The sequence below is a fragment of the Pithys albifrons genome, unplaced genomic scaffold, assembly GCF_047495875.1.
Source record: "Pithys albifrons albifrons isolate INPA30051 unplaced genomic scaffold, PitAlb_v1 scaffold_45, whole genome shotgun sequence".
NCBI classification, from domain to species: Eukaryota; Metazoa; Chordata; class Aves; order Passeriformes; family Thamnophilidae; genus Pithys; species Pithys albifrons.
In genome coordinates this window covers 319,418-386,845 of record NW_027286060.1, presented here as the reverse complement: position 1 = coordinate 386,845, position 67,428 = coordinate 319,418, and the positions used below count along the sequence as shown (strand labels likewise).

General features: G+C 56.9%; 6 protein-coding genes across 8 annotated transcripts; 3 read left to right on the top strand and 3 right to left on the bottom strand.

The window, feature by feature from the left end:
* Positions 1-4,475: 4,475 nt before the first annotated feature.
* On the bottom strand, positions 4,476-5,847 carry LOC139685225 (NAD(P)(+)--arginine ADP-ribosyltransferase 2-like). Its single transcript, XM_071581863.1, has 2 exons — positions 5,103-5,847; positions 4,476-4,561 (listed from the first exon to the last, which is right to left on the bottom strand). Exons 1-2 carry the CDS (start codon positions 5,845-5,847, stop codon positions 4,476-4,478), a joined length of 831 nt encoding a protein of 276 aa, XP_071437964.1.
* An 8,941-nt stretch (positions 5,848-14,788) lies between these two features.
* On the top strand, positions 14,789-17,420 carry LOC139685229 (NAD(P)(+)--arginine ADP-ribosyltransferase 1-like). The gene is made up of 3 exons (XM_071581881.1): positions 14,789-14,811; positions 15,239-16,056; positions 16,578-17,420. The coding sequence occupies exons 2-3, from the start codon at positions 15,309-15,311 to the stop codon at positions 16,661-16,663; spliced, it is 834 nt and encodes a 277-aa protein (XP_071437982.1). The 5' UTR covers positions 14,789-14,811; positions 15,239-15,308; the 3' UTR covers positions 16,664-17,420.
* A 3,231-nt stretch (positions 17,421-20,651) lies between these two features.
* On the top strand, positions 20,652-22,526 carry LOC139685234 (erythroblast NAD(P)(+)--arginine ADP-ribosyltransferase-like). 2 transcript variants are annotated; one of them, XM_071581888.1, is made up of 3 exons: positions 20,652-20,670; positions 20,815-21,597; positions 22,168-22,526. In XM_071581888.1, exons 2-3 carry the CDS (start codon positions 20,850-20,852, stop codon positions 22,251-22,253), a joined length of 834 nt encoding a protein of 277 aa, XP_071437989.1. In that variant the 5' UTR covers positions 20,652-20,670; positions 20,815-20,849; the 3' UTR covers positions 22,254-22,526. The 2 variants fall into 2 exon arrangements, with proteins under 2 accessions (XP_071437989.1, XP_071437988.1); XM_071581887.1 differs by having other exon boundaries at positions 20,656-20,670; positions 20,780-21,597.
* A 6,549-nt stretch (positions 22,527-29,075) lies between these two features.
* LOC139685224 (erythroblast NAD(P)(+)--arginine ADP-ribosyltransferase-like) lies at positions 29,076-30,434 on the top strand. Its single transcript, XM_071581862.1, has 2 exons — positions 29,076-29,887; positions 30,349-30,434. Exons 1-2 carry the CDS (start codon positions 29,143-29,145, stop codon positions 30,432-30,434), a joined length of 831 nt encoding a protein of 276 aa, XP_071437963.1. The 5' UTR covers positions 29,076-29,142.
* A 4,418-nt stretch (positions 30,435-34,852) lies between these two features.
* LOC139685223 (erythroblast NAD(P)(+)--arginine ADP-ribosyltransferase-like) lies at positions 34,853-35,852 on the bottom strand. The gene is made up of 2 exons (XM_071581861.1): positions 35,474-35,852; positions 34,853-34,938 (listed from the first exon to the last, which is right to left on the bottom strand). The coding sequence occupies exons 1-2, from the start codon at positions 35,850-35,852 to the stop codon at positions 34,853-34,855; spliced, it is 465 nt and encodes a 154-aa protein (XP_071437962.1).
* Positions 35,853-38,484: 2,632 nt separating this feature from the next.
* On the bottom strand, positions 38,485-62,445 carry PUF60 (poly(U) binding splicing factor 60). 2 transcript variants are annotated; one of them, XM_071581894.1, is made up of 11 exons: positions 62,391-62,445; positions 54,995-55,090; positions 52,301-52,390; positions 51,333-51,383; positions 46,417-46,578; positions 45,175-45,267; positions 43,951-44,164; positions 42,668-42,858; positions 41,507-41,642; positions 40,556-40,791; positions 38,485-39,171 (listed from the first exon to the last, which is right to left on the bottom strand). In XM_071581894.1, the coding sequence occupies exons 1-11, from the start codon at positions 62,415-62,417 to the stop codon at positions 38,872-38,874; spliced, it is 1,596 nt and encodes a 531-aa protein (XP_071437995.1). In that variant the 5' UTR covers positions 62,418-62,445; the 3' UTR covers positions 38,485-38,871. The 2 variants fall into 2 exon arrangements, with proteins under 2 accessions (XP_071437995.1, XP_071437996.1); XM_071581895.1 differs by lacking the exon at positions 51,333-51,383.
* Positions 62,446-67,428: the final 4,983 nt, after the last annotated feature.

Here is a 67,428-nt window from a genome sequence, read left to right as displayed (position 1 = left end):
TCTCTGGGGGGTCCCCTCCCATTAGAACATCCAGAGAGAGGGAGACTCTTTGGGCAAGTTGGACAAGTGCAGCCTGAGGGATCCCGGGGGATGTTCACGTTGAGGTGTTTCTGTGTTCATACCCCTGGGGGGCTCAGCAAAAGGTGAATTTCCCCCCTTCCAGCTGGGGGTGAATTGAGCCTTGTTGTGTTCCCCACCTGGAATCATCCCAACCATTTCTGTCCCACCCAGCGCTGCCCTCCAGGAGTGGGACAGCCCTGTGTGGGAGTTCTCAGTTTGTCCAAGTCCAGCCCAGCAGGGCTTAAAGGCCCACAATTGTCACTCCCCTTCATAGCAAAACACACAAAATGGCCCTGGGGGTTCTTCCACCATTAATGGACCGCAAAATGGAGGTCTAGGAGGGGAGGGGCCAGCCTGCCGGGCCACACCTCTTTTGGTGATGGCAGGTGGGGAGGGGCCAGTGCCTTTCCAACATGGCGGCCCCCATGACCTCCTGGCCCAGGTCCCGCCCTCCACCCAAGATGGCAGCCTCCACAGACTTCCAGGTTTCCATGGTGACGGCGCACAACATCCAGCCAAAGATGGCTGCACCCATGGACCGGTAGTACCTGGATTTCTGTTGTTACCAACATAGATCGTCTCCATCAAAACACCAAAGAAGCCATCACACAAAGGAGAGAGACAATTATCTTGCTTCAATCCTGTTTGGAATGCACAAGTCTTCTGTTGAGAATTTTGTTCTGTTTATGTTTATATTATAACTGGTTTTTAATCATGTGATGCCAAGGGGGTTTTTGATTTCTGATTCTCACATTTTGTAGATTTTAGGAACACAGTAATTGTGGATTTTTAGAAGGTTAATATTTCTAACAGTTTAAGTTTAATGCCTTTCTATCACTACCCCTATCCCAGAACAGGGAGCTCAAATTCCTTTAGTTAATTAATCTTGTTTAGACTCCTTTCCAAGGTAGAGCTGAAGGATATCAGAAGGCCTACAGAACGAAACATAAACATAGGTCAGAGTGACCCAGAAGCCAGAAGTGGATGAACTCCAAGAGACCTTTGTGTGCCTGAAGAAGAAGAACTGATGAAGACAGAGGGTCCTGACGACCCCAGACCCAATTCCAGGGGTTGGACCAGGGGTGGGACTGGGGCTGGACTGAGAAATGTGTAAAGCAATGATTGGAGGGATCTTATTATAAAAGCCATGGAAACTAGAACTGAGACACATGCATGTCATCCTGTATTCCTGTGGGCTGTAGGCCCTGTGTTATTAAAGGACCTTTACTTTTTATCTTACCCTACACTAACACGGCTCGAAGTCCTTTTTTGGGGGAGAAGGGTCATTCACGGCATCAATGTTTTGCAGATCTCTGAACAACGTATAATCATTTGCATGGGCCAGAAATGGGTGTACTAGGAATGCATTTAGGCCTGTGAGTGTGATTGCTTGGATGTGGTGGTCATCAGTGTGAATGAGATAATTACTGTGAAGTACAGATGTATCCCTGCACTTATTCCATTGTAAGATTACATTGTACAATCGCACTGAACGCTACCTCGCGTTATGCTGCTTTATATTTATCATCCCTGTGTGAATGTTATGGTTTTCCTGGAGAAGCTCTCTGATGGCCACGTGCATTTCACTGAACTTGACCCATCTGTCTCGGTTTGAGGGGAAAAAACCAAAATGTTTTACCCACAAGCAGGGGAGGGGCCTCCTCCACGATAATCACACCACTCTTTATCAAATTTAAGAAAAGGAATTTTAATACAAGAAGGATAACTGATATATATATATATATATATATATATATATATAAACAGACCAGTGCAACTGACTTCCCCAACACCACAAGAGAAAGCAAAAAAAATAAAACAACAACAAAACCCAGCAGGTTTTCCTCCGGGAGGAAAAGTTATACTTAAGTGTCCATGTCACAGCCCCGCTGGCTGCAGAGTGAGTTTCAGTCCCTCTCCAGCGAGACAAACGAGCATTGAGCTTTCAGATGGACTCAGTCTCTTCCCCCTGTGTTCCCCATCCAAGAAACAGAAAGGTACGAGCAACCAGAAGCAAATCCAAGGCAGGCAGCAGCAGCAGCAGCGCGGCACGAAAAGTAGTCCGGGGCAGGCAGCAGCGAGACAGCCAGGAAAACCCCAGCAGTAACCAGCAGGGCAGCCTGCCTCCTTGGAGCCCCCACTCCCGCGTTCCGCCGAGCCAAGACTGGGAAGAATACCCAAAAAAAAACCCAAAAGAGACAAACCTGCCCCCACCCAAGCGATCAACAGTTAACTGCTTCTTTTGTTAACCGCTGGCCTGGGCAGTTAAGTGGCAGGGGAGAGAATTTACATAATAATCCCAAACTACAACACCATCTAAATTCAATTAGTAATTCTGCATTTCCTTTATTATCAACACTTTTTGAACATAATTTCCCTTTGCCTAAATCAAGTATTCATATCTCATTTTAATTGTGCTACAAACTGCTTTCTTCTCCACTAATTACAGAGAAAATAAACAGTAACTTCATAAGAGGTAGAATACTCTAGAGCATCGTCTTTAAGCTACCTTTACAACGAAAGCTAAAAAGAAATGGTAAATTATACCAGGGCTCTTCAGAATTAATTAAGCAGAACGTTTTTGCGCTATAAGTAATGTTTTAGTAGGCAGTTCAATGCCTCCCTGACATCCGATCCCGTCAGATCTTGGAAGCTGAGCAGGGTCAGCCCCGGTTAGTACTCGGATGAGAGACCTCCTGGGAAATGCCGGGTGTTGTAGGTTCTAGTCCTGAGGACTTCACTGGCACCATCCAAGCTCGCTCGGCCGTGGCAGATGAACCTCAGGACTTAAACGGTGGGGCCAGTTCTACGCACGCTGAGCCTCACCTAAAATCCACTGCGCAGGCTGGAAGGGCACACCCACGTGGGGAGAGCCCCTCCCAATTCTTCGTTCACCAAGCTGAGACACACACACACACACACAATGTTTTAGTAATCGCAGTGAAGTGGTAAAACACCCCAGGAAATACTTATTCACTGTAAGCCTTCGCAAGGATAGGGAAAGAAGGAATTCCCTTTTATTCTAATTTCTCTTTTAGTTGACTATATTTTATTATGTCCTCCACTAAGTTACAACCAATAATTGGAAAGAACATTTACTTTACATGCATTTGACTTCTTTTTATTGACAGCCTTTTGGTTGGAGTAAAGATTTAATAAAATAAAGTGTTAGCAGGTCAGAAGACAGTCTGTGAAAAGGTAGAAGAAATCGTCTCAATCGCCTGTGACAAACCACAAACCACAAACCACGAGTCTTCCGGCTCCTTCAGGGGCCAGACAAGAGCATTGAAGGTGTGTGGGAGGTTCACAGCTCTGTCCTAACCAACATTCTGTCACTGAGGAGGGGACGTGTCACCTGCAGGGCACAAAGGACATGTCACCTGCAGGACACAAATGAAAGTGTCACCTGCAGGGCACAAAGGACGTGTCACCCCCAGGGCACAAAGGAAAGTGTCACCTGCAGGGCACAAAGTGTCACCTGCAGGGCACACAGGACGTGTCACCCCACAGGGCACACAGGACGTGTCACCTGCCGAACTGCTGAGGTGAATTCAGGGCTCTGGGCGAGAAGTGTTTGTCGGTTCTGCCTTTGCATTTAAAAACCACAACGAAAACAGTTTCAGTTTCACGTTCTGAGGGTCAAACCCCTCAAAGGGCAGCGGGGGCTGCTTTGGCTGCGTGAGAAACAAAGTCTCAACCTCTGTAGGTTTTGTAAATAAAAGTTTAATATCGATAGGAAAAGGAAGTGGCGCTGGGCGGGAGGAGGAAACTTTGTCTGCCAATCACACACCGAGCACAGGGTAAGTTTGGCTTTTATCTGCTACATTTATTTACTACATTTATTTCCTACATTTATCTACTACAGACACATTCATTCTGCCTCATAAAACTTTGCACAATACATTGTTAAGCAGTTTTAACATATATTTCCTTACACAGCCACAGCCAAGTTCCAATTTACAACCTCAGTAATGACTTCACTCTAAATTTCTCTTTCTTGATAAGCTATCCAGGAAGATTCCACAGGTCAGGAAGCTGCGCAGGAGCCCCATGACCTGGGGGTGAGGCTGGGGTGGTGCTGGGAGTGAGAAGGAAACGAGAAAGGAGCTTAAAATCCAGTGTAATAATTGGAAAGAAGAGCTAAAAATACAGAAAGGGAGGAAAAAAACCCAAAAGTAGAATAAAATTTCCTGCTGTCCCTCTCCATGACCCCCTGACTCAGCTGCCCCCTGACACCCCAGCAAGGCTCAGGGAGGGCTTGTCCAGTGTTCCCCTGCAGTGGGGGGTCCCTGTGACCCCCAGGCTGTCCTGCCGTCCTGGTGACACCGATGGCTCCGTCCCTGACCCCTCATCTTCACTGGGTGTGGTGGCAGCAGTGAAAGAGGTGGCAGCAGTGACAGTGGTGTCCTCGGGGCTCAGAGGGTGTCAGTGGCCACAGCCATGGCCAGGGCTGCCAGGAGAAGCCCCCCAAGGTGTGGGATGTCCATGTGGGCACTGCTTCCTGTGGGGACAGGAGAGGGGGGTCAGGGGGAACTGGCAGAAGGCTCAGGGGCACCCAGGGGGGATCTGGCAGATCCAAGGGGAGGTTGGGGCAGTTGGGGAGCTGTCCTGGCAGACTCAACTGTCCCACACCAAGCCACACCATGCCATGCCATGCCATGCCATGCCATGCCATGCCATCCCATCGCATCCCATCCCATCCCATCCCATCCCATCCCATCCCATCCCATCCCATCCCATCCCATCCCATCCCATCCCATCCCATCTCAATCCAATCCAACACAATCCAATCCACCCCAGCCATCACCATCCAGTTTATCCCACGACATCCCCATCTCATCCCATTCCCCATCCCAATCCCAACCTCACACAATCCCCTCCCATCCCAGCAGAGCTGAGGGAGTGTCCCAATGCCTAAACCCCACCGCCCCCAGCCCCGGCCCTATCTCAGACCCCCCCATCCCAGCAGAGCTGGTGCCCTGGTGCCACCCCTGCCCTGTCCCTGCCCCCACCCATGGGTGTCCCCACCCCAGGGCTGTCACCTCGGAGCCAGGCACAGCTGTAGTTGCTGTACAAGCCGCTGGGTTCGAGCTGGATATAGGTACCATCCTTGGTGTCACTGACATGGGTGACCCTGAAGGTCTCAAAGGGTGGGATGAGAACTTCATACTCCCCTTTAAAGAAGGAGAAGTCCCAGATCTTGGCGCCATGGCAGGTCTTCAGCTCAAAGAAGGTGTCAGTGCCAAATCTCTTGGCCTTCTCTCTGTTCAGGGAGGTGGAAGTGAAATGGCCAAAGCGAATGATCTGGCCAGGCATGGCAGTGAACCGGATGTTTTTTATACCCCTGTACACGTGGAGACAGCGAGGGTGGGACTTGTCCTTCCTCAGGTCACTCAGGGCCGCGGTCAGCAGGAAATGCATCACCTTGAAGTGGAAGGTGTTGAGATACTTCCATCGGGAGTGCCCACCCTCACGCACATCACTGTTGAACTTCTTATAGAGATCTCTTGGCATCGTGTATGCCAGGAGTGCAATGGCCTGTTCCTTTCTTTGCAGTGTCCTCAGGGGTCTGGGCCACTTGGCAGACGCCTCTCTCCAAACCTGGGCATAGAGGCTGTTGGAGAAAACCTCAGAGCGGTGGAGCACCCACAGCTTCATCCACATTTCTGGGCGGCAATTCAGGTACTGGTCATCGAAGGAGTTGGGGGCCATGTCCAGTGCCATCTGCACAATGCCAGTGGCCAAAGTCCCAGCCAGCAGCACCAGCACCAGTGGCAGGAGATCCATGGTGGGCAGAGACTCCTCAGGGACACCCCTGGGCACTGTGGGGACACAGGTGGGGACACGGCCGGTTCCTCTGGGTGGGGGTAGAGTGGGGAGGGGCAGTGGGGTCAGTCCGGGCACAGGGGGGCACCACCGGCTGTACCCCCAGCCAGGAGCCCCCCGGCCACATCCCAGCACTGCCCCAACCCCGGCCCTGGTGCCATGGGCCGTCGTGCCCCCGTGCCCAGCACCCCGGCCCCGGACCCCCACACTGCCCGGCGTCCCCCCGGGACCACTGCCCGCAGCGTGCCCTGTGCCCTGCAGGGGCTGTGGGGTCAGGGGGCTGCTCCTGCCCCTCCCTCAGCTCTTGCACAGGGCACACGGGGCTGCTCCGGCTCTTTATAGCCGGGATGGCCAGGGCTGGATCCAGACCCCCTTCCTGCTCCCAGGGAATTTTACTGTCCCCCCACAGCACCCAGAGCAGCCCCGCGTGCCCCAGGGACAGGCAGGAACCCACCGATCAACCGTGATAAAGCTCCTCTGATCCTACCTGGGGATGATGGGCTGAGATGAGTTGGCTAAAACAGAAGCAGAAGTGAAAGGCTGAACAAGGCCAATGAAAACTCAAATATTTGATCTCTATTTCCCTTCAGCCGGTGGTACCCACTCACATCCCAGAGATCTGGGCTCCAGAACATGAAGCTGTTTCAGCGAAGGCAAAGATCATATATAAGGAATGCCCCTCCCTTCCTCCACCTTTCCTGAACTTCCTTATCTTAGCCAAGGTCCTACAGCCTGGAATATCCTTGGGATCACCTGGGGTGTCACCTGTTCAGGCTGTGTCCCTGTGTCCCCTCCCCAACACCTTGCCCAGCCCCGGCCCTGCTGATGGGGGTTGGAATGTTGGGGAGATGGCACTGCTGAGGTACCAGCCCTCCACACCTTCGATGAGCAGTGGCAGTGGCAGAGGTGGCAGCAGTGACAGGGGTGTCCTCATTTCTCAGAGAGTGTCAGTGGCCACAGCCATGGCCAGGACTGCCAGGAGAGCCCCCCACACCTTCAGTGATCTGGGGCTGCCACTCTGAAGTGGTGAAGGACCTGTTGGTGCTCAACCACTCCAAGTTCTCCACCAACAGCTTCTACACGAGGTCTTGGCCCATGGTCACACCGGGAGCAGCTGAGGGAGCTGGGGGGCTCAGCCTGGAGAAATGGAGGATCAGGGGGGACCTTCTCACTCTCTCCAACTCCCTGAGAGGAGTGGGGAGCCAGCTGGGGGTTCTGTGCCCCTCACCCCAGTCCCCCCAGTCCCCATGATGGGAATGGTTGTTGAAGTTGAGGTTCCTGCAGAGGACGTTGAAGGCCACCAAGTCCCTGTGCTGGTCCTGCAGGAACTCCCAGAGGCACCAGAGCACCAGGGTCAGCTTAATGGCACAGATGGTGGCCTGACCTGGCACAGGGACACACAGACACACACACAGAGTCACTGCCCACCCCAGAGGCACCCCCGGACCCACCAGAGCACCAGGGTCAGCTGCATGGCACAGATGGTGGTGTTGGCTGGCACAAGGGACACATGGACATGGACACAGGGGGCACAGGGACATGAGGACACACACTGGGTGCCCCCCCAGTGCTGTCACTGTGTCCCCACTCACTTGCAGGTGGGTGCAGCCCATGGACCCCAGGATGTGCCACCCTCACATCGACCCCAGCAGCACCTGGGGGGGACATGACACTCGTGTCACCTCAGCAGGTCCTGTCACCATCCTCCTCCCACACACAGGCCCACCAACAGTCCAGGACATTGAAATATATTCATTAATTTTCCAACCCTCTCTTCCCTCTGTGTTTTACAGGGAATTGTTTCTGCCTCCCTGCTTTGGTTTAGGTTTTAGTGACACTCCCAGAGGTTCTGCTGATCTTGGACATTCTGGGACATCCGTAGCCTATTCAAGGGAACAAGCACCTTTGCCACCTCAGCCAGGATTTCTCCTTCCAGTGGTTCATGTCACTGCAGGGTAAGAACTTGGGCTCCCAGAGCCTCATTTTCAGGGATAGGAACTTTTGTTTTCCCTTTTCTCAGAAGTTATTTGTGCTTCTACATCGCTCAGAATGTCTCTTCCTAACAAGGGCTCAGGACTCTCTGGCTTCCATAAAAATCAGTGCATTAATCACTTTTTCCCAATTTCACATTTCAAAGTCTGGAAGAACAGAGCTCAGTCAGAGCAGGGGTCACTTGACCGTCTCTGGTGGTTGTTTGGGGAACACCCCATTCCTCAAATTATCATTTCATGGTCACAGGACCCTAAAAACGACACTTTCTTCTCCTTGAATTCATCCCAGCTCTGTGGTCTGGCCCAGATACACCTTCTCAGCGATGCTCAGGCCCAGCCTTTATTCTCCAGGCTCAGACATCCCCTTGTACACATTAATTAATGGTTTGGGAGGATACAGGACTGAACCCTGAGGGTTAAAGCTGAAGGAACTCACAAGGCTTAAACACTTGTTTGTTACAATTGAAATTTTTCCAATATTTCCTCTCCTTTGAGGCTGTCAAGAATCTTTCTTGGAATCCTCCTTTCCCCCCTTTGTTCTTTTATTCCCTTTAAAATCCTGTTTCCACCTGTAATCCCACAATGCAGCAGCACAAAAATGCACATGAAGACTCTGGTCACCACTATCAAACTGCAACTCATTGGACACATTGAGAGAGGTCTGGGAACCAGGAGGAGCTTTTCCAACAACTCTGGAACCTTCAGGAAGTTTTGTCCTTTGGGATTTCATGTAAGACCCCGACAGGTTCCCAAATTGTACCTGGATGAGTCACTTCCTTCTGGGTTTGGTCAATTTGTACACAGTAACTGCTGACTTATGATGGTACAAAGTCCCCTTGTGAGACCAACATCGGGTCTAAAGGCTTTTGGTTCTGAGCTGAATTCCCCCAGTTTCTGATGCTTCCTTTTGTGTTTTCCACAGAGCACTTGCAGTTTGAGTTCCAGTTATTTTGATTGATGCCCCAGGATGGGCAGGAATGGGTCCACCCACACCCCCTGGCACCTCAGGCACTCCAGTCCCTCTGCCACGGGCTCTTTTGTCCTTTCCCCCCGCCCCCCCCCCCCCCCCCCCCCAGGAACCCTCGGGACCCCCTGGTACCTGCCAGGACTCTCTGGCGCCACCCCAGCACTCCTGGCAGCCTCCCCAGCATCCCAGGACCCTCCAGCACCCCCCATAATTCCTCGGTACCCCCCGGTACCCTCGAGCATCCCACAAGACCCCCAGCACCTCTCAGCACCCCCCAGGACCCTTCGGCATTCCCTGGTACCCCCTGGTGCCCCCAGAGCCCTCCAGCACCCCCCGGGATCCCCCGGTACCCTCCAGTACCCTCGAGGACCCCGCAGGACCTCCAGCACCTCTCAGCATCCCCCAGTACCCTCCCAGGACCCTTCGGCATTCCCCAGTACTCCCAGAACCTCCCCAGCCCTCCCTGGCTCCTCCCGGCACCCAGCCCAGAGACCCCAGAGACCCTCAGCAGTCCCCAAGACCCCACAGCACCCCCCTGAATGCCACAGTAACCTCCGGGACCCCCTGGTACCCTCGGTACCCACTGGCATGTCACAGGACTCCCCAGAACCTGCCAGTGCCTCCTGGTAAATCCCTGGCACCCACCACCACTCCCTTGGATCCCCCTGCACCCCCCGGCACCCCTCAGCACCCCCTTGGACCCCTCTGGCACTCCCCAGCACACCTCATCACCCCCCAGGGACTCCTCAGAACCCTTTGGGACCCCCTGCCCCCCCCCAGCACCCCCAGCAGTCCCTTGGATCCGCCGGGACTCCCTGGCACCCTCCAGCACCCCCAGGGACTCCTCTGAACGCCTCGGGACCCCTCAGCACCCCCTTGAACCCCCTGGCACCCCCCAGCACACCTCAGCATCCCTCAGGGACTCCTCAGAACCCCTCGGAGCCCCCCAGCACCTCTCAGCATCCCCCAGCACCCCCTCGGACCCCCCTGGATCCTCCGGGACCGCCCAGCACGTCTCAGCAACTCCAGCTACCCCCTTGGACCTCCCGGGACTCCCTGGCACCTCTTAGCACCCCCCAGCAGCCCCTCGGGACACCCCAGCACCCCCCAGTACCCCCCAGCAGCACCTCGGACCCTCCGGGACCTCCCAGCACCCCCGGCCACCCCCTCGGACCTCCCGAGACCTCCTGGCACCTCTCAGCACCCCTCAGCATCCCCCCAGGACCTCCCAGCACCTCCCGGCTATCCCCTTGGGAAACCCGGGACCCCCCAGCACCTCTCAGCACCCCCCAGCACCCCTTCGGACCCCCCCGGCCCGCCGGTGGGTGGTGCCGCGGGCAGGGGGGGACAGATCGGGCTCAGGATCCCGCACCCAGGGGCTTCGCGGTCCCTAAAGACCCCCACACCCCCGGCACGAGGGTCGCTCCCAGAGTTTTCCAGGGAATGGAATCCCCCGGGGAGCCTCCCCCACCGCCGCCCCACCTGGGCCGTCCCCACGGACGCGGCTGGCACCCCCCAGCACCCCCTGCTACCGCCTTGGAACCCCTGGGACTCCCCAGCACCTCTCAGCACCTCCCCAGCATTCCCTTGGATCCCGCTGCACCCCCCAGCACCCCTCAGCACCCCCTTGGACCCCCTGGCACCCCCCAGCACACCTCATCACCCCCCAGGGACTCCTCAGAACCCCTCGGGACTCCTCTGGCACCTCTTAGCACCCCCCAGGCACTCCTCAGAACCTCTCAACATCTCTCAGCACCCCCTGCCACAGCCCTGGACACCCTCGGCACCTCTCAGCCCCCCCCAGCACCCCGTCGGACCCCCCTGGATCCTCCGGGACCGCCCAGCACCTCTCAGCAACCCCGGCTACCCCCTTTGACCCCCCGGGACCTCCTGGCACCTCTCAACACCCCCCAGCAGCCCCTCGAACCCCCTGGGACCACCCCAGCACCCCCCAGGACCACCCGGCCTCTCCCCCCCAGCACTCCCCAGGACCACCCGGCCACCCCAGCACCCTCTTGGATTCTCCGGGACCCCCTTGCACCCTCCAGCACTCCCCAGGGAGTCCTCGGAACCTCCCATCACTTCTCAGCACCCCCCAGTACCCCCCTGGGACCCCCTTGGACCCCCCGGGACTCCCTGGCACCTCTCAGCACCCTCCAGCAGTCCCTCGGCACACCCCAGCATCCCCCAGCACCCCCCAGCACTCCCACGGCCCCACCGGGATCCACCAGCAAACCCCCCGGGCCACCCGGTGGGCGGTGCCGCGGGCAAGGGGTGACAGAGCGGGCTCAGGACCCCCCACCCAGGGGGCTCCCCAGTCCCTGAAGGCCCCCACATTCCCCGTCCCGAGGTTCACTCCCAGAGTTTTCCAGGGAATGGCATCCCCCGGGTAACCCCCTCCTCGCCTCCGCTGTGCCGTCCCCACGGACGTGGCTCTCAAACCCCCCGATCCGGGAGCGGCGGCACCGGGAAAGCCGCTGGAAAACCCGGGAGAGGGAACGGTCAGTGCCTTCAAAGCCCAAGCTCTGGACAATTCCCTATCTGGGGCTTTTCTCCCGGGCATTTGGGAATTCTCTGACCTCCACACACCCCGGTGATAAATACAGGACCTAATTCGTGTCAAGAACATAACGAGACTTCTGTGTAGCCTGATGGGGTAAAGATTTAGCAACAGAATGTCTGTGAGCTTATCAAATAATGCATAAAAAGTAGAAAAAGAAAAGAACTAAAGTTAATAACCACGCAGCCTTTTGAAGTCAAATAAATACAGTGCAGACCAAAGATAATCTGAGAATACCTGAATACAATAGAGAACTAAACCCAATCAAGATAAGGAAGAATAACAAATAAATAAGGCTTAAAATAACAAGATTGTCTCTAGTTAAATTTTAAGTTAAGAATCACACCAGAGAACCAGCCCCCACGACCACTAAGATGCAACACCCAGAATGGGATGAAAGGATCTCAAAAGGAAGAAAGAAGAAAATAATTTACTGGAACTGGTTAAAAATAAACCTGCTTTGACTGTATAAAAAAGGAGCCTGCGAGCTCAGATGGTGTCACTGATGGAGCAGAGACCCCCAGGGCACCCAGGGCTGGTTACTCTAGAGCTTTCATTAGTTATAAAATTAAACTGCCCTTTTATACCGAAGGATTGGCTATTTGGGTGGTCCTTTATAACACCCTCACCAAACTGCTCTTTGCCCCCCCACATTCCACCACCAGTTCAGCCTGTGCTGCGATTTTTAGTGGATTTATTATGGTTTTTTTTACTGGAATTCTGAATTTTTTCCTTAAAAATCCACACGAGTTGCACTAACATTGGGAATTTTTAATTATAAATATTTATTAAAACCATCGGACTCATGGAACTCCAGCTCTGAATGCTGAATTCCAGCATTCTGCACCAAAATAAATAGCTCAAAAATTAAGGAAATCCTGAAATTAATGCTTAAAACTGTTTGAAAAGCGAATCTCATTAAATTAAAGTTTGAAAATAATTTAAAAATCTGGATTCTCCTGAAACTAATGCTTAAAAATGTCAAAGCCTCCTGAATTTCATTAAAAGATTGTTAAAAATGTTTAAAATCCTGAATTTCCTGAAATTGGGATGGAGATACTGGTTTTGGGTGGAGGATACTGTTTTGGGGTGGGGGATACTGGTTTGAGATGGGAGATACTGGTTTGAGATGGGAGATACTGGTTTGGGGTGGGAGATACTGGTTTGGGGTGGGAGATACTGGTTTGGGGTGGGGGATACTGGTTTGGGATGGGGATACTGGTTTGGGATGGGGGATACTGGTTTGGGGGCAGATATTGGTTTGGGATGGGAGATACTGGTTTGGGGGGCAGATACTGGTTTGGAGTGGGAGATACTGGGTTGGGATGGGAGATACTGGGTTGGGATGGGAGATACTGGGTTGGGATGGGAGATACTGGTTGGGGATGGGAGATACTGGTTGGGGATGGGAGATACCTGGTTTGGGATGGGAGATAACTGGTTTGGGATGGGAGATAACTGGTTTGGGCTGCAGCTGCCTCTCCAGACACCAGAGTCTGTGCACGAGGAATGGGATGAAACTGGACTTTCTCCTCCAAACTGCAGGAACAGCCGCCTGCCCCACGAGCTGCTGCAGCTCATCCAACACTCCCAGCTCCTCAGGGATGCCAAAACGCGACTGCAGGACCAGCAGGAGCAGCTGCTCCGGGAGAACCAGTGTGCCCAGCAGGCAGCACTGGGCACACCAGCACGAGGCCCCCGGCGCCGCCGGGACAACCTGCCACGCTCACCTGTGCAGGTGTGCCCACGGACCCCAAAACACCTGACCTGAAGAAAATAAACACGGAAGCAACCAAATCCTTTCCTCTGCTCCTTAAAGCAGGAGCTGGTTCACCAGCAGGAGTTCCCGGGGACAGACAGCGCTCCTGCTCACCTGCAGAGGAGCTCGGCACAGGTGCTGTTTGTTGGGGTCTGATGAGCATTTCTGAGCTCATGGAGTGGCCCGAGGGGGAGGGAGAGAGGCACCAGCACACAATTATTTCTGGAAAAACTCCGGTTTCAGTCAGGAAACTCTTTTTCTTTCACATAAGGGGCCTTTTCCCCTTGACCCCGCACACCTCCCGTGACTCCCGTGCAGTTGTGGGTCGGGAATTGCCCCGCGAGGGCAGCGGCGAGCGCGGCCAAGCAGCGCCACTGCGCAGGCGCGGCGCCCCGGCTGCAGTTCCGCGTTTGACCAGCAGGCGGAAGCACGGGGGCGCTGCCACACCACGAGCTGGGCAGTGCCAGGGGGCACAGAGGGGACACAAGGAGGGGTTTCACTCTCTCACAGCCCCTCCTCAGTGTCAGAATGTTGGTTAGGACAGAGCTGTGAACCTCCCACACACCTTCAATGCTCTTGTCTGGCCCCTGAAGGAGCCGGAAGACTCGTGGTTTGTGGCTTGTGGTTTGTCACAGGCGACTGAGTGACAACTGTGGGCCTTTAAGCCATGCTGGGCTGGACTTGGACAAACTGGGAACTCACACTCAGGGCTGTCCCACTCCTGGAGGGCAGCGCTGGGTGGGACAGAAATGGTTGGGATGATTCCAGGTGGGGAACACGACGAGGCTCAATTCACCCCCAGCTGGAAGGGGGGAAATTCACCTTTTGCTGAGCCCCCCAGGGGTATGAACACAGAAACACCTCAACGTGAACATCCCCTGGGATCCCTCAGGCTGCACTTGCCTGACGTGCCCAAAGAGTCTCCCTCTCTCTGGATGTTCTGATGGGAGGGGACCCCCAGAGAGGTGTTGGGAGCAGCACCAGCCGTGGGCAGGAGCTCCATGGAGGAGAGGCTGAGATTCCTGCTGAGGGATGGCCAGGCCAAAGTGGCCCTGAGGCACCAAAGAAATCTTTCCTCTTCAGCTGGGCTGAGTTTAAGGAGCCAGAACAGGGACATGCTGAGTGGGAAAGGCACTTTGTGCTCAGTCTGAGCTGTCAAACAACTGGAGCCACCCAGGGGTGACCTGTGTGGACAGACCCCCTGAGCCTTGTGTTGTTTTCTCCTCCCAGGAATGACCCCGGGAATGGTGCCAGGACAGCCCAGTGAGGATCCAGGTCAGCAGGGAAGGAGCTTATCCTTCTGCCAGGAGACAAAAGCCTCTGATTTCTGTCCATCAGGATGTGGAAAAAAACACATTGTGTGATGCAGGGGGGAAGGGGAGATGGAGAACAAGGATGGTGGGACACCCTTTGGATGGTCACTGAGAGCCAGTGGGATTCTCAGCCCAGAGTTCCCCCTGTTGTGGTTTTCCTGATGGGAACCTTTTGCTGGGCTGATCCCACAGCATGGACAGCAATGGAGGGGGGGATTCTGCCCCTCTGCTCTGCCCTCCGGATACAGCCGAAATCTTGGGGGTTTATAATTGGCTTGTGCAACTTTCGCTTTTGCTTCTGTTTCTGCGGAGCTCTCTCAGCCCATCACACACAGGTAAGAGCAGAGGGGCTTTTCTGGGGGTTCCTGCCTGTCCCTGCACTCAGAGGGGGCAGCGACTGCTCCGAGTGCTGTGGAGGGACAGTGAAAATACAGGGAGGAGGTTCTGGATCCAAGTCAGCCCATCCTGGTTATGAAAAGTCAGATCAGCCTCCCGTGCCCCGTGCAGGAGCTGAGGGAGGGGCAGGAGCAGCCCCCCGACCCCACAGCCCCTGCAGGGCACAGGGCACGCTGCGGGCAGTGGTCCCGTGGGGACACGGGGCCGGGGTGCTGGGCACGGGGGCACGACGGCCCGTGGCACCAGGACCGGGGTCGGGGCAGTGCTGGGACGTGGCTGGGGTCTCCTGGCTGGGGGTGCAGCCGGTGGTGCCCCCCCTGTACCCGGGCTGACCCCACTCACCCTCCCCACTCTACCCCCCACCAGAGGAACCGGCCGTGTCCCCACCTGCGTCCCCACAGTGCCCAGGGGCGTCCCTGGGGAGTCTCTGCCCACCATGGAGCTCCTGGCACTGGTGCTGGTGCTGCTGGCCAGGACTTTGGCCACTGGCATTGAGGAGATGACACTGGACATGGCCCCCAACTCCTTCGATGACCAGTACCGGGACTGCAGTGAACAAATGATGAAGAAGCTGCCGATGCTCAACCACTTTGAGTTTGTCTTGAACAGCCTCTATGCCCAGGTTTGGGCTGAGGCAGCTGCCACGTGGCACAAACCCCTGGGGTCACTGCGAAGAAGGGAACAGGCCATTGCCCTCATGGCATACACGATGGCACACAGGGATCTCTACAGGGAGTTCAACAGAGCCGTGCGTGAGGGTGGGCGCTCCCAACAGGATTATCTGAACAATTTCCACTTCAAGGTGATGCATTTCCTGCTGACCGAGGCCCTGGGTGACCTGAGGAAGGACAAGTCCCACCCTGGCTGTCTCCACGTGTACAGGGGCACCAGAGGAATCCGGTTCAGTGCCAAGCCTGGTCAGATCATCCGCTTTGGCCAGTTTGCCTCCACCTCCCTGAACAGAGAGGTGGCCAAGGAGTTCGGCACTGACACCTTCTTTGAGCTGAACACCTGCCACGGCGCCAAGATCCGGGAATTCTCCTTCACGCCCCAGCAGGAGGAAGTTCTTATCCCACCCTTTGAGACCTTCAGAGTCACCAGTGTCACCCACCAAAGTGACACCACCTTCATCCAGCTCAGCTCCCACGGCATGCACAGCAAATACAGCTGTGCCTGGCTCCGAGGTGACATCCCTGGGGTGGGGACACCCATGGGTGAGGGCAGGGACAGGGCAGGGGTGGCACCAGGGCACCAGCTCTGCTGGGACAGGGGGGCGTGTGATGGGGCTGGGGCTGGGGGTGGTGGGGTTTGGGCATTGGGAGGTTCCATCAGCTCTGCTAGGATGGGATGGGATTGTGTGAGGTTGGGATTGGGATGGGGAATGGGATGAGATGGGGATGTCATGGGATGAACTGGATGGTGATGGGTGGGGTGGATTAAATTGGGGAGGATTGGATTCCATTGCATTGGGATGGGATGGGATGGGATGGGATGGGATGGGATGGGATGGGATGCGATGGGATGGCATGGCATGGCATGGCATGGCATGGCATGGCATGGCATGGTGTGGCTTGGTGTGGGACAGTTGAGTCTGCCAGGACAGCTCCCCAACTGCCCCAACCTCCCCTTGGATCTGCCAGATCCCCCCTGGGTGCCCCTGAGCCTTCTGCCAGTTCCCCCTGACCCCCCTCTCTTGCCCCCACAGGAAGCAGTGCCCACATGGACATCCCACACCTTGGGGGGCTTCTCCTGGCAGCCCTGGCCATGGCTGTGGCCACTGACACCCTCTGAGCCCCGAGGACACCACTGTCACTGCTGCCACCTCTGCCACTGCTGCCACCTCTGTCACTGCTGCCACCTCTGCCACCTCTGCCACCACGCCCAGTGAAGACGAGGGGTCAGGGACAGAGCCATCGGTGTCACCAGGACGGCAGGACAGACTGGGGGTCACAGGGACCCCCCACTGCAGGGGACACTGGATAAGCCCTCCTTGAGCCTTGCTGGGGTGTCTGGAGGCAGCTGAGTGGGGGGATATGGGGAGGGACACCAGGAAATTTTATTCTACTTTTGGCTTTTTTTCCTCCCTTTCTATATTTTTAGCTTTTCTTTCCAATTATTACACTGGTTTTTAAGCTCCTTTCTCGTTTCCTTCTCACTCCCAGCACCACCCCAGCCTCACCCCCAGGTCATGGGGCTCCTGCTCAGCTTCCTGACCTGTGGAATCCTCCTGGAGAGCTTATCAAGACAGAGAGAAATTTAAAGTGAAGTCATTACTGAGGTTGTAAATTGGCCAATGGAACTTGGCTGTGGCTGTGTAAGGAAATATATGTTAAAACTGCTTAACAATGGATTGTGCAAAGTTTTATGAGGCAGAATGAATGTGTCTGTAGTAGATAAATGTAGGAAATAAATGTCATAGATATATGTAGCAGATAAATGTAGCAGATAAAAGCCAAACTTACCCTGTGCCCAGTGTGTGATTGGCAGACAAAGTTTCCTCCTCGCCCCCACTGCCACTTCCTTTTCCTATCGATATTAAACGTTTATTTACAAAACCTACAGATGTTGAGACTTTGTTTCTCACACAGCCAAAGCAGCCCCCGCTGCCCTTTGAGGGGTTTGACCCTCAGAACGTGAAACTGAAACTGTTTTCGTTGTGGTTTTTAAATGCAAAGGCAGAACCGACAAACACTTCCCGCCCAGAGCCCTGAATTCACCTCAGCGGTTCGGCAGGTGACGCGTCCTGTGTGCCCTGTGGGTGACACGTCCCTTGTGCCCTGCAGCTGCACGCCCTTTGTGCCCTGCAGGTGACACGTCCCTTGTGCCCTGCAGGTGATACGTCCTGTGTGCCCTGCGGGTGACACGTCCCTTGTGTCCTGCAGGTGACACGCCCTTTGTGCCCTGCAGGTGACACGTCCCTTGTGCCCTGCAGGTGACACGTCCTGTGTGCCCTGTGGGGTGACATGTCCCTTGTGCCCTGCAGTTGCACGCCCTTTGTGCCCTGCAGGTGACACGTCCCTTGTGCCCTGCAGGTGACACTTTCCTTTGTGCCCCACAGGTGACACTTTGGGCCCTGCAGGTGACATGTCCCTTGTGCCCTGTAGCTGCCACGTCCTGTGTGCCCTGCAGGTGACACTTTCATTTGTGCCCCGCAGGTGACACTTTCCTTTGTGCCCCGCAGGTCCCACTCGCTCCCTGTTCCCTCCCTCATTTCCCCCTTTCCCCTCCCGCTCCCACTCCAGCCCTGGCTCTGCCTCACCGTGTTCATATTGAACCTTGTGCTCCTCCTGGACCTGTTGGGAATTTTACCCATTGCTGACCAGACCCCCGGGAATCCGAAGGTTTGGGCACTGTCAGGAGTGCAGGGATGGCACTCCAAGGGCTGCATTCCAGCCCCTCCTGCTTCATGCCCACCATGCCCACAATCACCCACCTGCCTGGCAACCTGCACAATTCCTGGGGCACGGGCAGCTTCCTTTGGCAGCCCCTCTGCCTTTCCTTCCAGCCTTTCCTTTTCCTCCTGCTCTCCCTGGAACTGTTTGGCAGCTGCTCAGTTTGCAAAGACAGTCCCAGTTCAGCTTTTCTGTCCCCCGGGTCCCACCCTGTCACTGCCCCTGCTGGTGGGTTTGCAGGGTTGGGAACTGCTGCTGTTCCTGGGGCCAGACCAGGGGCTCGAATTCCTCTGTCCCCCTTGGTCTCTAATTCCTGTGTCCCCTTTTTATCCCGTGGGGCTCTAATTCCTGTATCCCCTTTTTATCCCGTGGGGCTCTAATTCCTGCATCCCCCTGTCCTGACCAAACCTCACCTCTGTTAGGCTTGGAATTAGCACTTCCATGGATGCTCTGAAGAAGGTGGAACCATTCTGGGGAAAAGGAAAGTCACCATTGTCTCCCCACAGGTGTGACAAACAGGGGGACACGGGATATGGAACCCCATGGGATACTCAGGGGAATGGAGGATTGAAAGCCCCGTGGGATAAACAGGGGGATCCAGTTGAATTAAGAACCATCAAATCCAATAGAATAGAACAAAACTCTCCCTTTTATCCAGCACTGGGAATACGAGGGGTGACCCCACCAAAGATGTTCAACGAGACTTTTGTGTTTCCAGGTTTATCTCCTGAGTTACAACTGAAACCCCTCCCCAAAGTCAGGCAGGAGATTTGGGGTGACTGAACAGCTCCATGGGCTGCTTTGATCTCTTATCTCTTCAGCTCTGTGTTTCCTTTTTAATTAAACAATGTTCCAGCTTCAGCCCTCGAATCTCACAGGGTTTCTGATTTATTTCTCACAGCTCAGCCTCGAATATAAACAGGGGGTTTTGTTTAATTCCTAAAGTTCATCCTACAGCTCCACGGTTAAATTCCTCTTTGTCTGAAGCTCTGCGTGGTTCAGGGAACTGACAAACTTGGGTCCAACTAAAATAAAATTGAATATAAAATACAAAGTTAGTGCAGGTCTGATTGAAAATTAGTAAAGACCCCATGCTTTTATGGAGGAGGAATAAAATCCTTTATCTTTATCACAGGGATCAGAGCCCCTGGTTTGGCCCCAGGAACAGCAGCAGGTCCCAGCCCTGCAAACCCAACAGCCACACCACGAGCTGGGCAGTGCCAGGGGGCACAGAGGGGACACAAGGAGGGGTTTCACTCTCTCACAGCCCCTCCTCAGTGTCAGAATGTTGGTTAGGACAGAGCTGTGAACCTCCCACACACCTTCAATGCTCTTGTCTGGCCCCTGAAGGAGCCGGAAGACTCGTGGTTTGTGGCTTGTGGTTTGTCACAGGCGACTGAGTGACAATTGTGGGCCTTTAAGCCCTGCTGGGCTGGACTTGGACAAACTGGGAACTCCCACACAGGGCTGTCCCACTCCTGGAGGGCAGCGCTGGGTGGGACAGAAATGGTTGGGATGATTCCAGGTGGGGAACACGACGAGGCTCAATTCACCCCCAGCTGGAAGGGGGGAAATTCACCTTTTGCTGAGCCCCCCAGGGGTATGAACACAGAAACACCTCAACGTGAACATCCCCCGGGATCCCTCAGGCTGCACTTGCCCAACTTGCCCAAAGAGTCTCCCTCTCTCTGGATGTTCTGATGGGAGGGGACCCCCCAGAGAGGTGTTGGGAGCAGCACCAGCCGTGGGCAGGAGCTCCATGGAGGAGAGGCTGAGATTCCTGCTGAGGGATGGCCAGGCCAAAGTGGCCCTGGGGCACCAAAGAGATCTTTGCTCTTCAGCTGGGCTGAGTTTAAGGAGCCAGAACAGGGACATGCTGAGTGGGAAAGGCGCTTTGTGCTCAGTCTGAGCTGTCAAACAACTGGAGCCACCCAGGGGTGACCTGTGTGGACAGACCCCCTGAGCCTTGTGTTGTTTTCTCCTCCCAGGAATGACCCCGGGAATGGTGCCAGGACAGCCCAGTGAGGATCCAGGTCAGCAGGGAAGGAGCTTATCCTTCTGCCAGGAGACAAAAGCCTCTGATTTCTGTCCATCAGGATGTGGAAAAAAACACATTGTGTGATGCAGGGGGGAAGGGGAGATGGAGAACAAGGATGGTGGGACACCCTTTGGATGGTCACTGAGAGCCAATGGGATTCTCAGCCCAGAGTTCCCCCTGTTGTGGTTTTCCTGATGGGAACCTTTTGCTGGGCTGATCCCACAGCATGGACAGCAATGGAGGGGGGGATTCTGCCCCTCTGCTCTGCCCTCCGGATACAGCTGAAATCTTGGGGGTTTATAATTGGCTTGTGCAACTTTCGCTTTTGCTTCTGTTTCTGCGGAGCTCTCTCAGCCCATCACACACAGGTAAGAGCAGAGGGGCTTTTCTGGGGGTTCCTGCCTGTCCCTGCAGCCGGGGGTGCCCCCCCTGTGCCCGGGCTGACCTCACTGCCCCTCCCCACTCCACCCCACCCAGAGGAACCGGCCGTGTCCCCACCTGTGTCCCCACAGTGCCCAGGGGCGTCCCTGGGGAGTCTCTGCCCACCATGGAGCTCCTGCCACTGGTGCTGGTGCTGCTGGCCGGGACTTTGGCCACTGGCATTGAGGAGATAGTGCTGGACATGGCCCCCAACTCCTTCGATGACCAGTACCTGAATTGCCGCCCAGAAATGTGGAAGAAGCTGCCAGTGCTCCACCTCTCTGAGGTTTTCTCCAACAGCCTCTATGCCCAGGTTTGGGCTGAGGCGGCTGCCAAGTGGCCCAGACCCCTGGGGACACTGCAACGGAGGGAAGAGGCCATTGCCCTCCTGGCATACACGATGGCACAGAGGGATCTATACACGCAGTTCAACAGCGCTGTGCGGGAGGGTGGTCGCTCCCTACAGCATTATCTGAACAATTTCGACTACAAGGCGATGCATTTCCTGCTGACCGAGGCCCTGGGTGACCTGAGGAAGAACAAGTCCCACCCTGCCTGTCTCCACGTGTACAGGGGTATAAAAAATATCTCGTTCACTGCCAAGCCTGGCCAGATCATCCGCTTTGGCCAGTTCGCTTCCAGCTCCAGGGAGAAAAGCGTGTCCGAAGACTTTGGCACTGACACCTTCTTTAACGTGTACACCTGCCACGGTGCCATGATCCAGGACTTCTCCGCCTTTCCTGGGCAGAAGGAAGTTCTTATCCCACCCTTTGAGACCTTCAAGGTCACTGATTTCAAAGTCACCAAGGATGGCACCTGCATCCAGCTCCACTCTTACAGTGTGCACAGCAAATACAGCTGTGCCTGGCTCCGAGGTGACATCCCTGGGGTGGGGACACCCATGGAGGGGGGCAGGGACAGGGCGGGGGTGGCACCAGGGCACCAGCTCTGCTGGGACAGGGGGGTTGGTGATGGTATGAAACTGGGGTGGTGGGGCTTTGGGTGGGGCTTGTGGCACCAAACTCCTTCAGCCCCTATTGGAACAATATGGGATGGAATGGGATGGGATGGGATGGGATGGACTGAGCTGGGATGGGGAATGAGATGAGATGGGGATGTCATGGGATAGATTGGATGGGCATGGGGTGGGATGGATTGTATTGGCATAGGTTGGGCTGGGCTGGGCTGGGCTGGGCTAGGATGGGATAGGATGGGATAGGATGGGATAGGATATGGTGGGATGATATGGGATGGTGTGGGATGGGGTCTCATGGGATGGAAGAGGGATGTCATGACACAACATGGCATGGTGTGACATGGTGTAGGATATTTGGGTCAGGTGGTAAACCCCAGGTGCCCCAACCTCTCCTTGGAACCTCTTGGAACCCCTGACTGCCCCTGAGCCTCCACCACTTCCCTCTGACCACCTTCTTCTGCCCCCACAGGCAGCAGCACCCACAGTGAACCCCCAAGCCTCAGTGGGCTCCTGCTGGCAGCCCTGGCCATGGCTGTGGCCACCAGCACCCTCTGAGCCATGAGGACACCACTGCCACTGCTGCCACCTCTGCCTTCACACTGGCAAAGACGAGGAGTCAAGAACAGAGCCAGCAGTGTCACCAGGACGGCAGGACAGGCTGGGGGTCACAGGGACCCTCCCCTGCAGAGGGACACTGGACAAGCGCTCTCTGAGCCATGCTGGGGTGTCAGGGTGCAGCTGAGTCAGGGAGGGTTCAGTACAGGTTTTCTTCTCTTTTTGCCTTTTTTCTCCTTTCCAGTATTTTTACCTTTTCTTTCCAATTATTAAAGTGCCTTTACGAAAGCTCACGAGTTTCCTTCTTCTTTAATACACTCGATCCTTCTCCAGCGACTTTGGGCGAGGGCATGAAGTGATAGAACAAAGGGAAATGGCTTCCCATGGACTGAGGGCAGGGTTACCTGGGATATTGGGAAGGAATCCTTCCCTGGGAGGGTTGGGTGGCCCCGGCACAGGTTGCCCAGAGAAGCTGTGGCTGCCCTATCCCTGGAAGTGTCCCAGGCCAGGCTGGGCGGGGCTCGGAGCAGCCTGTGCTGGCGGGAGGTGTCCGTGCCCGTGGCAGGGCTGGCACCGGCCGGGATGGGCTTTCTTGCCCCTCCATCCCAAAGCGCTCCCGGAGCGCCCCCGGGGCCCGCCCGGGGCGGCCGCTCCGCAGCGGGACCAGCCCGTGCTGCCGCCTGCTGGTCAAACGCGGAACTGCAGCCGGGGCGCCGCGCCTGCGCAGTGGCGCTGCTTGGCCGCGCTCGCCGCTGCCCCCGCGGAGCAATTCCCGACCCACAACTCCACGGGAGTCACGGGAGGTGTGCGGGGTCAAGGGGGAAAGGCCCCTTATTTGAAAGAAAAAGCTTTTCCTGACTGAAACCGGAGTTTTTCCAGAAATAATTGTGTGCTGGTGCCTCTCTCCCTCCCCCTCGGGCCACTCCATGAGCTCAGAAATGCTCATCAGACCCCAACAAACAGCACCTGTGCCGAGCTCCTCTGCAGGTGAGCAGGAGCGCTGTCTGTCCCCGGGAACTCCTGCTGGTGAACCAGCTCCTGCTTTAAGGAGCAGAGGAAAGGATTTGGTTGCTTCCGTGTTTATTTTCTCCAGGTCAGGTGTTTTGGGGTCCGTGGGCACACCTGCACAGGTGAGCGTGGCAGGTTGTCCCGGCGGCGCCGGGGGCCTCGTGCTGGTGTGCCCAGTGCTGCCCGCTGGGCACACTGGTTCTCCCGGAGCAGCTGCTCCTGCTGGTCCTGCAGCCGCGTTTTGGCATCCCTGAGGAGCTGGGAGTGTTGGATGAGCTGCAGCAGCTCGTGGGGCAGGCGGCTGTTCCTGCAGTTTGGAGGAGAAAGTCCAGTTTCATCCCATTCCTTGTGCACAGACTCTGGTGTCTGGAGAGGCAGCTGCAGCCCAAACCAGTTATCTCCCATCCCCAACCAGTATCTCCCATCCCAACCCAGTATCTCCCATCCCAAACCAGTAACTCCCACCCCAAACCAGTATCTGCCCCCCAAACCAGTATCTCCCATCCCAAACCAGTATCTGCCCCCCAAACCAGTATCCCCCATCCCAAACCAGTATCCCCATCCCAAACCAGTATCTCCCATCCCAAACCAGTATCCCCCACCCCAAACCAGTATCTCCCACCCCAAACCAGTATCTCCCATCTCAAACCAGTATCTCCCATCTCAAAACAGTATCCCCCACCCCAAAACAGTATCCTCCACCCAAAACCAGTATCTCCATCCCAATTTCAGGAAATTCAGGATTTTAAACATTTTTAACAATCTTTTAATGAAATTCAGGAGGCTTTGACATTTTTAAGCATTAGTTTCAGGAGAATCCAGATTTTTAAATTATTTTCAAACTTTAATTTAATGAGATTCGCTTTTCAAACAGTTTCAAGCATTAATTTCAGGATTTCCTTAATTTTTGAGCTATTTATTTTGGTGCAGAATGCTGGAATTCAGCATTCAGAGCTGGAGTTCGATGAGTCCGATGGTTTTAATAAATATTTATAATTAAAAATTCCCAATGTTAGTGCAACTCGTGTGGATTTTTAAGGAAAAAAAAATCAAAATTCCAGTTAAAAAACAATAATAAATCCACTAAAAATCCCAGCAGAGGCTGAACTGGTGGTGGCATGTGGGGGGGAAAGAGCAGTTTGGTGAGGGTGTGTGGAGGTCAGAGAATTCCCAAATGCTGAGAGGTGCTGGGGGGTTCCGGGGGGCTTCTGGGGGTGCTGGGAGGTGCTGGGGGGTCCTGGGGTGTCCAAGGGGGTGCTGGGGGATCTGGGGGGACCCAGGAGGTGCTGGGGGGTGCTGGGAGGTCCCGAGGGGCTCCTGGGGGGTGCTGGGAGGTGCTGGGGGGTCCTGGGGTGTCCAAGGGGGTGCTGGGGGGACCCAGGAGGTGCTGGGGGGTGCTGGGATGTCCCGAGGGGCTCCTGGGGGGTGCTGGGAGGTGCTGGGGGGTCCTGGGGTGTCCAAGGGGGTGCTGGGGGGTGCTGGGGGGACCCAGGGGGTGCTGGGGGGTGCTGGGATGTCCCGAGGGGCTGGTGGGGTATGCTGAGAGGTACCAGGGGGTCTCGGGGGTTCCGAGGGGGTGCTGGGGTGCTGGGGTTGCCGGGGGGACCCAGGGGGTGCTGAGGGGTGCTGGGAGATCCCGAGAGGCTCCTGGGGGGTGCTGGAGGGGATGCTGAGGAGTGCTGGGGGGTCCTGGGGTGTCCAAGGGGGGGCTGGGGGGTGCTGAGGGGACCCAGGGGGTGCTGGGGGGTGCTGGGAGGTCCCGAGGGGCTAGTGGGGGATGCTGAGAGGTACCAGGGGGTCTCGGGGGGTCCGAGGGGGTGCTGGGGTGCTGGGGGGTGCTGGGGAGACCCAGGAGGTGCTGGGGGGTGCTGGGAGATCCCGAGAGGCTCCTGGGGGGTGCTGAGGGGGTGCTGAGAGTTGCTGGGGGGTCCTGGGGTGTCCAAAGGGGTTGCTGGGAGGTGCTGGGGATGCTGAGTTGTACCAGGGTGTCCTGGAGGATCCAAGGGGGTGGCGGGGGGGCTTTGAGGGGGCACGGCTGGTCCTGGGAGGTGCTGAGGGGTCCCAGGGGGTCCGAGGGGATGCTGGGGGGTGCTGAGGGGGCACGGCTGGTCCTGGGAGGTGCTGGGGGGTCCCAGGGGGTCCGAGGGGGTGCTGAGGAGTGCTGGGGTGTCTCGGAGGGTCCGAGGGGCTGCTGGGGGGTGCTGAGAGGTGCTGAGGGATCCCGGAGGATCCAGGGGGGTCCGAAGGGGTGCTGGGGCGGTGCTGAGAGGTGTCGAGGGGATCCAAGGCTGTGGCAGGGGGTGCTGAGAGGTGTTGAGAGGTTCCGAGGAATCCCTGGGGGTTCTGAGGTGTACCCGGGGGTGCAGGGGGATCCAAGGGAGTGCTGGGGGTTCTGGGGGGTGCCAGGGGGTCCCGGGGGATCCAAGGGGGTTCTGGGGGATGCCAGGGATTTACCAGGAGGCACTGCAGGTTCTGGGGAGTCCTGTGGCGTGCCAGTAGGTACCAAGGATACCAAAGGGTCCTGGAGGTTACTGCAGGGTTCAGGAGGGTCGTGGGGAGTCCTGGGGACTGATGAGGGTCTCTGGGATCTCTGGGCTGGGTGCTGGGAGGGGCCAGGGAGGGCTGGGAGGTTGACAGGGGGTACCAGGAGGTGCTGGGGGGTACCGAGGAATGCCAAAGGGTCCTGTGGGGGTACTGGGGGATCCTGGGAGTGCTAGAGGGTTCTGGGGTGCTGGGGTAGCTGCCAGGAGTGCTGGGGTGGTGCCACAGGGTCCTGGCAGGTACCAGGAGGTCCTGGGGGGTCCCGAGACTTCCGGGGGGGCGGCGGGGGGAAAGGACAAAGGAACCCGTGGCAGAGGGACCGGAGTGCCCGAGGTGCCAGTGGGTAGGGATGGATTGAAGCCACCCATCCTGGGGCATCAATCAAAATATTTGGAGCTCAGACTGCAAGTGCTCTGTGGAAAACACAAAAGGAAGCATCAGAAACTGGGGGAATTCAGCTCAGAACCAAAAGCCTTTAGACCCGATGTTGGTCTCACAAGGGGACTTTGTACCATCATAAATCAGCAGTTACTGTGTACAAATTGACCAAACCCAGAAGGAAGTGACTCATCCAGGTACAATTTGGGAACCTGTCGGGGTCTTACATGAAATCCCAAAGGACAAAACTTCCTGGAGGTTCCAGAGCTCTTGGAAAAGCTACCCCTGGTTCCCAGACCTCTCTCAACGTGTCCAACGTGTCTTCATGTGCATTTTTGTGCTGCTGCATTGTGGGATTACATGTGGAAACAGGATTTTAAAGGGAATAAAAGAACAAAGGGGGGAAAGGAGGATTCCAAGAAAGATTCCTGACAGCCTCAAAGGAGAGGAAATATTGGAAAAATTTCAATTGTAACAAACAAGTGTTTAAGCCTTGTGAGTTCCTTCAGCTTTAACCCTCAGGGTTCAGTCCTGTATCCTCCCAGACCATTAATTAATGTGTGCAAGGGGATGTCTGAGCCTGGAGAATAAAGGCTGTGCCTGAGCATCGCTGAGGAGAAGGTGTATCTGGGCCAGACCACAGAGCTGGGATGAATTCAAGGAGAAGAAAGTGTCGTTTTTAGGGTCCTGTGACCATGAAATGATAATTTGAGGAATGGGATGTTCCCCAAACAACCACCAGAGACGGTCAAGTGACCCCTGCTCTGACTGAGCTCTGTTCTTCCAGACTTTGAAATGTGAAATTGGGAAAAAGTGATTAATGCACTGATTTTTATGGAAGCCAGAGAGTCCTGAGCCCTTGTTAGGAAGAGACATTCTGAGCGATGTAGAAGCACAAATAACTTCTGAGAAAAGGGAAAACAAAAGTTCCTATCCCTGAAAATGAGGCTCTGGGAGCCCAAGTTCTTACCCTGCAGTGACATGAACCACTGGAAGGAGAAATCCTGGCTGAGGTGGCAAAGGTGCTTGTTCCCTTGAATAGGCTACGGATGTCCCAGAATGTCCAAGATCAGCAGAACCTCTGGGAGTGTCACTAAAACCTAAACCAAAGCAGGGAGGCAGAAACAATTCCCTGTAAAACACAGAGGGAAGAGAGGGTTGGAAAATTAATGGATATATTTCAATGTCCTGGACTGTTGGTGGGCCTGTGTGTGGGAGGAGGGTGGTGACAGGACCTGCTGAGGTGACACGAGTGTCATGTCCCCCCCAGGTGCTGCTGGGGTCGATGTGAGGGTGGCACATCCTGGGGTCCATGGGCTGCACCCACCTGCAAGTGAGTGGGGACACAGTGACAGCACTGGGAGGGCACCCAGTGTGTGTCCTCATGTCCCTGTGCCCCCTGTGTCCATGTCCATGTGTCCCTTGTGCCAGCCAACACCACCATCTGTGCCATGCAGCTGACCCTGGTGCTCTGGTGGGTCCGGGGGTGCCTCTGGGGTAGGCAGTGACTCTGTGTGTGTGTCTGTGTGTCCCTGTGCCAGGTCAGGCCACCATCTGTGCCATTAAGCTGACCCTGGTGCTCTGGTGGCTCTGGGAGTTCCTGCAGGACCAGCACAGGGACTTGGTGGCCTTCAACGTCCTCTGCAGGAACCTCAACTTCAACAACCATTCCCATCACGGGGACTGGGGGGACTTGGGTGAGGGACACAGAACCCCCAGCTGGCTCCCCACTCCTCTCAGGGAGTTGGAGAGAGTGAGAAGGTCCCCCCTGATCCTCCATTTCTCCAGGCTGAGCCCCCCAGCTCCCTCAGCTGCTCCCGGTGTGACCATGGGCCAAGACCTCGTGTAGAAGCTGTTGGTGGAGAACTTGGAGTGGTTGAGCACCAACAGGTCCTTCACCACTTCAGAGTGGCAGCCCCAGATCACTGAAGGTGTGGGGGGCTCTCCTGGCAGCCCTGGCCATGGCTGTGGCCACTGACACCCTCTGAGAAACGAGGAAACCCCTGTCACTGCTGCCACCTCTGCCACTGCCACTGCTCATCGAAGGTGTGGAGGGCTGGCACCTCAGCAGTGCCATCTCCCCAACATTCCAACCCCCATCAGCAGGGCCGGGGCTGGGCAAGGTGTTGGGGAGGGGACACAGGGACACAGCCTGAACAGGTGACACCCCAGGTGATCTCAAGGATATCCCAGGCTGTAGGACCTTGGCTAGGACAAGGAAGTTCAGGAAAGGAGGAGGAAGGGAGGGGCATTCCTTATATATGATCTTTGCCTTTGCTGAAACAGCTGCGTGTTCTGGAGCCCAGATCTCTGGGAGGTGAGTGGGTACCACCGGCTGAAGGGAAATAGAGATCAAATATTTGAGTTTTCATTGGCCTTGTTCAGCCTTTCATTTCTGCTTCTGTTTTAGCCAACTCATCTCAGCCCATCATCCCCAGGTAGGATCAGAAGAGCTTTATCACGGTTGATCGGTGGGTTCCTGCCTGTCCCTGGGGCACGCGGGGCTGCTCTGGGTGCTGTGGGGGGACAGTAAAATTCCCTGGGAGCAGGAAGGGGGTCTGGATCCAGCCCCGGCCATCCCGGCTATAAAGAGCCGGAGCAGCCCCGTGTGCCCGTGCAGGAGCTGAGGGAGGGGCAGGAACCCCCCCGACCCCACAGTCCCTGCAGGGCACAGGGCATGCTGCGGGCAGGGGTGCCGGGGGGACGCCGGGCAGTGTGGGGGGCCGGGGCCGGGATGCTGGGCCCGGGGGCACGACGGCCTGTGGCACCAGGGCCGGGGTTGGGGCAGTGCTGGGACGTGGCCAGGGGGGCTCCTGGCTGGGGGTGCAGCCGGGGGTGCCCCCCCTGTGCCCGGGCTGACCCCACTGCCCCTCCCCACTCCACCCCACCCAGAGGAACCGGCCGTGTCCCCACCTGTGTCCCCACAGTGCCCAGGGGCGTCCCTGGGGAGTCTCTGCCCACCATGAAGCTCCTGCCACTGGTGCTGGTGCTGCTGGCCGGGACTTTGGCCACTGGCATTGAGGAGATAGTGCTGGACATGGCCCCCAACTCCTTCGATGACCACTACCTGAATTGCCGCCCAGAAATGTGGAAGAAGCTGCCAGTGCTCCACCTCTCTGAGGTTTTCTCCAACAGCCTCTATGCCCAGGTTTGGGCTGAGGCGGCTGCCAAGCGGCCCAGACCCCTGGGGACACTGCAACGGAGGGAAGAGGCCATTGCACTCCTGGCATATTCGATGAGATCAGGCCTGTACAGGGAGTTTAACACGGCTGTGCGTGAGGGTGGTCGCTCCCTAGAGCATTATCTGAACAATTTCAACTACAAGGTGATGCATTTCCTGCTGACCGAGGCCCTGGGTGACCTGAGGAAGAACAAGTCCCACCCTGCCTGTCTCCACGTGTACAGGGGTATAAAAAATATCTCGTTCACTGCCAAGCCTGGCCAGATCATCCGCTTTGGCCAGTTCGCCTCCAGCTCCCTGAACAAAACCAGGTCTGAAAAGTTTGGCACCGACACCTTCTTTGAGCTGGACACCTGCCACGGTGCCAAGATCGAGGACTTCTCCGCCTTTCCTGGGCAGAAGGAAGTTCTTATACCACCCTTTGAGACCTTCAGGGTCACCCGTGTCAGTGACACCAAGAATGGCACGTACATCCAGCTCAGCTCCCACGGCGTGCACAGCAAATACAGCTGTGCCTGGCTCCAAGGTGACATCCCTGGGGTGGGGACACCCATGGGTGGGGGCAGGGACAGGGCAGGGGTGGCACCAGGGCACCAGCTCTGCTGGGACAGGGGGGCGTGTGATGGGGCTGGGGCTGGGGGTGGTGGGGTTTGGGCATTGGGAGATTCCATGAACTCTGCTGGGGTGGGAGGGGATTGTGTGAGGTTGGGATTGGGATGGGGAATGGGATGAGATGGGGATGTCATGGGATAAACTGTATGGTGATGGGTGGGGTGGATTAGATTGGAATGGATTGGATTGGATTGAGATGGGATAGGATGGGATGGGATGGCATGGGATGGCATGGCATGACACAACATGGCATGGTGTGACTTGGTGTGGGACAGCTGAGTCTGCCCCAACCTCCTCTTGGATCTGCCAGATTCCCCCTGGGTGCCCCTGAGCCTTCTGCCAGTTCCCCCTGACCCCCCTCTCCTGCCCCCACAGGAAGCAGTGCCCACATGGACATCCCACACCTTGGGGGGCTTCTCCTGGCAGCCCTGGCCATGGCTGTGGCCACTGACACCCTCTGAGCCCCGAGGACACCACTGTCACTGCTGCCACCTCTGTCACTGCTGCCACCTCTGCCACTGCTGCCACCACGCCCAGTGAAGATGAGGGGTCAGGGACAGAGCCATCGGTGTCACCAGGACGGCAGGACAGGCTGGGGGTCACAGGGACCCCCCACTGCAGGGGACACTGGACAAGCCCTCCCTGAGCCTTGCTGGGGTGTCAGGGGGCAACTGAGTGGGGGGATATGGGGAGGGACATGAGGGAATTTTATTCTACTTTTGGCTTTTTTCCTCCCTTTCTATATTTTTAGCTTTTCTTTCCAATTATTACACTGGTTTTAGCTCCGTTCACGTTTCCTTCTCACTCCCAGCACCACCCCAGCCTCGCCCCCAGGTCATGGGGCTCCTGCTCAGTTTCCTGACCTGTGGAATCCTCCTGGAGAGCTTATCAAGACAGAGAAATTTAGAGTGAAGTCATTACTGAGGTTGTAAATTGGCCAATGGAACTTGGCTGTGGCTGTGTAAGGAAATATATGTTAAAACTGCTTAACAATGGATTGTGCAAAGTTTATGAAGTAGAATGAATGTGTCTGTAGTAGATAAATGTAGGAAATAAATATAAGAAATAAATGTAGCAGATAAAAGCCAAACTTACCCTGTGCTCGGTGTGTGATTGGCAGACAAAGTTTCCTCCTCCCACCCAGCGCCACTTCCTTTTCCTATCGATATTAAACTTTTATTTACAAAACCTGCAGAGGTTGAGACTTTGTTTCTCACGCAGCCAAAGCAGCCCCCACTGCCCCTTGAGGGATTAGACCCTCAGAACGTGAAACTGAAACTGTTTTCGTTGTGGTTTTTAAATGCAAAGGCAGAACCGACAAACACTTCCCGCCCAGAGCCCTGAATTCACCTCAGCGGTTCGGCAGGTGACACGTCCTGTGTGCCCTGGGGGTGACACGCCCTGTGTGCCCTGCAGGTGACACTTTCATTTGTGCCCCGCAGGTGACACTTTCCTTTGTGCCCCGCAGGTCCCACTCGCTCCCTGTTCCCTCCCTCATTTCCCCCTTTCCCCTCCCGCTCCCACTCCAGCCCTGGCTCTGCCTCATCGTGTTCATATTGAACCTTGTGCTCCTCCTGGACCTGTTGGGAATTTTACCCATTGCTGACCAGACCCCCGGGAATCAGAACGTTTGGGCACTGTCAGGAGTGCAGGGATGGCACTCCAAGGGCTGCATTCCAGCCCCTCCTGCTTCATGCCCACCATGCCCACAATCACCCACCTGCCTGGCAACCTGCACAATTCCTGGGGCACGGGCAGCTTCCTTTGGCAGCCCCTCTGCCTTTCCTTCCAGCCTTTCCTTTTCCTCCTGCTCTCCCTGGAACTGTTTGGCAGCTGCTCAGTTTGCAAAGACAGTCCCAGTTCAGCTTTTCTGTCCCCCGGGTCCCACCCTGTCACTGCCCCTGCTGGTGGGTTTGCAGGGTTGGGAACTGCTGCTGTTCCTGGGGCCAGACCAGGGGCTCGAATTCCTCTGTCCCCCTTGGTCTCTAATTCCTGTGTCCCCTTTTTATCCCATGGGGCTCTAATTCCTGTATCCCCCTGTCCTGACCAAACCCCACCCCTGTTAGGCTTGGAATTAGCACTTCCATGGATGCTCTGAAGAAGGTGGAACCATTCTGGGGAAAAGGAAAGTCACCATTGTCTCCCCCAGGTGTGACAAACAGGGGGACACGGGATATGGAACCCCATGGGATACTCAGGGGAATGGAGGATTGAAAGCCCCGTGGGATAAACAGGGGGATCCAGTTGAATTAAGAACCATCAAATCCAATAGAATAGAACAAAACTCTCCCTTTTATCCAGCACTGGGAATACGAGGGGTGACCCCACCAAAGATGTTCAACGAGACTTTTGTGTTTCCAGGTTTATCTCCTGAGTTACAACTGAAACCCCTCCCCAAAGTCAGGCAGGAGATTTGGGGTGACTGAACAGCTCCATGGGCTGCTCTGATCTCTTATCTCTTCAGCTCTGTGTTTCCTTTTTAATTAAACAATGTTCCAGCTTCAGCCCTCGAATCTCACAGGGTTTCTGATTTATTTCTCACAGCTCAGCCTCGAATATAAACAGGGTTTTGGTTTATTTCTTAAAGTTTATCTTACAGCTCCAGGATTAAATTCCTCTTTGTCTAAAGCTGGCACCGGCCGGGATGGGCTTTCCTGCCCCTCCATCCCAAAGCGCTCCCGGAGCGCGCCCGGGGCCCGCCCGGGGCGGCCGCTCCGCAGCGGGACCAGCCCGTGCTGCCGCCTGCTGGTCAAACGCGGAACTGCAGTCGGGGCGCCGCGCCTGCGCAGTGACGCTGCTTGGCCGCGCTCGCCGCTGCCCCCGCGGGGCAATTCCCGACCCGCAACTCACGGAATCCCGAAATCCCACACTGGGAAAGGGTGGAAGGACCCACCGTGGGGCATCCGGTGCGACTTCGCTGCCCCAGTAAGCTCAGTCCAGAGCACATTCCACAGGAATTGTTTCAGATGGCTCTGGAATGTCTCCAGTGCGGAGACTCCACAGCCTCTCTGGGCAGCCTGTTCCGTTCTCGGTCACTGCACAGCGAAGAAATTCTTCCTCCTCTTCAGTTGGAACTTCCTGGGCATCAGTTTCTGCCCTTTGCCTCATGTCCCAGTGGCTGGCGTGACCAAGCACAGCCCAGCTCCATCTTCCTGGCACCTCCTTTAGAAATTTATACACGTTGATGAGGTCCCTTTTCAGCCATCTCTGCCCAGACTGCCCAGCCCCAGCTCCCCCAGCCTCTCCTCGCACCAGAGATGCTCCAGTCCCCTCATCATCTTCATTGCCCACAGCTGGACCCTCTCCAGGAGCTCCAGGTCCCTCCAGTCCTGAGGAGCCCAGAGCTGGACACAGCACCGCAGATGTGGCTCCCCAGGGCTGAGCAGAGGGGCAGAGGGCTCCTCCCTGACCTGCTGGCAAAGCTCTTCCTGATGCATTCCAGGATCCCATTGTCCCTCCTGGCCCATGGGAGGTCACAGGGCTGGCTCATGGGCAGCTTGTCACCCACCAGGACCCACCCAGGTTCTTGTGGGCAGAGCTGCTCTCCAGCAGGTCATCCCCCGAGGCTCAAGTGGCCATGAGTGGAGGCAGGTCAAGGGTTTGTGGTGCAGCTCTCCAGGATTCCACAAGTCAGGAAGCTGAGCAGCAGCCCCATGACCTGGGGGCGAGGATGGGGTGGTGCTGGGAGCGAGAATCATAGAATTATAGAATGGATTGGGTTGGAAAAGACCTCCGAGATCATCAAGTCCAACCCTTGGTCCAACTCCAGGCCCTTTACCAGATCATGGCACTCAGTGCCACGGCCAAGCTCATGTTAAAAACCTCCAGGGATGGGGAATCCACCCCTCTCTGGGCAGCCCATTCCAAAGAAATGTGAACGGAGCTGAAACCAGTGTAATGATTGGAAAGAAGTGCTAAAAATATGGAAAGGGAGGAAAAAAAGCCAAGAATAGAATAAAATTTCTCCGGGTCCCTCCCCATACCCCCCTACTCAGCTGCCCCCTGACACCCGAGGAAGGCTCAGGGAGAGCTTGTCCAGTGTCCCCCTGCAGTGGGGGGTCCCTGTGACCTCCAGCCTGTCCTGCCATCCTGGTGACACCGGTGGTTCCGTCCCCGACCCCTCGTCTTGACGGGCCTTGACCCCCGTGGAGTTGTGGGTCGGGAATTGCCCCGCGGGGGCAGCGGCGAGCGCGGCCAAGCAGCGCCACTGCGCAGGCGCGGCGCCCCGGCTGCAGTCCCGCGTTTGACCAGCAGGCGGCAGCACGGGCGGGCCCCGGGCGCGCTCCGGGAGCGCTTTGGGATGGAGGGGCAGGAAAGCCCATCCCGGCCGGTGCCAGCCCTGCCACGGGCACGTACACCTCCGCCAGCCCAGGGTGCTCCGAGCCCCGCCCAGCCTGGCCTGGGACACTTCCAGGGATGGGGCAGCCACTGCTTCTCTGGGCAACCTGTACCGGGGCAACCCCACCCACCCAGGGATGGATTCCTTCCCAGTATCCCAGGTAATCCTGCCCTCTGTCCATGGGAAGCCATTCTGCCTTATTCCATCATTCCAGGCTCTTGTCCAAAGTCGCTGGAGCAAGATGAGGTGTGTTGAAGTGAGAAGGAAACTCGTGAACTTTGGTAAAGGCAGTTTAATAAATTGGAAAGAAGAAGAGAGAAAAAAAGGGGAAAAGAGAAGAACCCTCCCTGACTCAGCTGCACTCTGACACCCCAGCATGGCCCAGGGAGGGCTTCTCCACTGTCCCCCTGCAGAGGGGGGTCCCTGTGCTCCCCAGCCTGTTCAGCCATCCTGGTGACACTGGTGGCTTCATCCCTGACCCCTCATCTTCACTGGGCATAGTGGCAGAGGTGGCAGCAGTGGCAGTGGTGTCCTCGTGGCTCAGAGGGTGCTGGTGTCCACAGCCATGGCCAGGGCTGCCAGCAGGAGCCCACTGAGGCTTGGGGGTTCACTGTGGGTGCTGCTGCCTGTGGGGGCAGGAGAAGGTGGTCAGAGGGAAGTGGTGGGGTCTCAGGGGCAGTCGGGGGGTTCAGGAGGATCCAAGGAGAGGTTGGGGCAGCTGGGGTTCCTCATTAGACCCACGTGTCCTACACCATGTCATGCCATGTCATGACATGTCCTGTCACATCATGACATCCCTACTCCATCCCATGAGACTCCATCCCACACATCCCATATCATCCCACCATATCCTGTCTTATCCCAGCCCAGTCCAGCCCAGCCTATGCCAATACAATCCATCCCACCCCATGCCCATCTAGTCTATCCCATGACATCCCCATCTCATTCCCCATCCCAGCTCAGTGCAGTCCATGCCATGCCATGCCATGTTATTCTAATCGAGGCTGAAGGTATTTGATGCCACAAGCCCCACCCAAAGCCCCACCACCCCCACCCCCACCCCATCACCAACCCCTCTGTCCCAGCAGAGCTGGTGCCCTGGTGCCACCCCCGCCCTGTCCCTGCCCCCCTCCATGGGTGTCCCCACCCCAGGGATGTCACCTCGGAGCCAGGCACAGCTGTAGTTGCTGTGAACACTGTAAGAGTGGAGCTTGATGTAGGGTTTGCCACTTTGGTGGGTGACACTGGTGACCCTGAAGGTCTCAAAGGGTGGGATGAGGACTTCCTTATGGTGGGGCATGAAGGAGAAGTCCTGGATCTTGGCACCGTGGCAGGTGTACAGCTCGAAGAAGGTGTCAGTGCCATAACCTTCGGACACAGTTTTCTTCAGGGAGCTGGAGGTGAACTGGCCAAAGCGGATGATCTGTCCAGTCTCAGCAGTGAACGAGATATTTTTTATGCCCCTGTACACGTGGAGACAGGCAGGGTGGGACTTGTCCTTCCTCAGGTCATCCAGGGCCTCAGTCAGCAGGAAATGCATCACTGGTCACTGCTGTCCATTGAGACTCTGAGCCATTGACCACGACCCTCCTGATGGGACCATCCAACCAATTCCTAACCCACCCAACAGTCCCTGTGTCGAATCCATCACTCTGCAGTTTGGAGAGAAGGATGTTGTGGGGCACCGTGGCAAAGGCTTTACAGAAGTCCAGATCAACGACATCCACAGCCCTTCCCTTGCCCACTGATGGAGTCACACCATCCTAGAAGGCCACTGGGTTGCTCAGACAGGACTTGCCCTTGGTGAAGCCCTGCTGGGTGTCCCAGATCATCTCCTTGTCCTCGATGTTTCTCAGCAGATTCTCTGGAAGGATCTGTCCTTGACCTTCCCAGGCCCAGAGCTGAGGGTGACAGAGTGCAAGTTCCCATGGCCGTCCTTTCTTCCCTTTTCAAGATGGGTCTCGTGCTTCCCTTTTTCCAGTCACCTGACACTTCCCCTCTCTTGCCAGGAATTTTCAGATATCCTGGAGAGTGGCTTGGCAGCTACATCAGTGAATTCCTGACCCCCACCTGGCTCCCCCCTCCTGTCAGGGAGTTGGAGAGACAGAGAAGGTCCTCCCTGAGCTCCCTTTTCTCCAGGCTGAGCCCCCACAGCTCCCTCAGCAGCTCCTGCTGCTCCAGACCCTTCCCCAGGTCCATTCTCTCCCCTGGACATGCTCCAGCCCCTCGAGGTCCTGTCCCTGGGGACCCCAAAGCTGTCCCCAGGACTGGAGGTGCCCCATCAGTGCCAGCACAGGGGACGGGCACTGTCGGGGTCTTGGCCCATCAATCCTGGGCCCATCCCAGTCTCTGCAGAGCCTGAATTCAAGTCAATCAATAATTGTTGAGAGCTTCAAAGGATTCTGCTGCCTTAAACTCACCCAGGCAGTGAGGCTGAGCCTGAGGACAGGGTGAGTGACCAGGGGACACTCAGATACTGCCCCTCCTGGGCTCTGCCCCCTCCATCTGTCCCTCCTGGTGTCCCCTGGCCCCACAGTGGCACCTTCCCTTGGCCCCTGTGTGTTGGGTGTGGCTGAGGTGGAGCTCCTGTTCCCCTGGCAGCCCCCACAGCCCTGGGCTCTGCAGTGGCACCTGGAAAGGTGCCAATGACACACCTGGGCTTTGAGCAGGCTGGCACCTCATCAGCGCTGTCTCCACAACATTCCAACTCCCATCAGTAGGGCTGGGGCTGGGTGAGGTCTTGGTGGGGGACAGAGCCAGGACAGGTGACCCCAAGTGATTCCAGGGATATCCCAGGCTGTAGGACCTTGGCTAGGACAAGGAAGGTGAGAAAAGGAGGAGGAAGGGAGGGGGGTCATTCCTTATTTCCAACCTTTGCCTTTTGCAACAAGTGTTCCATGGGCTGGAGCTGCACTTGCTGGGAAGTGGGTGGACATCTCCTGCTGCTGGAAGTGGAGAATGAAATCTTTTTTTCTCCCTTTGCTTATGCAACATTTTGCTTTTGCTTTTGTTGAATGATTTCAACCCACCACGCCTGGGTGGGAGCAGAGGGGGTTTACTGGGGGGGCTCCTTCCTGGCCCTGGGGCACGAGGGGCTGCTCTGGGTGCTGGGGGGGGGGACAGTAAAATTCCCTGGGAGCAGGAAGGGGGTCTGGATCCAGCCCCGGCCATCCCAGCTATAAAGAGCCGGAACAGCCCCATGTGCCCCGTGCAGGAGCTAAGGGAGGGGCAGGAGCAGCCCCCCGACCCCACAGTCCCTGCAGGGCACAGGGCACGCTGCGGGCAGTGGTCCCGGGGGGACGCCGGGCAGTGTGGGGGGCCGGGGCCGGGGTGCTGGGCCCGGGGGCACGACGGCCCGTGGCACCAGAGCCGGGGTCGGGGCAGTGCTGGGATGTGGCCGGGGGGTTCCTGGCTGAGGGTGTCCCCCGTGCCCGGCTGCAGTTCCGAGTTTGAACACCAGGCGGCAGCACCGGCTGGTTCCGCTGCGGAGCGGGCTCCCCATCCTGGCCCCGGGAGCGCTTTGGGACGGAGGGACAGGAAATTCCAGCCGGTCCCAGCCCATCGTGGCATCCCAACATCCCAGCATTCCAGCGGCTCTGCTCCTGGCTGAGGGATTCCGGCCTGGGTGATTTTCCCACACTGCTGCAGGACATCTCCAAGCTCAGGAGCAACATCAAGCTGCAGGCTTGGCTTGGAATTCCATGTCGTGGTTCCTTGGGGATCATTCTGCATTTATTCGGCCTTCTAAAAGGATTATTTCCTCCTTACCTGTGCTCAGTTCCAGTTCCATGTAATTCCAAGCCCAGGCTCATCCTGCATTCCTCTGGATAAGCACCCCAGGCCCATCCCAGTCCCTTCGGAGCACAGCTCCAGAATCAGACCCTCTGGATCAGGCCACTCTTTCAGCACCCCCAGACCCTCCCTCAGCAGCCCCCAAGGGTGAAAGCGTCCACCCAAGACCCCAACCAGCTCCACCCTGGAGGAAAACAGCTGCTTCTGCCCCACAGGTGCCAGGAGGTCCTGACCGAGCACAGAACGGGAAGGGGCACCTGCAGCACCTCAGGTGTTGTCCAGTGCCATCCCAGTGCCAGACTGGGCCCAGACTGGGCTGAGGAGGTGCCATCCCGGTGACAGCCCTGTCACAGACACACACAGGTGATACCAACTTTGTTTACAACTTTTATCCCAACGCCCCAGACCCCAGATCCCTGTGCCCACCCTGGAATGTCCTTTGCGCGTGGCCATAAAAATCCTGCGAAGCAGAAGGGGCAGGGCCAGTCCCTGGAGCTGAGCTCAGCCGATTCCCTGGAGCAGACCATGGCTCATTCTTTGGAGAAGAGCTGGCCAACTCCTTGGACTGGAGCTCAGCCAAGCCCTGGGCTGATTCCCTGGATCCAATCTTGACCAAGCACTGGGATCAGAGCTGGACCAGTCCCTCAGATCTAAGCTTGGCCGACTCCCCAGATCTGAGCTTGGCCAACCCCCCAGATCCAAGCTCAGCCGATTCCTGGGGTCAGAGCTGGGCCCATCCCTCAGATCCCAGGCTGGTGGTTCCTGGCTCATGCTGACAGGTCGCTGTTGTCAAACCTCTCTTGGTCATAGACCTCGGCCACCACCTTCCTGCCGGCAAACCAGCGGCCGTTGAGCGCCTGGATGGCCTTGTGAGTCTCTGAGGCCATGGAGAACTCCACGAAGATCTTCACGATGATCTCGGCATCCTCTTCCTCCCCCTGCTTCTCCTGGTAGATGATCACCCTGTTCACTGCCCCAAATTTCCCACACTCTTCCGTCACCTCCCCCTCCAGGTCGTCATCGATGTCCTTGGGATCCACCATGTTGCGGAGAACCATCACCGTGGACTGTGAGGGAAGGGAACAGGGAATTGGAGACACAGAGAGGAGACTGGAGCACAGGTCATTCCTAACACATTCCATGGCACTGTTGGCCCAGGTTCTCAGGGATAATCACCAAGTTTCCTTCCCAGGCAGCCCATGCACAAGCAGACCCGTGGCCCCAGTTGGGAATGCCATGTTGCATCCCCTGGATTTTCCTGGGACACATCCTGCCAGCACAGGAGGCCTGGAAACTGCAGCCATTTTCTCTGTGCTGGTCCTGTCCAGGGTTTTTTTGGCTTTCCCTCAACACCACAATCCCATCCTGTTTGATTTCACATCTTCCCTCGCATCCCAACAAAGCCAAAGGATTCCCCAGGTGCTCCATCTCTCCACAGCTGCTGACAGGACACACAGGTGGGTCTCACATCTGGGCACACCTGGGGCATTCCAGGCTCTGCTCCATCCCTTCCCCAGCCCTGGCACACCTGGGGCATTCCAAAACTCTGCTCCATCCCTTCCCCAGCCCTGGCACACCTGGGGCATTCCAGGTTCTGCCCTATCCCTTCCCCAGCTCAGCCCTGGCACACCTGGGGCATTCCAAAACTCTGCTCCATCCCTTCCCCAGCCCTGGCACACCTGGGGCATTCCAGGCTCTGCTCCATCCCTTCCCCAGCTCAGCCCTGGCACACCTGGGGCATTCCAGGTTCTGCCCCATCCCTTCCCCAGCTCAGCCCTGGCACACCTGGCGCATTCCAGGCTCTGCCCTATCCCTTCCCCAGCTCTGGGGAATTTGGCAGCAGGACCAGGGACTCCTCCAGAATCCAGGCAGGGTTCACCCTACCCTGGCAGGTTGGAAAGAGGTGGACTCAGTATTTAGGATAGACTGAGCTGTAGCCAAGGGAGTGGGACTCACAGGTCAGGCCAAAGGCCACCCTGGTTTATTTAGTGACACCTGGGACAGAGTTCAGTCAGGGACCCCTCCCCAGGGCTGTTCTGAGCCCTCCCAGGGACTTGGGGAAGATCCTGGAATCCCAGGAAGGGACCTTCAAACCCATCCAGTTCCACCCCTGCCATGGGCAGGGCACCTTCCACCAGACCAGGTTGTTCCAACATGGCCTGGAACACTTCCCTGGCCAACCTATGCCAGGGCCTGCCCACCCTCATGGGGAAGAATTTCTTCCCAATATCCAACCTAACCCTGCCCTCCAGGTTCTGTTCCATTCCCCCTTATTCTGGCACTCCAGACCCTTGGAAATAGATCCCAAAGGAAGAGCGAGGCCCGTTGCCAGGCACACCCTGAGCCTCCCGAGCTTGGAGGTCTCTGCAGGGTGTTCCTGTGCCTCCCCAACCCTGGGATAATCCTGGGAGCTGGGATAATCCTGGGAGCTGGGACCAGCCCAGAACTCACCTCCTGCTTCCGCAGCAGCTTCTGCATGACCATGTGGCGGGCGCTGCTGCCTGAGATGCTCATGTGCTCCTGCTCACTCAGCATCTCCGGCCGTTCTGACTCTTGGAAAACCTCCTCCTCTTCCTTCTCCTTCTTCACCTCCACCAGCCCCAGGGCTGGGGGGCTGGCCAGGATGGGATTCACCACCCCCACCTGTGGGATGGTCACCGGGATGGGTGGCCGGGCGGGTGTCACACCTGGGAGAGCACAGGGATGATGGTCAGGGACAGCTGGGGGATGGTCGGGGACACCTGGGGTACGTGCAGGGACAGCTGGGGAATGGGCAGGGACACCTGGGGGACAAGCAGGGACAGTTGGGGGACAGGCAGGAACACCCAGGGGATGGTCAGAGACAGCTGGGGGACAGTCAGGGACACCGGGGGGACGGGCAGGGACACCCGGGGGACGGGCAGGGACACCTGGGGGGTTGGACTTTGTACAGAGTGCCCATTATCCAGCTTTTCCCACAGTGCCGTGTGTACCTCTTGGGAATCCATGGCCCTGTTCTATCTATTACACACAGGGGACAAGGGGTGAGGACACACAAACGACAAGGGAAGAGGACACAAAGGTGCCAGAAGGAAGGGGACACACACAGGTGACAGAAGGAAGGTATCATACACAGGTGACAAAAGGACAGGTGACACAGGTGACAGGAGGAAGGGGACACACACAGGTAATGGGAGAACAGGTGACACAGGTGATAGGAGGAAGGGGACACACACAGGTGACGGAAAGAAGGTATCATACACAGGTGACAAGAGGACAGGTGACACAGGTGATAGAAGGGGACACACACAGCTGACAGGACGACAGGTGACACAGGTGACACACAGCTGACAGGAGGACAGGTGACACAGGTGACAGGAGGAAGGGGACACACACAGAGATGCCAGGGGAAGGTAACCCCACCTGTGATGACTCCAGGTGCCTGTGCTGCCATCACGGCCTGGGGCAGAGCCCCCAAGGGCTGGGCCAGGGTCAGGGCAGGGGACACGAGTCCTGGTGTTGCCAGAGTGCCCAGAACTGCAGCTCCTGCCACGGCCTCCTGTGGGACACAGGGAGAACAGGGACCCCGGGTTAGTCCTGCCCAGGAACTCCAGCTGTTCCACACTGGAGAATCGCAGGATACTCCGATCCCCAGGAGCTCCTGGGGACAGGAAGGTGTCACCAGCCCACCAGGGAAACTCCAAGCCACCAAGCTTTGGAATAAAACACTCTTCTGGAACTCCCAATAAACACTCTGACTCAGATGCCCAGAATTCCAGCATTAGGGATGAACACCCAATTAAACCATGAACACTTCTGTTATGGTTTGAAGATGGCCTTGGACATTTCCAGGGATGGGGCAGCCAGAGCTTCTCTGGGCAACCTGTGCCAGGGCCTGCCCACCCTCATGGGGAAGAATTCCTTCCCAATATCCCATCTCTTCCTGGATCCAGGCTATGGGCTTCCAGTCACACCAGTAACACAGCTGTGGAACAGCTGCACACTCATGTCCAGCAGGCTCACAACACTCACCTGCTTGGTCGAGTCTCACCTGCCTCTGCCTCACCTGTACTGTGCTCTGAGCTGTCCCAGCAAACATCTATGCTGTGATCTGGCTGTCTCTGTCCCAGCCCTCACCTGTGACATGCTCTGTCTGTCCCTGTGCCAGCCCCTCCCCTGTGCCATGCTCTGGCTGTCCTTGTGCCAGCACCTCACCTGTCCCTGTACCAGCACCTCCCTTGTGTCGTTCTCTGGCTGTGCCAGACCCTCACCTGTCCCTGTGTCGGCCCCTCACCTGCGCCATGCTCTGGCTGTCCCTGTGCCAGCTCCTCCTCTGTGCTATTCTCTGGCTGTCCCTGTGCCAGCCCCTCCCCGGTGCCATTCTCTGGCTGTGCCAGCCCCTCCTCTGTGCTGTTCTCTGGCTATGCCAGCCCCTCTCCTGTGCCAGCCCCTCACCTGTGCCATGCTCTGGCTGTGCCAGCCCCTTCCCTGTCCCTGTGTCGCCGGGCTCTGGCTGTGCCAGCCCCTCCTCTGTGCTATTCTCTGGCTGTGCCAGCCCCTCCCCTGTGCCAGCCCCTCTCTCACCTGTGCCGTGATCTTGGCGGTGGCGGCGGCGGCAGCGACGGCAGCAGCCGGGGGCAGCCCCCCAGGTGTGGCCGGGGTCAGCAGCGGCATCGGGGGGGTCACGGCCTTGCCCACCCGCAGGTACTGACCCCCCAGGTCGAAGAGGTTCATGGAGGACACAGCGTCTTGGGACGACTGGGCCTTCTCATACTCTGCAGGAGGGGGGAATTCACAAATAGCCATTTATTGTTCAGTCATGGAAGGGTTTGGGTTGGAGGGAGCTGAAAGTCCATCCAGTTCCACACCCTGTCATGGGCAGGGACACCTTCCACTAGCCCAGGTTGCTCCAAATCCCCTCCAAACCTGGCCTTGGACACTTCCAGGGATGGGGCAGCCACAGCTGCTCTGGGAATTACATTCCAGTCCCACTCCACCCTCACACCGAGGAATTTCTTCCAAATATCCCCCCTCTCCCTGCCCTCTGGCAATGGGAGGCCATTCCCTGTGTCCTGTCCCTCCATCCCTTGTCCCAAGTCCCTCTCCGGCTCTCCTGGAGTCCCTTCAGGCACTGGAAGGGGCTCTCAGATCTCCCTGAAGCTCCTTTAGGCACCGGGAGGGGCTCTCAGGTCTCCCTGGAGCCCCTTTAGGCACTGAAAGGGGCTCTTGGGTCTCCCTGGAGTCCCTTTAGGCACTAGAAGGAACTGAAGTCTCTCTGGAGCCCCTTTAGGCACTGGAAGGAGCTCTCAGGTCTCCCTGGAGCCCCTTTAGGCACTGGAAGGAGCTCTCAGGTCTCCCTGGAGCCCCTTTAGGCACTGGAAGGGGCTCTTGGGTCTCCCTGGAGCCCCTTTAGGCACTGGAAGGGGCTCTTGGGTCTCCCTGGAGTCCCTTTAGGCACTAGAAGGAACTCTAAAGTCTCTCTGGAGCCCCTTTAGGCACTGGAAGGAGCTCTCAGGTCTCCCTGGAGCTCCTTTAGGCACTGGAAGGGGCTCTCGGGTCTTCCTGGAGCCCCTTTAGGCACTGGAAGGGGCTCTCAGGTCTCTCTGGAGCCTTTTCTTCTCCAGATGAGTACCTCAGCTCTCCAAGCCTGGCTCCAAGGCACGGGGTTCCAGCCTGTGTCTGTACCTCATCCCCCTCACAGCTGCCATAAATCATATTTCCAAGCTCAGACACAACTCTGCCTCATCTCCCACCCCAATGCTTAAAGCAATTCCTCCCCTAGAGTGTAAAACCCAATTCCAAACCATCTCAAAGACGCGAGAAGTCTCCCCCTTCTCCCACCCCAAACCCAGCCCAGGTGGCTGTACCAATGAATCCATAGCCTTTGTGCTTCCCTGTCGTGGGGTCCCTGGCCAGGGTGCACGATTTGATCTTCCCAAAGGCCTCAAACACGCTCTTGATGTCATCATCTGACAGGTCCTGATGCACCGAGGCCACGTAGATGCGGTTGAAGGCTCGGGCCTCCTCCGCCAGCTGGTCGATGATGGGCTGGGCCTGCCCGATGTTGCTGGGCCTCCCCACCTGAGGGACAGGGATGGAACAGAGCTGGGAAGGGGCTGGAGCACCAAGAGGGACTGGGGGGGTGCTCAGCCTGGAGACAAGGAGGCTCAGGGGGGACTTTCTCGCTCTCTGCAACTCCCTGACAGAGGGGGGAGTTGGAGGGTCGGGCTCTGCTCCCAGGGAACAGGGACAGGAGGAGAGGGAACAGCCTCAAGCTGTGCCAGGGGAGGGTCAGATTGGACACAAGGAGGGTGGTCAGGCATTGGATGGGGCTGTCCAGGTTGGTTTGGAGTCCCCATCCCTGGAGATGTCGAGGAATGACAGGACGTGGCACTCAGTTCTCTGGGCTGGGTGACAAGGTGGGTGACAATGTGGGGATCAGGCACAGGGTGGACTCCATGGGTTGGGATGGCTTTTCCAACCACAGTGACCCCAGGATTCTGTGACACAGCCCATGGAGTGTCCAAGGGGAGACCCTCCCTGCCTATGCAAACCATGGGACACCTCCCAGGACCTCCCTTGGCACAGGGAATGGCTGACACCACTCTGGGAACAACTGGCACTACCAGGATCCCAGGAATACTGAGAGCCAGAGCAGACTCTGCTCCCTCCTCACTGTATCTTCCCTGTTTAGCTTCCCTGACCTGGCAAGGATCAACTCCCAGGGATTAAAAGATTCTGATGGCAAATCCCAATGTTCCTACACCCTTTAGGGGAGCTCCCAAGCCCCTTCAGCCATCAGACCCTGCAGAGCATATCAGAGACATCATATAAAAAAAATCACCTTTGTTTTGTCCTCAAGACACTCCCATGCATGGTGGGAAAACCTGAGCCCAGTCCCCAGAGGGTACAGGCTGGGAGTTTCTCCTTGGAGAAGAGGAACCCAGAACCACCATGAGCTCCATGCTGGACACCAAGGTCCACCAGAGAACACTTCAGGCACCTTCCCTAGAGCTGTGTGGAGCATTTCCAGGCATAAAGACATTCCTCCCAGGGAAGAGAAGTAGGACAGAGCACACCTGGTAACTCACCTTGATGTTCCTCCCTCCCAACATGACAGAATTCATCTGCTCCAGGGCCAGCTGGGCGGCTTCAGGCACCTCATATTCCACAAAGGCAAAGCCCTGGGACAGGAGGAGAGCTGTGAATCCCTCCAGCAGTGTCAAGTTAATGCAGCCAAGACTTCCCATAGACCCCTAAGGTGGAACTGATTCCCACCACATTGATTCCTGCTTGTGGCCTGAGAAGTTTCCTTGGACAAGTGTTTTATTAAGGCCTGTAGAGGTTCCAAGGGCACCTCATCCTGGAGCCTCTTGGACTCAGAGGCTTCCCAGAAAAATCCCACCTCGCTCCAGGCTGTGCCTGCTTGGCACCTTCCAGAGAGGTTTGGGCTGTTCAGGAGGAATTTCCTCATGGAAAGAGTTGTTTAACATTGGAAGGGGCTGCCCAGGGAGGTGGTGAGTCCCTCCCCATCCTTGGACATGGCACTCAAGTGCTCTGGGCTGGGTGGCAAGGTCGGGATCGGGCACAGAGTGGACTTGATGACCTTGGAGGTCTTATCCAATGTCAATGATCCCAGGATTCTGGAATTCTGTGCACACGTGGCTCCCACCACAGAATCCTGCTCTAAGCAGAGGAGGAAGCTGCAAACATTCATCTCAAGTGCTAAAAGCAGCCTGGTCTTCATGATAAAGGCTTTTTCCTCTCCTGGCTGCATCACGGAGGCCTCGCAGAGGATACACATCCCTCAAGGGCTGGCAATCATGGAACCACAGAATCCCAGCCTGGTTTGGGTTGGAGGGACCTTAAATTCCATCCATCCTACCATTTGCCATGGGCAGGGACACCTCCCACTATCCCAGGTTGTTCCAAGCCCCATCCAACCTCCCCTTGGACACTTCCAGGGATGGGGCAGCCACAGCTTCTCTGGGCAACCCATTGCCAGGGCCTCCCCACCCTCACAGCCAAGAATTTCTTGCCAATATCCCATCCAAAGTTCTGCAAACCCAAATACTTCATGTTTAGGGTACATGGCTCAAAGAAATAACCTTGTGTAAAACCCCAAAATCCCTCATCACTGGGGTATCAGCACCAGCTCCTGCTGCCACACAGGAAATGCCTTTCCAGAGCAGCTCATCTGCTCTTTGCCAGAGCTCCCAGCACACCAGAGAATCCCAGGATGACCTGGGTGGGGAAGCACCTTAAAACCCACCCGGTTCCCACCCCGTGCCACAGGTAGGGAATGTTTCCCCGGTGTCAGAGCCTTGTCCCACCTTGTGTTTCATGGTGACAGAGTCCCAGGACATGTCGATGCTCTTGATGGGCCCGAAGGGGGCGAAGGCCTGGCGGATGGTGTCCTCCCCCAGCTCATAGTAGATGGAGCCCACGTAGACCCGGCACATTATGGCGAGCGCCCGCTGCCTCTGAGCCGCCATCTGTAGCGAGACAAGGACTGCCCGGTCAGGGCCAGGGGGCACAGGGACACCAGGACCTCCTCCCCTCCTCCTGCCCTCCCGGGACCACCCCGGCACAGCTCCGGCCGGGCCACAGCTCAGCCACTCGAGGATCAGAAGGATTTCCCTGCTCACTGCACAGGGCGCTGGAGCGGATCCGTCCGACTCAGTCCCGGGGCAGGAGTGGATAAAGCCCAGCTCAGTCCTGGGGCAGGAGCGGATAAAGCCCAGCTCAGTCCTGGGGCAGGAGCGGATAAAGCCCAGCTCAGTCCCAGATAAAGTCCAGCTCAGTCCCAGGGCAGGAGCGGATAAAGCCCGACTCACACACATCTCCGGCCCCACTGGTTGGGTCTCCCCCTCCAGCCTGATCACATCTCCAGCCACACCTGCAGGAGGAGGGAATCACTTCACTTCCCCTTCCAGGCAGCAAAGGGCTCGGCTCTGGGAGAACCCCTCCCACTCCCCCCCGGAGGGACAGCAAGAGATCCTCCAACGTCGCTCCCACCCCCCACCCACCCAGGCAACGAAGGGTCTGGAATTGGGAATCTCCTCCCAGCAAAGGGTCTGAATTGGGAATCTACTCCCAGCGAAGGGTCTGGAATTGGGAATCTACTCCCAGCGAAGGGTCTGGAATTGGGAATCTACTCCCAGCGAAGGGTCTGGAATTGGGAATCTCCTCCCAGCGAAGGGTCTGGAATTGGAAATCTCCTCCCCGCTCCCTCCGGCACCACAGGGGTCCCCTCCACCCCGCTCCAGCACTCTGAGATCCAGCACTGGGCACCACTTCCAAGGCTCAAGAGCAAAGCAAAACCCTCCAGTGGCTCAGTGGGACTCCTGGGAAGTGTGTGGTGCCATCCCTGCCTGGCAGCACTGGCTGCACTGGGGCAGCCCCAACACTGGGGTGCTGCTCTGAGGGTCTCTGCACTATTGGCTCCTAAATCTGCCCGAATCCCTGTTTGCAAGACAAATCCAGCCATTCCTTACAGGAGGGATCCCAAAAGCAGAGCACGGTGTGTCCCTCGTGTTTGTCACCCCCAGAGCAGCTCTGGAGCTGCTACTGCTGCCCAGGGACATGGCCCTGGGGACATGCCCAGTCCAAGGATAGTTCTGGGAATGGGGCTGGATTGGGCTGCCCATCAGTGACTGACTGTGTGTGTGGGGATGGCTTTGGGACAGTGGGACACACCAAGGGCAGGGAGGGGCTGGAGCAGAGCAGGTGCAGGAGAAGAAGATGCCTCTGGCCCTGCCCAGCACTGCAGAGGGAGCTCAGAGCACCCCTTTCCTTCCCCAACACCCCCGGGGCAGAGGGGCTGCACACAGGAGGATTTTCAGGGTGCTGTAAAGGGGCACAGGAGCTCTGCCACGTCTGGGGATCCCCAGGGCACAGGAGTTGCAACCAGAAACTTCTCCAGGATGACTTCTGGGGACAAAAGCTGACATGTCTGGGGACCCTCTTAAGCAGAGGGGCTCCACTCAGGGCCTTCTCCAGGATGATTTTTGAGGTGCTGTAAAGGACACAGGAGTTATGCCATGTCTGAATTGAAGGGGCTGCAACCAGGGACTTCAGGAGGATGATTTTTGGGGTGCCTTAACAATCACAGGAGCTCTGCTGTATCTGGGGATCCCTGGATTCAAGGGGCTGCACTCAGGGTCTTCTCGAGGATGATTTATGGGGTGTCCTAACAATGATGGGACCTCTGCCATGCCTGAGGACACCCAGGGCAGAGGGGCTGCACTCAGGGCCTTCCCAGGAATGAGCTTCTGTCGTGCCTGGGAATGTGCAGTCCAAAGGGAGGGAGAGCTCCCCACCTGTGCCAGTCACACACCAGGGCACAGACTGTGCCCAAGGGACCCTGCTCCCTGTGGCACCTGCACAGGACTGGCAACAGCCACAAGGAAACAAACTGGTGGGGTGGGGTCCTGTCATTCCATAGACCAGGTCAGTGTTAAACAGGGATGGCTCTCACCCCATGCTGCTGCTCCTGAGGTGACAATAACCCCAGCCTCTGCCCCTGAGGTGACATTAACCCCATACTCTGCTCCTGAGGTGACAATAACCCCAGTCTCTGCCCCTGAGGTGACATTAACCCCACGCTGCTGCTCCTGAGGTGACAATAACCCCAGTCTCTGCCCCTGAGGTGACAATAACCCCAGTCTCTGCCCCTGAGGTGACATTAACCCCACACTCTGCTCCTGAGGTGACACCCAGCCTCAGCTGCTGCTCCTGGGATGACATTAAAGCCCAAGTGCTGCTCCTGAGGTGACATTAAGCCTCAGACTCTGCCCATGAGGTGACATTAACCCCATACTCTGCTCCTGAGGGGACGTTAAAACCCCAACTGCTGTTCCTGAGGTGACATCCAGCCCCAGCTGCTGCTTCTGGGGTGACATTAACCCCATATGCCACCCCTGGGGTGACATCCAGCCCCAGACTCTGCCCTTGGGGTGACATCCAGCTGCCCCTTGCCTGGGTTAAGGGTGCCCTGGCCCCACTCAGCCGTTCTCTCTTTACTCTGCACTCAGTGACCAGCAGGACTATGGCACGTGGTGTCTCCCAAGTTCTCCAGCACATTCCCAGCTTTGGTGCAGGAAACCCCCTCAGTGTGTGTGTTTAGGGGTCAGATCTGTCCCCAGCCTCCCCTCAGGTGTCCCAGGGAGAGGCCTCCCCAAGGAGCCTTTGCAGGAGGAAAACATCCCCCTTTACCCTAAAGGGACCCTAAAGACCGGGTGGGAAAGTGAGGAGGACTCAGGATTTTCAAACATGGGGAGGAATTCTTCCCTGAAAGGGTGGTCAGGTGTTGGAATGGGCTGCCTGGGGAGGTGGTGGAGTCCCCATCCCTGGAATGCCTGGAATGACCCTCAGTACTCTGGTCTGGATACAAGGTCGGGATTGGGCACAGATTGGACTCGATGACCTTGGAGAACTTTTCCAACCTAAGTGATCCTGATATTTTGGATCTACAACAGGCAGGCCCAGGGTGGGCGGTGCCAACTCTGGGTGTCTGTGAGTCACCAACAGGAGCATCCAGGTGTGGGGTGATGCCCTGGGCACCTGAGCTCAGCACAGGTCAGAGTTAGGGAGTCCTGCCTGGAAACCTCCCTGCTCTCACCACCCCACAAAGACGGTTTTACTGCCCCTGGGCCTCTTTCTCCTCCCATGAAATGGAACTTAAAGCCCTTGCACCCTCAGCCAGACAGCAGCTCCCAACTGCAGCTCTGTAATGCTGCTCTTAAGGGATTTGGGAGGTTATTTTAAGGACGGACCAAAACACCACCTTGGTGTGCTGTGAACCGAGGCAGGGGATGCCCAACCCTCACCACCAGCATCAGCTGGGATACAATGCCAGGGAATGGTGAAGGGAGCAGGAATCTTGTGCTGGGACACATGGAGCCCATGGGAAGCCGTGAGACTCATAAAAGGAAGGTCAGGCTGTGCTGCCGTTCCAGAGAACTGGGGAGGCCACAGGAAAGTCCTGAACAGAGACTGTTTTCCCTTTGTGCATTCCCAGTGGGCTCTGGGATGAAGCATCTCCTGAGGACGGGGTATCCTGATTGCTCTGACCTGCACCAGGACCCAACGATCCAACTCCTGCTCCTGGGCTAAGTCCAGCAGCAGCCTCTGACTCCCTGAGGGAAGAAAGTCTGAGGAAAAAGGGTCACAGCCTGTGCCGTGGGGACAACGAGTCACTAAACCTCTCCTGTGCCACCACCTTGGCTGTGCCCAGATGGGACAAACGAGCCAAACCCCAAACTGCAGGAGTTCTGCTGTCAGGCAGCAGCTCCATGAATGGGAGGATTCCTGGGCACGAGGGCTCAGACACCAGCACTGCCAAATCCATCTGGCCCATTCCAAACCTACTCCCTTGCCCAGAACATCCCCTCTGGCTCCCCACTGCCACACCACTCACTGCCAAGGGAGGGAGAGCAGGGGTTTCCCTTCAATGCCCTTCTCCTCTGGAGCACAAACCTCCAGCTGCATTTGACACCGGGCACAAATCCCAGATTCCAGCAAGATGGGAAGGTAATTACAAAGGGATTTACAAACCCATTTACAAATGAATTTACAAACGAATTTACAAATGAATTTACAGATGAACCTCTGGGTGCAGAGAGGAATCACAGGGCACTTTGTCCTCTAGGAAAAAGGAGGGGATGGATCACCCCAGGTTATTCAGCTCCCTGTGGCCTCTGATTAGAGGGGCATTCCTGGGTTCTGTCACCTCCACCCTGCTTTTGCTGCACTCAGAACGTGCCATATTCCCCTAGTCTGGACCATGCACAGTAAAGAGAGTGTGGCACCTGGGCTACACCACGCTCTGCCGCCTCCGAGGCCCCGGGCCCTCCCCGGCCCCGCGGCTGCCGGGCCCCGGCGCTGGGAGGTCGTTCCACAACAAGTCGCCCCTTTGTGCGTTACCTTGGCCGTTAGTTTTAGGTCGGGACCTCAGAACTGCAGCATCCCTAGAAATGCAGCTCCCACCATTGCACGGGTGTGTTCAGAACTGGTGGAAATCTAAAGCTGTCTGTGCCCCCGAGTGGCAGTGTCCCCGCAGACTGCACAGCCTGGGGTCTTCTCGGGGCAGTGACACCTCGCTCTGCTCCTGGGCGTGTCCAGTACGGGTGGGGATGTGGGAGGGCTGTGCTGGGCGCGGACAAGAGCATTGGCACCACTACGAACGTCCCCATGCTAGGCCCTGACTAAGACAATGCCCCCAGAAGAAGTGAATATGTCTATTGACCGATTGTAAAGGTGAGAGAGGATCTCCAAAGCCCATTGTCACTGCTGCCATCTGAAAGACAGTAAAGACAGAGTTCAGTCTGTTGGAGCTGAGCATTACTATGGCTGTTGTACAAACTCAAGCAGAGCGGCGGCGCAGGGACACCTGCGGAGAGGCCTCTCCTTCCTCGGCCCTCACTGCCTGGTCCCCAGGACTGTCCGGTGCCGGGACCCTGTCGAGTCCGGTCCCACCAGGCCAGGGTGGGCTTGTGCTGCTGCCGCTGCCTCGGGAAGCAGGGTGGGATCCCAGGGGGGACTCAAGGCAATAGTAACCTCTGCAACCACTGGCGTTGGTTCACCCCCAGTGTTTAAAAGGAGCCCCTCAACTAGAGCAGACCCTCAGAACCAGGCACAGCCCCAAGTGGCCTCGGAGCACATCCACAGGGATTCCTTGGTCAGAGCTGTTACTCTGGGCTTCCTGACTCGGAGTGAAGGCAGCCAGACGTGTTCCAGAGTCCTCTGAAGGAGGGGAGGTTAAACCCCAGGTAAGGGTTCTCCTGGTACGGGCATTCCAGCAGGAGCAGGAACAGCCAACAGAACTTCTCTGGAATTGAGAGCACCTGGGTGCACGGGAGGGAAATGGGGCAGGACTGGCACTTGGCAGGTTCAGGGGCCCTCCCTCAGGCACAGGAGATGGTGACAGGACACTGTTCCCAGGATCCTCTCTGGCTTCACCACCTTAATAAGTAGAAAGTGAAACCCAGGGCAAAGCCATTAGCTTCTTATTATATCTCACAAAGGGCCATCGACAGGAGAGGAATTAAAAGATTTCCTCCTGGCATGAGCAGAATTTGGGGGCAATTTGAGCAGATCAAGGGTGCCTTGGTGAGTTGCAGGCTCGGGGCTGTGCTCTGGTTCCGAGGGCCCTGAGAACTCCACTGTGTCGGGGGGAGCACGAGGCAGAGGGAGTGGCCCGGGGTGGGGTCTCACCTGGAGGTTGGTGAGCTGCTGCTGCTGGTGGGCGATGGTTTGTTTCACCAGCACGCTCTTGATGCTCTGCTCCATCGCGTACTTCTTGGCCTGCGGGGAAACACAGCGGCTGTAGGGGCAGGGAGCGACACCTGGATCCACACCTGGGCTCCCAAAACCTCTGGAATGTTCCACTCCTAAGCTGCCCACAGCTCCCAGCACCTCAGAGCCTGGGACACCGTGGAATGTGAGCCTGGGGCACAGCAGGATGCCCGGAGGGGCAGGGGAGCAGCATGCACTGGGAGCTCAGAATTCCCTCTCCGCCCTCGCATCCCACCACAGCCCCTTACCTGGTGGGCTGAGGGTGGGGCACGGCCTCCTCCAGTGCTCTCCTCCCAGAGAACATCTGCACAGACAAGGGAAGGGCCCCCACCTCCCCACAGACATCCCTGGAGTGGGATCTCCCGTCTCAGCACACCTGGACTGCTCTGGTTCTGTCCCCTGAACATTCCAGCTCTGTTCCCTGAATGTCCCAGCTCTGTCCCCTCAACGTCCCAGCTCTGTCCCCGGAATGTCCCAGTTCTGTCCCCTCAACATCCCAGCTCTGTCCCCTCAACGTCCCAGCTCTGCCCCCTCAACGTCCCAGCTCTGCCCCCTCAACACCACAGTTCCTTTCTGGATCTGCTCCCAGAATTCCCCAGCTCTCCCTCCAGCTCTTCCTGCACACTTGAGGCCCGTTTGGGGTTTCTTTCAGTCCTCTTTCACTCTGGCCAAGCTGGAGCTTCCACCAGTGCCAGCACAGAAGTTTTTGCCAAGGGAACCCTCATCCCCACCCCTGTGCCTGTTCCCAGGGACACACACTCAGCCACCTCCATGGCTGCACAGCTTGGGGAGCTGGCAGGGAATGGGAGGCTCTAACCCAGGGATTTGAAGCTTTGGAAAGCTGGAAGCAGACAAGGGAGTTTGTATCCAGCAGCTCTGGAGAAACCAGAAGGATGGAGGCCAAGAGACAGGGGCAGCTGGGACAGCAGGGACAGGTCCTCACAGAAACTGCCTGGGACAGAGCTTTGCCCACATGGCATCTCTCCAGGACAGAGCTTTGCCCACCAGGAATTTCTTTAGGACAGAGCTTTCCCCACATGGAATTTCTTTAGGACAGAGTTTTCCCCACATGGAGCCTCCCTAGGACAGAGCTTTCCCCACATGGAATTTCTTCAGGACAGAGCTTTCCCCACAAGGAATATCTTTAGGACAGAGCTTTCCCCACATGGAATTTCTTTAGGACAGAGTTTTCCCCACATGGAGCCTCCCTAGGACAGAGCTTTCCCCACATGGAATTTCTTCAGGACAGAGCTTTCCCCACAAGGAATATCTTTAGGACAGAGCTTTCCCCACGTGGAATTTCTTTAGGACAGAGCTTTCCCCACGTGGAATTTCTTTAGGACAGAGCTTTCCCCACGTGGAATTTCTTTAGGACAGAGCTTTCCCCACGTGGAATTTCTTTAGGACAGAGCTTTCCCCACGTGGAATTTCTTTAGGACAGAGCTTTCCCCACGTGGAATTTCTTTAGGACAGAGCTTTCCCCACGTGGAATTTCTTTAGGACAGAGCTTTCCCCACGTGGAATTTCTTTAGGACAGAGCTTTCCCCACATGGAATTTCTTTAGGACAGAGCTTTCCCCACATGGAATTTCTTTAGGACAGAGATTTCCCCACATGGAATTTCTTTAGGACAGAGCTTTCCCCACATGGAGCCTCCCTAGGATAGAGATTTCCCCACATGGAATCTCTCCAGGACAGAGCTTTCCCATCTCACAGCTCCCACATTCCCTGGGATGTTTCCCTTGCCCTTTTTCCCACTCCCAGGCATTGCTCATCCCAGTGTGGAGGAGATCCCAGTCCCTCCCACTGGCAGTGTGGGATGGGTCCAACAAGTGGAGATCCGAGCTGGATGGAACTGCACTGATGGGAATGGGCTGGAATGCTGCTACTGGGGCTCTTTGCACATCCCAGAAAAAGCATAAGGGAATCCAGATATTCTGGGATGTGTTCTGGGATAGGCAGTGACAGCCCAGCTGGAGCAGATCCCAATCCCAATCCCAACCCTCAAGGAGCACTGGCTGCTCCTCAGGGACTCCGTGGCCCTCACACACCATCTCACAATCCCCAGCTGATTTATATACTTCTGATCTTATTTATTTCTTAAATTAAAACCACTCTCTCAACCCCAGCAACAGTGAACACCCATCATGCTCCCAAAAACAGGGGGTTGGTCTCTTCTCCCAGGCACTCAGCAATAGGACAAGGGGGCACGATGGGCTCAAGCTCTGCCAGGGGAAATTGAAGCTGGAGAGTAGAAGGAAATTCTTTGCAGAGAGAGTGCTCAGGCATTGGAATGGGCTGCCCAGAGAGGGGGTGGATTCCCCAGCCCTGGAGGTTTTTCAGCTGAGCTTGGCCGTGGCACTGAGTGCCATGATCTGGTAAAGGGACTGGAGTTGGACCAGGGGTTGGACTTGATGATCTCAGAGGTCTTTTCCACCCCAATCCATTCTATGATTCCATGATATCCATCAACTCCAGCCCACAGCAAGTAATTCCTGGGCACAAACACAGTCGTGGGACCCCCCCCCAGCTGGGCCATTAAACCCAACAATCCCTGCCAACCCAAACCAACCACCCCAAGCCCAACCAGTGAATTCCCCCCACATTTACTCACTTTCTGGAGAGCTTCCTGCTGTTCTGGGGTGAGGGGGGGCAGCCCCAGCTTTGCTGCCGTGCTCTGCCCGTTTTCCATCTTAATGGACTCCGTGCCCTGAGGAAACAAAGTGCTCATGGAAAACCATCCTCACAGGACACCCTTCCTTCCCAGAAACCCCAGGCACTTCCCATCACAGTGTCACAGCTGGAGAAAAACCATTCCCAAACCCCTCAGTAAGTCATTAAAACCAGTTCATATCCCACCCACTCCCTGCAGGAAGAGCCATCCCAGCAATCCTACAAAGCAATGGGTGGGTTGGGCACTTACAGAGTTCCCCAATCACCACATTTTCAGGGAGAGACAATGGGATAATCCTCAATCCTGGCTCAACATCCTCTTCCCATCAGCTCCACTGTCCCATGTTCCCATCAATGTTCCTCTCCCAGCTCTGTCATTCTGACTTTCCCAAGTTGTCTGAAACTTTCCCAAATCACAGAATCTTGGAATGGTTTGGAGGAACCTTGAAGTCCATCCAGTTCCATCCCTGCCATGGGCAGGGACACCTTCCAATATCCCGTATTGCTCCAACCTGGACACTTCCAGGGATGGGGCAGCCCCAGCTTCCCTTCCCACCCAACCCATCTCCAGATTCTGGGATCTGCCCTTGATCCCGTATTTTACAGGGAGACTCCAGGTTTTCTGCAGTTTTCCAAGGTGGGTTTGGGAGCATTTCCCAGGATCAATGGACACAGAGCAGACACAAACCAAACCCTCCCCTGTTCTCCAGGGGTCTGAGCAGCACCCACAGCTCCAGGGTTTTCCCTGATCCCTCCACAACTCCGTGGAACACGAGGATAAGGGAACACCAACAGGGAGCTGACATGGAATAGAGGTGGGTGGAACAACTCAGGAACTCCAGAGCACAAAGCCACAATTCCAAAGGCCACTCACAAACTGGGAACTGGATCAGCAAAGGGACATGGAATTCTGCGGTGGCTGAGGCTGGAAAAGCCCCTGAGACCATCAAGCCCACTCAGCCACCTCTGGCCATGTCCCCAAGTGCCACCTCCAAGAACCAGGAATGCTGCTCTGTCTGGACAGGAAGGTTCCATCATCCCCAAGATTGGATTGTGGGAACATCCAAGGAATTATTTTATAAAATCCTTCTTGTCCCTTCCTACCTGGCTGGAGCCCTGTTTGTCACCAGCTGTCTCTGTCCCCTTCCCTGTGTCCCCTCCCACACTCAGCCCATTCCAAAAGCCACATCCCCTTTTCCCACTGCTGTTCCTGCCTCCTCCAGCTCTAAAATCCCAATTATTCCAGTTTGGGATCTGTGAGACTTGTGGAAACAGAGGGGATTACAAAGGCAACTATTCACAACCTGTTGAGGGTCTCCAAGATCAACCCTAAACACGTTTGTGATTAATGTAATTTGCATATCTGAGCTCATTAACAAGCACAGATCCCAAAAACTCCGGGATCTCTGCCATCGCATTCCCCAGGGAAAAACCCAGGGATCCAGGAGAGATCCACAGCTCATCCGTGGCTCCCACTGGAATTTCTCACCCCAGGATAAAACCCAGGGATCCAGGAATGATCCACGGCTCATCCATGGCTCCCACTGGAATTCCTCAGCCCAGGGAAAAACCTGGGGATCCAGGAGTGATCCACAGCTCATCCATGGCTCTCAAAGGAATTCTTCAGCACACATCCCACAGGATAAAACCCAGGGATCCAGGAATGATCCACAACTCCCACTGGGATTCCTCAGCATACATCCCACAGGGAAAAATCCAGGAGTGATCCACGGCTCATCCATGGCTCCCACTGGAATTCCTCAGCCCAGGGAAAAACCCAGGGATCCAGGAATGATCCACAACTCCCACTGGGATTCCTCAGCACACATCCCACAGGGAAAAATCCAGGAGTGATCCACAGCTCATCCATGGCTCCCACAGGAATTTCTCAGCACACAATCCCCAGGGAAAAATCCATAGATCCAGGAGTGATCCACAGCTCATCCATGGCTCCCACTGGAATTTCTCACCCCAGGACAAAACCCAGGGATCCAGGAGTGATCCATGGTTCCCACTGGAATTCCTCAGCACACATCCCCCAGGATAAAACCCAGGGATCCAGGAGATCCATGGCTCATCCATGGCTACCAAAGGAATTCCTCAGCACACACTACCCAGGGGAAAATCCAGGAGTGATCCACAGCTCATCCGTGGCTCACATAGGAATTCCTCAACACACATCCCACAGGATAAAACCCAGGGATCCAGGAATGATCCACAGCTCATCCATGGCTCCCACTGGAATTCCTCAGCACAGGGAAAACCCCAGGGATCCAGGAGTGATCCACAGCTCCCACAGGAATTCCTCAGCACACCATCCTCCAGGAAAAAATCCATGGATCCAGGAGTGATTCATGGCTCCCACTGGAATTCCTCAGCATGCATCCCACAGGATAAAACCCAGGGATCCAGGAGAGATCCATGGTTTCCAGTTTCCACTGGAATTCCTCAGCACACATCCCCCAGGATAAAACCCAGGGATCCAGGAGAGATCCATGGCTCATCCATGGCTACCAAAGGAATTCCTCAGCACACAATCCTCCAGGAAAAAATCCATGGATCCAGGAGTGATCCACAGCTCATCCATGGCTCCCACAGGAATTCCTCAGCACAGGGAAAACCCCAGGGATCCAGGAGTGATCCACAGCTCCCAGAGGAATTCCTCAGCACACAATCCTCCAGGAAAAAATCCAGGGATCCAGGAATGATCCACAGCTCATCCGTGGCTCACATAGGAATTCCTCAACACACATTCCACAGGATAAAACCCAGGGATCCAGGAGTGATCCACGGCTCATCCATGGCTCCCACTGGAATTCCTCAGCACAGGGAAAACCCCGGGGATCCAGGAGTGATCCATGGTTTCCACTGGAATTCCTCAGCGCACATCCCTCACTAGGGAGTGTTTTCCAAGGAATACCACCATTCCCTGTGACTCTGTGCACATCCAGGAACCTCATTCCCACATCCCACAACAGCCAGGAGGGAGCCAGGGAAGCTGGAGAGGAGCTGAGAGAGGAGCAGAAGTTCAGGAATTGCATCCCTGCTGCTATCCCAGCATTGGAGCAGCCAGGCCATTCCAGAAGGGAGGAACTCCAGTTCAGGAACATTCCTGGGAATCTGTCACAGGGCTGGGAACTCCTCTGGAGATTCAAGGAGACAGAGCAGGAAAAAGGACAGATGGATGGGACAGTTCCATCCCTGCTCCAACTCCTCGTCAGGGAATGGAATGGGAACTCCAGGAGTATTCCCACATAAGCCCCAGGAGAGGCTGGAACCCAGACAAGGGACTGGGCAGCACAGAATCCTGGGATTTCTGAGGTTGGAAAAGCCCTCCAGGACCATGGAGTGCAACCTGTGACCAACTCCTACCCTGTTCCAGCCCAGGGCACATCCAGGAATTCCCGGGATAACTCCAGGGATGGAAACTCCACCTCCTCCCAGGGCCACATCCAGGAATTCCCAGGATAACTCCAGGGATGGAAACTCCACCTCCTCCCAGGGCCACATCCAGGAATTCCCTGGATAACTCCAAGATGGAAACTCCACCTCCTCTCCAGGGTCACATCCAGGAATTCCCTGGATAACTCCAGGATGGAGACTCCACCTCCTCCCTTCCAAGGCCTGACCACCCTTTCCATGTGGAAATTCCTCCACACCACGTGAGTGTCCAAGAAAAGCCCTTCCTTTATTTCAGCAGTTTATCCCTACTGACCATCTAAGCCCCTGTGGACTCAGCTGGAATTCTGGAATTCCAGAAGCCCTTCTGGGCACAGTGACCTTTACTGCTTCCCAGCAATTCCAGGGAATGCTCTTTGTCAACTGGGAACAGCACTGGTGGCTTGGGCAGACTCCAGAGCAAGGGGCACATCCAAGGGCTCTCCCAAGGCACTTCCAAGGGCTCTCCATGGCACATCCAAGGGCTCTCCCAAGGCACATCCAAGGGCTCTCCCAAGGCACATCCAAGGGCTCTCCCAAGGCACATCCAAGGGCTCTCCCAAGGCACATCCAAGGGCTCTCCCAAGGCACATCCAAGGGCTCTCCCAAGGCACATCCAAGGGCTCTCCCAAGGCACATCCAAGGGCTCTCCCAAGGCACATCCAAGGGCTCTCCCAAGGCACATCCAAGGGCTCTCCCAAGGCACATGCAAGGGCTCTCCCAAGGCACATGCAAGGGCTCTCCCAAGGCACATCCAAGGGCTCTCCCAAGGCACATCCAAGGGCTCTCCATGGCCCTCCCAGATGTTCCCAGAGATGGGCAGGGATCTGGTTCTCCCCAACGGGGCTGTTCTTGCAGCATCTCACGACTCCAAAATCATGGAATCATGGAATGGTTTGGATGGGAAAGGCCCTTAAAGCCCATCCAGTCCCATCTCCTGCCCTGGGCAGGGACATTTTCTCCTCCAACCCTTTCCAGCCTTGCCCTGGACACTTAAAGGGATGGGGCAATGGGTGGAATTGGATTTGAGATCCCTCCCATTCCAAACCAGGAATTCAGGATTCCAGGATTCCCTGCCTGACCCTGCCAGGCTCCCAAAGGATTTGATCCAAACTGCACAGACCAGCCAAGGGAACTTCCCTGTGTTGCTAAAACTTGCCCTGGAAATTCCCAGCAAAGACCACGCTCCATCCTGCAGGGAAGGACAATTCCACGTGGGATTTAGGGATGCAGGAGGAAGGAGAGGGACTGGCAGAGGAGGCTGAGATGGGAGGGAGCTTCCGAGATTCCTTTGGGACACAAACAACTGGATCATTTCCAACAGGTGATTCCAACACCAACAGGTACCATCCAAGGACTGGAGAGATTCCCTGGGAATTCCATGCACAATTCCCTGATTTTCACTCTGTCCAACAGCACAAGAACAATGAACTGGTACAAATATCACAAGGTTTGTTTCCCAAATCCTTAGGATCAGAAAAAAGAGGGAATGGGGGCAGCCTGGAATGGACCTTCCCTGGACCTCCCAAACCTCCCAGGGAATTTCACCACCTGCTCCAGGATGGGAAAATAATCCCTACAAATCCCAGAGCTGGATCCTGGATCCAGAGAGCCACAAACCCCACAGGCTCCAGACCTGCCCCCTCATTCCCAGCATTCCCAAGGAAAACCTCCTAATCCAGCGGATTAAGGAAAGACGAGACAGGGAAAAAAAGTGAAAGTGACTTAAATTTACTCCCAATTCCCACCTGGGAATTCCCAAAAGGAATCCCAGGACACACAGTTTATTTAGGGATCAATTCAGCCAGCCCCCTGGAGCCAGGCAGAGCAGCTCTGGAATTGAAGCTGCTCCTCAGGGAATTCCCAAATTTTCCAGGAGAGCAGTGAGTGGGATACAGGAAACACAAATCCAATAAATCTCTGCTGTGCCACAGTGAATTCTGCCCAGCATTCCAGGAGATCTGGGAATTCCTGGGGGAGCAGCCACCACAGGCATTCCCAGCCCTTTCCCATTCCCTGCACACCCCGGGAATGCTCATTCCCATTCTTTGGGAACCCAGGGAATGCCCATTCCCATTCCCTGCAGATCCAGGGAATGCTTATTCCCATTCCCTGCAAACCCCAGGAATGCTCAATCCCATTCCCAGCAGATCCCGGGAATGCTCATTCCCATTCCCTGCACACTCCAGGAATGCTCACTCTTATTCCCTGCACACGCCGGGAATGCCCATTCCCATTCCCAGCAATCCCCAGAAATGCTCATTCCCATTCCCATTCCCTGCAGACCCCAGGGGTGCTCATTCCCATTCCCATTCCCTGCACACCCCGGGAATGCCCATTCCCATTCCCAGCAATCCCCGGGAATGCCCATTCCCATTCCCTGCAAAACCCGGGAATGCCCATTCTCATTCCCTGCACACCCCGGGAATGCCCATTCCCATTCCCATTCCCATTCCCTGCACACCCCGGGAATGCCCATTCCCATTCCCATTCCCTTTCCCATTCCCTGCACACTCTGGGAATGCCCATTCCCATTCCCATTCCCATTCCCTGCACGCCCCGGGAATGCCCATTCCCATTCCCATTCCCTGCACACCCCGGGAATGCCCATTCCCATTCCCATTCCCTTTCCCATTCCCTGCACACTCTGGGAATGCCCATTCCCATTCCCATTCCCATTCCCTGCACGCCCCGGGAATGCCCATTCCCATTCCCATTCCCTGCACACCCCGGGAATGCCCATTCCCATTCCCATTCCCATTCCCTGCACACCCCAGGAATGCCCATTCCCATTCCCTGCACACCCCGGGAATGCCCATTCCCATTCCCATTCCCAGCAATCCCCGGGAATGCCCATTCCCATTCCCAGCAATCCCCGGGAATGCCCATTCCCATTCCCATTCCCTGCACACCCCGGGAATGCCCATTCCCATTCCCTGCACACCCCGGGAATGCCCATTCCCATTCCCATTCCCTGTACACCCCGGGAATGCCCATTCCCATTCCCATTCCCATTCCCATTCCCTGCACACCATGGGAATGCCCATTCCCATTCCCATTCCCTGCACACCCCGGGAATGCCCATTCCCATTCCCATTCCCTGTACACCCCGGGAATGCCCATTCCCATTCCCATTCCCTGCACACCCCGGGAATGCCCATTCCCATTCCCATTCCCTGCACACATTCCCTGCACACCCCGGGAATGCCCATTCCCATTCCCATTCCCTGTACACCCCGGGAATGCCCATTCCCATTCCCATTCCCATTCCCTGTACACCCCGGGAATGCCCATTCCCATTCCCATTCCCTGTACACCCCGGGAATGCCCATTCCCATTCCCATTCCCATTCCCTGCACACCCCGGGAATGCCCATTCGCATTCCCTTTCCCATTCCCTGTACACCCCGGGAATGCCCATTCCCATTCCCATTCCCTGCACACCCCGGGAATGCCCATTCCCATTCCCATTCCCTGTACACCCCGGGAATGCCCATTCCCATTCCCATTCCCTGCACACCCCGGGAATGCCCATTCCCATTCCCATTCCCTGCACACCCCGGGAATGCCCATTCGCATTCCCTGTACACCCCGGGAATGCCCATTCCCATTCCCATTCCCATTCCCTGCACACCCCGAGAATGCCCATTCCCATTCCCATTCCCATTCCCATTCCCTGCACACCCCGGGAATGCCCATTCCCTTTCCCCTCAGAGCGCGGCCCGCCCGCCCCTCACTGCAGGCCCGGCCCAGGCGCGGACACCTCGGCGGCCTCCCCAGCCCCGCCGCTCCGGTTCTGCTCTCGCCCATCCCTCTCCCCCGGCCCGCGGGGACCCTCAGGAGCCCCGTGAGGAGCCCTCAAACCGCGGCCCGGCCCCGCCGTTCCCGCCGCTCTCTCACCAGCGCCATCGTCGTTGTCGCCGCCATCTTGTCCTCCCCCGCTCGGCGCGCGGCTCTCGCGAGATCTCCGCGGCGCGCGCGCGGGAAACGGGGGCGCGGGGGCAACACCCCCCCCTCCACCGGAGAAAGTATCGCGAGAGTTCGGGGGCGATCACGTGACTGCAACAGGGGCCAAGATGGCGCCGCCCAGGACAGGCCGGGCCTGGACAGGACCAAGGGGTCACCGGGGGGCGCGGGGGGCGATCCCTGGGGATTCTCGGCTGGGCTACGGCGGCCTCAGCGGCGCTGGGTCGGTGATGGGACGCTGGGACAGCGCCGGGTGGGTCCGGAAAGTCCAAAGCTGCCGGTGGTGCGGGAATGGGCAGGGATAAAACGGGCTAAACCCGAATAAAACGGAATAAATCCGGATAAAACGGGCTAAACTCGCGGGCCCGGCTGGTACCGGCTGACCCCTGGTCGAAGCCGGGGGTGGGGGGAAGCCTCAGACAGCCCCCGGTATGGGCGGTGGGCACCGGGAAGTGCTGGATGTGCCCCGGGAGAGCAGATCGGGATCGTCTGCTGGGAATGGAGTGAAATGGCCCCGTCCCCGTGCCCGTGATCCCATCCCAGTGTCCCTGTCCCCATTCCAGTGTCCCTGTCCCCATTCCAGTGTCCCTGTCCCCATTCCCAGTGTCCCTGTCCCCATCCCAGTATCCCTGTCCCCATCCCATTATCCCTGTCCCACCCCAGTATCCCTGTCCCCATCCCAGTATCCCTGTCCCACCCCAGTATCCCTGTCCCCGTCCCAGTATCCCTGTCCCCATCCCAGTGTCCCTGTCCCCATCCCAGTGTCCCTGTCCCCATCCCAGTGTCCCTGTCCCCCATCCCAGTATCCCTGTCCCCCATCCCAGTGTCCCCACCCTGTCCTTGCTCTTGGTTCTTTTCCAGATGCTCCAATCCCTGGTGCCCAAATTTAACTCCAGAGCCGAGGTCCGACCCTGGCACAGGGAATGGATCCAGGTGGGAGAGCTGGGAATGTCCACCTGGAGAAGGGAAGGATCCAGGGGGACCACAGAGCCCCTTCCAGAGCCTGAGGGGGCTCCAGGAGAGCTGGAGAGGGAGTGGGGACAAGGGATGGAGGGCCAGGACACAGGGAATGGCTTCCCAGGGTTGGGGGGGATGTTGGGAAGGAATTCCTGGTTTGGAGGGGCTGGGATGGAATTCCCAAAGAAGCTGTGGCTGCCCCAGCCCTGGGAATGTCCAAGACCAGGTTGGACAGGGCTTGGAGCACCCTGGGATAGTGGGAGGTGTCCCTGCCCATGGAACTGGGGGGTCTGTCAAGTCCCTCCATCCCAACCCATCCCAGGATTCTGTCCCTCTGTGCCAGGGGTGGAAGAGCAACTCTGGAATGACCTCCCCAGATGTCCCTTCCCAGGTGGATCCAGGACAAGGAGCCTCAGCAGGGCTCAGGTCCGGCTCTGGGATATTGTGTTCCCACGAGGATCAGCAAAACTCTGCAGGAATTCCCAGATCCCACAAGTTTTATGAAGGATTTCAGGAATGTGGAGCACCAAAGGGGGTTTAACCTCTAATTGTGGCGAGAGGGCCCCGTGCTGGGAGGGAAAGGGAATTCCATTGTGGGCAGGAATTCCAATCCCCATTCTCTGGGCTGGCTGGGAATTCTGATCCCCATTAACTGGGCTGGCTGGGAATTCCAATCCCCATCTTCTGGGCTGGCTGGGAATTCCAATCCCCATTCTCTGGGCTGGCTGGGAATTCTGATCCCCATCCACTGGGCAGACCTGGCACCAGAATCCCAGAACGTGTCCCCTCTCCCATGTGCCAGGAGGGCCCGGAGCAGGATTGGGAATCTCCTCCATGTTCCTGGTGGGAGGCTCCATATTCGGACCTGCTCCAGCAATCCAGTTACATGAGCCAGTGGGACAGGCTGGAAAATGGGAATTTTCACTGGAACATGGAAAAGCACCTTGGGTTTATCCATGAGTGGTTGGACTCAGGATCAGGCCATGAAGGATCCCACACTGGAAGGGACATCCCAAATCTCCAGTGAGCCTGTCCCACTTAATTCCATGATTCCATGAGAGCCTGTACTGGGGTGTACTGGGAACACTCTGTGGGTACTGGGACCATCCTGGAGGATACTGGGACACTCTGTGGGTACTGGGACACCATGTGGGAACTGGGAATGCTCTGGGGTGTACTGGGAACACCCCGTGGGCATTGGGACCATCCTGGAGGATACTGGGATGTCCTGGGTATACTGGGAACACCCTGGGGGAACTGGGACTGCTCTGGGGTGTCCTGGGATGCCCTGTGGGCACTTGGACATCCTGTGGGAACTGGGAACAACCTGCAGGGACTTGGAAACATTCTGGGGTGTACTGGGACCATCCTGTGGGTACTGGGACCATCCTGGAGGATACTGGGATGCCCTGGGTGTTCTGGGAACACCCTGTGGATACTGGGAACACCCTGGGGGAACTGGGAATGCTCTGGGGTGTACTGGGAACAACCCTGTGAGCATTGGGACCATCCTGGAGGATACTGGGATGTCCTGGGTATACTGGGAACACCCTGGGGAAACTGGGAATGCTCTTGGGTGTACTGGGATGCCCTGTGGGCACTTGGACATCCTGTGGGAACTGGGAACAACCTGCAGGTGCTTGGAATCATCCTGGAGCGTGCTGGGAACACCCGGGGGGATACTGGGAACATCCTGGAGGGTACCGGGACACCCGGGGGGATACTGGGAACACCCTGCACAGGTGGTTGGGAACTCAGCAGTGCAGGGAATTCCAGGTGGGAGGAGCCACGTTAAATCCTGTTGATTCTCCAGGGGGTGGTAAGGGAGTGCCGAGGATGGGCTGGAATGTCCCAGGCTGTGGAGCGCAGGGCCTGCCCTGGACAGAGGGATTTGGGAATCAGCAGTTGGGATGTTCCCTGGATCCCTCCATGTGCCCGGTTTTCCTGACCCAGGGGTCTGTGGAATTCCGGGAAGCTGCTTCCCAACCTCCTGCGTTCCATTGGGGAGGAATGACGAGGGTTTGGAGCGGATCGTTCCCATGGGATCAGCTGCTTCCATGGGCTTTATTATAGATTTGTCAGGTCGGAAAGTTGGCACAGCTGGAAAAGCGGCGCGAGCTGGGAATGCTGCGCGAGCCGGGAATGGAGCCCGGGCTGGGAATGCGGCACGACCCGGGAATGCTGCGCGAGCCGGGATTGCAGCCCGAGCTGGGAATGGAGCCCGAGCCGGGATTGGAGCCTGGGCTGGGAATGCGGCACGGGCTGGGGATGGAGCCCGAGCTGGGAATGCGGCACAAGCCGGGAATGCTGCACGTGCCGGGACTGGAGCCGGGGCTGGGAATGCGGCACGAGCCGGGAATGCTGCGCGAGTCGGGAATGGAGCCTGGGCTGGAAATGCGGCACGGACTGGGGATGGAGCCCGAGCTGGAAAATCGGCACGAGCCGGGAATGGAGCCCAAGCTTGGGAATGCGGCACAAGGTGGCAGCGCAGCATCTGAGCGGATCCAATCCCGGCGGGATGGAGCGGGAGAGACCCCGCAAGGCGCGGGCAGGCGGTGCCAACACGGAGCTCTGGCACAGCAGAGAACGCTGGCACAGGCTCTGGTACGGCACAGCGGCACCGGGCACAGCACTGGCACGTAACACCGGCACACAGAGGAACGCTGGCACAGCGCGGGGCACCGGCACAGAGCACAGGCACAGCACAGAGCCAGAATCCCCTGGCACAGCGGGAGCAGCACTGGCACAGAGCACTGGCAAAACACAGAGCCAGTTTGCCCTGGCACAGCAGGAGCAGCACTGGCATAGCACACAGCAGGATGCCAGAGCCAGTTTTCCCTGGCACAGCAGGAGCAGATGAGCAGCACTGGCACAGCACAGAGCAGGATGCCAGAGCTGGTTTTCCCTGGCACAGCAGGAGTAGCACTGGCACAGTACAGAGCAGGATGCCAGAGCCAGTTTCCCCTGGCACAGCAGGAGCAGATGAGCAGCACTGGCACAGCACAGAGCAGGATGCCAGAGCCAGTTTCCCCTGGCACAGCAGGAGCAGATGAGCAGCACTGGCACAGCACAGAGCAGGATGCCAGAGCCAGTTTCCCCTGGCACAGCAGGAGCAGATGAGCAGCACTGGCACAGCACAGAGCAGGATGCCAGAGCCAGTTTCCCCTGGCACAGCAGGAGCAGCAGGAGCAGCACTGGCACAGCACAGAGCAGGATGCCAGAGCTGTTTTCCCTGGCACAGCAGAAGCAGCACTGGCACAGCACAGAGCAGGACGCCAGAGCCAGTTTCCCCTGGCACAGCAGGAGCAGATGAGCAGCACTGGCACAGCACACTGACACAGAGCAGAGCACATGGCATAGACAGATTTCCCCTGGCACAGCAGGAGCAGAGGAGCGGTACTGGCACACAGCAGGATGCCAGAGCGAGTTACCCCCAGCACAGCAGGGGCAGCAGGAGCAGCACCAGCACTGGCACAGAGCAGGATGCCAGAGCCAGTTTTCTCTGGCACAGCAGGAGCAGATGAGCAGCACTGGCACAGCACAGAGCAGGATGCCAGAGCCAGTTTTCTCTGGCACAGCAGGAGCAGATGAGCAGCACTGGCACAGCACAGAGCAGGATGCCAGAGCCAGTTTTCTCTGGCACAGCAGGAGCAGATGAGCAGCACTGGCACAGCACAGAGCAGGATGCCAGAGCTGTTTTCCCCGGCACAGCAGGAGCAGATGAGCAGCACTGGCACAGCACAGAGCAGGATGCCAGAGCGAGTTACCCCCAGCACAGCAGGGGCAGCAGGACCAGCACCAGCACTGGATGCCAGAACTGTTTTCCCTGGCACAGCAGGAGCAGCAGGAGCAGCACTGGCACAGCACCCTGGCACAGAGCAGGATGCCAGAGCTGGATTCCTCTGGCACAGCAGGAGCAGCACTGGCACAGCACAGAGCAGGATGCCAGAGCTGTTTTCCCTGGCACAGGCAGGGCCAGCACCACCATGGCACAGAGCAGGATGCCAGAGCCAGT

Bases quoted from the DNA above. Each gene is read 5' to 3' on its own strand.
- LOC139685225 (XM_071581863.1), bottom strand. From the start codon at position 5,847: ATGGATCTCCTGCCACTGGTGCTGGTGCTGCTGGCTGGGACTTTGGCC. The intron at 4,562-5,102 runs GTGACAGCCCTG...CTGTCCCCACAG, and splicing joins CAGCTGTGCCTGGCTCCGAG to GAAGCAGTGCCCACATGGAC.
- LOC139685229 (XM_071581881.1), top strand. From the start codon at position 15,309: ATGGAGCTCCTGGCACTGGTGCTGGTGCTGCTGGCCAGGACTTTGGCC. The intron at 16,057-16,577 runs GTGACATCCCTG...TTGCCCCCACAG, and splicing joins CAGCTGTGCCTGGCTCCGAG to GAAGCAGTGCCCACATGGAC.
- LOC139685234 (XM_071581888.1), top strand. From the start codon at position 20,850: ATGGAGCTCCTGCCACTGGTGCTGGTGCTGCTGGCCGGGACTTTGGCC. The intron at 21,598-22,167 runs GTGACATCCCTG...CTGCCCCCACAG, and splicing joins CAGCTGTGCCTGGCTCCGAG to GCAGCAGCACCCACAGTGAA.
- LOC139685224 (XM_071581862.1), top strand. From the start codon at position 29,143: ATGAAGCTCCTGCCACTGGTGCTGGTGCTGCTGGCCGGGACTTTGGCC. The intron at 29,888-30,348 runs GTGACATCCCTG...CTGCCCCCACAG, and splicing joins CAGCTGTGCCTGGCTCCAAG to GAAGCAGTGCCCACATGGAC.
- LOC139685223 (XM_071581861.1), bottom strand. From the start codon at position 35,852: ATGCATTTCCTGCTGACTGAGGCCCTGGATGACCTGAGGAAGGACAAG. The intron at 34,939-35,473 runs GTGACATCCCTG...CTGCCCCCACAG, and splicing joins CAGCTGTGCCTGGCTCCGAG to GCAGCAGCACCCACAGTGAA.
- PUF60 (XM_071581894.1), bottom strand. From the start codon at position 62,417: ATGGCGGCGACAACGACGATGGCGCTG. The intron at 46,579-51,332 runs GTCAATAGACAT...GTCTCGCTACAG, and splicing joins CTCTCTCACCTTTACAATCG to ATGGCGGCTCAGAGGCAGCG. The intron at 42,859-43,950 runs GTACAGCCACCT...CCCCTCCTGCAG, and splicing joins CAAAGGCTATGGATTCATTG to AGTATGAGAAGGCCCAGTCG.